We start from the raw sequence: 69,164 nt of genomic DNA, 5'->3' as shown, positions 1-69,164 counted from the left end.
TTTGTTCATTATTAAAACTGTTTGTGTTAAAATATATGTTTCACGGTGGTATTCTAATGCGACCTAGCTTTTAAAAGAAGAAAATGGTAATTTTAAATTTTATTAGTAGTACCCAGAAAATTAATTTAAAGGATTGCAATTATTACGGTCAGAATTTTTTTTTTTTTTTTACCAAAGCAAAACTAACTTCTTTTATTCAATAAAATAGTCTCAATACAAGGAGGTATAACGTTAACATAACTACGTCGGGACCAAGAATTGGTCGCCTTTGTTAGACAATGGGCAACCATATTCGCTTGATGTTTGACAAACTCTACCTCAAAGTTTGGAAAATCTAGTAACAATAGCTTAATAGACTGAATAATAAAATTAAACTCGGAGCTTTCGGTAACATTGGATTGGATGGCTTGCACCACCTGTTGAGAATCACTCGCAAACACTACATGATCAAGACGAAGATCTACCGTCCCTTGGATAGCTTCTTTCAAAGCCAACGCCTCTGCTTCCAAAGCGGATAAAGTACCCACGTCCCATGCAACACCCGCTTTAACAAAGTGACCCATATTATCCCGGATACACCAACCTCGACTATAAGTTCCTTTATTGCGATTAAAACTCGCATCAACATTACACTTTAACCATCCCACTGGAGGGGGAGTCCACTGTTGACTGTTTGGGGGAATAACCTCTCTATCCTGATTCTATTGTGCCAGCAACCATTCCTGCCACCTATGGGAAGCTATCCAACCAAGTCTTAATGCTTCCTCTTTCTCATTATTCCAAATAAAATTATTTCTATTCTGCCATAACATATCAATCATGGTCGCAAAGCGCCCAGCCACCTTCCTATCCTCCTGACTACACACTTTCAAAATAAGAGATTTAATATCATTAAAATGAGTAATATAATGTGTAACAGTGTCGTGTAAACCTGCTGTCCTCCAACACGGATTAGTTTCCGGACATCCGAAGAAAATATGCCAATCATCCTCCTCTGATTTTTCACAAAACTGACATGTAATAAGACACGAGACATGGTGTTGCTTAAGCCGAACTCGGGATGGCAAACACCCTTTACAAACCCGCCACATAAGATGCTTTACTCGGGGAGGAGCAAGAATAGACCATAAGCCGTTCCAATTCTCCTCATTATTTTCCGGATTATAGAATTTCTGTCTACTCTTCCACACTCTATATCCGGACCGAACACTATAGTGACCATCTTTCTCTTCCTTCCAAATCAGTCTATCTTCGGTAACATCCTCCATTAAGGGAACATAAATGATCTCTTCCGTTCCTACACAATCAAATAAGTCTCGAATGACCCGCATATTCCACTGTTTAACATTAGGTAAGATTAAATCTTTAACTACCATATTATAGATACCTTGAGTTTGCGGCCCCTTCACACACCCTTCGGCTTTCCCCCGAATCCAAGGTTCATCATTACTTTTATTCTGCTTCCATCACCGATACTCCACCTACAGCCAATAGTTAGCACCTCTCTAGCTTTCCAAATACTCCTCCAAACAAAGCTAGGATTATAACCAAGATTAGCATCAAAGAAGGATGTATTAGGAAAGTATCTTGCTTTAAAGAATTTGGAGACCAAAGCTTGTGGGTTATTCATGAGGAACCAACCTTGTTTTGCAACCATAGTGTCATACCCCAATTTTTGACCTAAGATACCACCTCATATCATTTGCATATGCATCATTTGCATCTCTAACAAATTGCATAGCTTGTGTTTGTTACTTGTGACTCAGCAGGGTTTAATCAAGAAATCACTCATCAGTACAAGTAACAATCAATTAGGGTTTTGTTCTCCCTTCATCTCAAATGAATCATCTTCATCAACAATCAACATTTGGTCCTCAGAGATTCATTTCAACAAGCTCAAAGGCTCTGAATCAACCAAATTAGGGTTTTGACTGAAGATAGCATACTCCTGACTTTTGCTCAGGATTTGACCTAGTGACTTGGGACATGACCTCAAGATCCCAAGTACATCATTTTGATTTAATCCATTGGCTTATAACATCTCCTACACAAGGATTGATCAACAGAGAAATTTCAAATCATCAGATTGGGGTTTTGAACTATCAGGGACTAAAATCAGGGATCACATTTGGGAAACCCTAAAAATCCCCAGGGAGTCAATAAAAGGTTTCAATCATCCTCAAATAATCCCTATGACAATATCCAATGGAAATTACATCTCAATTCAAGACCTACAGTCATCAATTTCATCAGGTCGACAATCAGGGTTTTTGACCTAATTCACTGGACAACTGACCTTTTAATCAGGACATGGTGCCACAACTCAAACCATGGCTCAATAACCTCTAATGCTTCAATGTGATCCATTCATACCATTCATTTGGTGAGGATAGCCTGTTTCATTTGAAATCTCCAGAAACGCGATTCGTCTGAAAAAGTCAACTGCACAAGATCACCATTGACTTTTGGGGAATTTTGGTGAACCATGACTTTTGAAGTTTTAAATCATCAATATATGATATGAGAAGTCATTTGATCAAGAAAAATCAAGAAAATCAATCAAGAATCAAAAAGTCAAAAGTTTGACTTTCATACTTAGAAATTTTTTCTAAGTGTTTTTTATGGTTTTTTTCCAAACTTTGGAGGGGAATAACTCAAAATTTCACCTACAAACTGAAAAAAACTTCCAACATGAAAGTTGTAGATTTTGATCCAATAAACAACTTTGACACATATAAATTTTTTCCATAAGATCAACCATTTAAGAGATATGGAGCTTCAAAGTTGGTACTTTTTGAAAATTTCACTTAAAACTTCATTTTCTTCAAAGTTCATGGATCTTTTTCACCCATTTCCTTAAAGGTCTTGAAGAAACTTTCAACTAGGGTTTTGAAGTGTGTAACATGAGCTTTCCAAAATGTCCAAGAGCATAAAAAAATATGGAGTGTAGCCATGGTTTTGAATTTTGCAATTAGAGGTCATTATGCATGAAATTACAAGCCATTTTCACTAAGTTCAATACTATATGGCCTATAATTCAAGCAATGACACACCAAAGCAATGATTGAATGATATTTTCTGATTTGAGATCAGAATGGAAAGAGATAAGAAGCTTGGCCAAAATAACCATGGTTTAGTTACTTTAACCATATGCATTAAATGGTAAGATTCCTTTCTATCTCCAAATGCCAAATCATCACTTCTTGAAGCAAGTTGCAAAGTTCTGAGTTCAGAACTCTTGGCCTATAAATAGAGGTCATTTCCACTCTTCAATTCACACCAAAACCTCACAAAGCATAGGTTTTCTCTTTCTTTCTTGAATTACAAGTTTCATAGTTTTCAAAGAGGTAGAAAACTCAACCTCTAAACCTTGCAAGTTCTGAGCAAAGTGATGCTTCCCACAAGCCACAAACATCATATGGGATGTGTTTGATCCATTCACACACCCCAAAACACCTCAAATCTCAAAATCACCACCTCACTTCCATATATGCACATAATAAGCCTTATCATGCCAAAATCAGTTCCAGGCTATTTCTGTCCAAACTAACACTTCAAACACCATCCATATACTTCATATGAACTATCCAAACACTCACCATCAACCTGTAACCTCATAATCATCAAGCTCGATCCATACTTGAAGCTTCTGCAGATCGGGTTCCATGGCCTTGCTCAAGTGAATTCAAACTGTTCCAAGCATTCAAACATGTTCCATAAGGTCCATTGATGCTGTCCAGATCAAGAAACAACAACTGGAACACCTCCTTTGCAAAATTCAATCTCCAGCTTGGTCGTTTTTGAGGTAAGTGCTCATGAACTTCAAACTCTATCATACATGCATCATAAATGAAAAACTGAGTTACCATCTTGTTTCTGCACCATCACTGAATAATAACCCTCAATCAATTGCATCATATCATGATCATACACGATTTCACATTGAATTTCAGTTTTAGGGTTCTTCGTGTTCATCACAAAATTGACCCCCTTAGAGTGAAAATAAATGAATTATGAGGGCACCATCATGTTCCTCGTGAAAAACCGAGTGAGATAGACCCTTTGATTGATCAAAACAACTCAGTTTTCAGAAAATTCAAAATCAAGTTAGGGATGTGTTCTTGGCGCCATTTTTTGTTCAGAAATTCAAATGGTTCGTTTTAAAATATAATTAAATGGAAGCGTGTTATTTACAAGCTGCACGCGCAGCTCAGTTGGCAAGTGTTTTGGTTGGTAACCTCCAGGGCGTGGGTTCAAGCCCTTGTGTAGACAAAACCCAATTTTTTATCACTATTTTTCTCTATTTTCTTTACAACTTTAACCCATTAATTAACCAATCAAATTAATTCATTTTCTCTTCATTTTTTACACACCTCTTATTTAATATACATATTTTGACAATATCAAAAAAAATCACAAAAAAAGATTTATTTAATATGCTTTTAATTAGGTTTAAAATGATACATTTTTAAGTGTTTTTAAATACTTTAAATATTGTTTTTTCATTTAATTTTCAAACCTAATCACTTGTAAATATTTTTGTGATCAAACCCTAATCACTTAGGTCTTAATTAAGCATTAAAATTTGATTTTAACTTAATTAAGTTGACTTTTGTCAAATTCAAATTGTTTTAAAACAAACGATCATTCTTTTCAAAACAATAAACCATTTCTTTTTGAAACTATTGATTAAATCTTTTTAATTGATCAATTGATTTTCAAAACGATGTGGGGCCTCTCGAATATTAGAGAGTATAAGACCCACTCCTTTTTCCTTTTATACAGTTTTTCTTTGTACAGAAAACTCTTTCAAAACAATACTTTTCAAACTTTTTTCAAAACAACAAACGACGCGTCTGCAAATAAAACAATCAACCATGTTTTATAAAAAAAACCACGGGCCTCCATGTAGGTATAAGTCCCAAGCCCCTTTTTGTACATACCCACTCCTGTACATGAAATTAGGTATTTCATTGTACACACGCTTTTTGTACATATCTCGTTCAATTCGTTTTTTAAACTTTGAATAACAAACCAAAAATGAAGGTTTCTTTAAATCTTCCCAAAAATATACCATGGGCCTCCATGTAGGTATAAGTCCCAAGCCCCTTTGTAAATACCTATTTACATAGCTTTGAATAAACTCAAGTGGACCTCTCCCCGAGTGTGAGTCCCGAGCCCCTGTGTATACAAATGGATCATGCTTACAGGTATATTTCCTTCATAAACTCCATTATATACACACACTTTGTCATACATATATAATTGTTCATAACTGTTCATATTTGTTCATGTACTTGTGCATATTTGTTTGTACTTGTTCATATGTGTGATTGTGTTATGTGCTTGTTCAACTTAGTACAACACTAGGTTCCCCATAGCCTCCTATTGGGCTTCGTGCAAAGAATCTCCCTAGTTTAGGTTAGGACATAGAGTATGGTTTCCCGGTGAAATCGCTCTAAGAGCTCAAACCAACTATACCATGCCTCCCCTTGGGCTTTGTACAAACGAGTGACCCTCCCATAGCCTCCTCTTGGGCTTACAATGCAAGGACCCTGGATTGTCCCTCCCATAGCCTCCTCTTGGGCTTACAATGCAAGGACCCTCGGATAGCCTCCTCTTGGGCTTCGTACAAGGACCCACGGGCTTCTTATAAGCATCCCCAATATCCAAAACAAATACACCCTAGGAGATTAGACATTTATCATCTCTATGATAGGAGTATCTCTTCTATATCATCACAAACAATCAATCAATCAATCAAACTTTTCTGCCACAAGTCTGGCTAATCAATCAAACTTCTTTTTGCCACAAGGCTGGCTAATCAATCAAACCGTTTTGCCACCGTACTGGCTGATTAATCAAAGTTTTTGTCACAAGGCTGACTTCATTGAAACTTTTGCCACGAGGCTGGCTGATTAATCAAAGTTTTTGTCACAAGGCTGACTTCATTGAAACTTTTGCCACAAGGCTGGTTAAACAAACAAAAAAATCAAACAGATGTATGTGATGATATAGATTAGATACATCTAGCATTTAGACGACATTTGTCTATTTTCCTTTGCTTCCACTAGCATAAGTGGGAACTACGATTGCTCTGACTTTCTCAACATCCCTTTGAGAATACGTAGGCACAAGGTCGATCCTTGGCGAGCAAAACAAAACAAAAAAAACCATTCAAACCTTAGCACCCATAGACCCGAGCTACAGATGCTCTGATTCCCTCTAAGGGATATGTATGCAGAGGATCGCGATGATCTTTGCGAGCATAATCAAACAAACACCTTAGGTCCCACCTATTTCACAAGAACCTCTCAATAACATGGAATGAAAAACAAAGCAAAGAAACCTATAGAGTACTATAGATACGTTGGGTGCTAATACCTTCCCTTCGTATAACCAACCCTCTTACCCAAAGATCTCTCCCCCACTTTTTAGGTTATTGCAGCTTTTTTCCTTTTCCTCCTTTGGAAATAATAAAAAGTTTGGTCGAAACAAAAGAAAAATCATTTTATGAGCACTCGAGCCCAAAGAAGGCATCAGGTGTCTCATCCCCAAAAAAAAAAGAGGAACAAAACGGTTTTTCGCCCGCGACAGAAAAATGGCGACTTCACTGGGGACCATCTTTTTATTGTTTCCAAAGGAAGGGTTAATTCTATTTGCTTTATTTTTTCATTTCATTTTTTGTTATATGTGTGGTTCGGGTTCTGTTACTTGCGTGGTTCTGTTACAAGTGATATATTATGGACAAATCCTAACCCGGATTAAGTACACATAAGAAATTAGGTGGAGGGTATAGTCATGTGCAGGCGCACGTGAGAATCCTTCCGCTCAGTGGAGGTTCCTTGTTGGTAATATATGTTTAGCATGTTTCGTAGCAAAGACATTATTACTTTCATTGAACTGTAGAAGCTGAGTTGGCCGTAGAACCCCAACCCATCCTGGCCTTATTAGGTTGTGGTGCAGAAACTATTCAGGTGAAGACTTGGATTAGTTGTCATGCGGAGAACCACACTCAGACGAGTTTTTCTTGAGAATATTACTGGCTCATGAGTTTAATTGTGGAAGGCCGGTAATATCCGAAAGAAAAATGTAGACTCTGACGTATCAGTAGAACATGTTGTGCAGGTGATTAACTAGAACTATCCCATTTTTGGTTCTCTGACCTCATGCTCGTGACGCTGGACTGTTGAACTTATGCGTTACCATGTTTGCGTTACCATGTTTGTATACCATGTTTGTAGTACCATGTTACCATGTTTGAACTACCATGTTTGCTTTACCATGTTTGAATATGTGGCATCCATGCATCCATGCATTCATACATTCATTAAAAAACCCATCTTTTTCCATAAAAACATGATTTTTCCAAAAAAAATTTAGAGAGTTTTCTTTGCAAACATTATAGGATTAAGTTATGGAAAAAAGGTATACCAAAAAGTACGGTTTCAAAACGCCTGATGTAGAAAGACTGATAGAGTTAGCATCTTCTGTACAAGATCCTTCTAATTTTAGGAAAAGTTATGGAAAGCTTTTGCCTATCCTGAACACTCATGTTGATGAAGGACTTCTCAAAACTCTGGTTCAGTTCTATGATCCCGTCTACCGTTGTTTTACCTTTCCAGACTACCAGTTGGTACCGACCTTGGAAGAATATGCTAATCTTTTGGGTATTCCCGTGTCTGACAAAATACCCTTCAATGGTTTGGAAGCCATTCCTAAGTCACACGTCATTGCAGCAAGTATCCACATGAAAAATTCTGAAGTAGATAGTAATTGGACTACCAAAGGAAACCTCCCGGGTTTAACTTCACACTTCCTGATAAAGAAAGCCTTTGATTTCATCGAAACTGGTAGCATGATAGCTTTTGAAGCTATACTAGCCTTGCTCATCTATGGGTTGGTTCTGTTTCCCAATGTCGACAACTTTGTTGATATCAATGCCATAAAGATCTTTCTGATTGGAAATCCTGTTCCGACTTTACTTGGTGACATGTATTTCTCTGTCCATCATAGGAATCGCCAAGGCGGTGGAATCATTGTATGTTGTGCACCTTTGTTGTTCAAATGGATTGTTTCACACTTACCTGAGTCTCCTATTTTCACGGAAAACCGAGAAGGCTTGCGTTGGCCTCGAAGACTTATGTCTCTTACTAATAATGATATTCGTTGGTATACCTTGGCTCGCTGTGGTACAGAAACCATTGAAAGTTGTGGAGAGTTCGCCAACGTACCCCTCATTGGTACACAAGGAGGAATTAACTACAATCCGGTCCTGGCCCGACGACAACTCGGGTATGCAAATTCAGTTAAACCTGCTGGTCCCTCAGTGGAAGGATACTTCTACCGAGAAGGGGATAATCCTAAAAGGTTGAAAGCGAGAATGGTAAGAGCTTGGTACGACGTCCGATGGAAAGAAAAAGGTGAGGAAAGAAATTGCATTGCCATGGACGCCTACACCTGCTGGGTAAAGAAAAGAGCAAAGGAGTTTCAAATGCCTTATACTTATGAAAAACCCATGTTTCCTGCAGTGTCTCAACGACCCAACATTCCCACTATGGAGGAATACCAAGACACTTTAGCCAAGATGAGGACAGAAAAAGATGCTTGGGAAGAAAAGTTTCGTAGCACTGAGGTGGAAAATAGAAAGTTGAAGAAAAGAGTGAAAGATCACGAAGAAACTCTCTATTATCAAGATGGATGGCTCATGAGTAAAGATGAGAAGATTCGCCAGAAAGACGCTGCAATCAAGAGGTACATCAAAGAAAGCAAGAAAAATCTTGAAGGCTCGACAAGCAACGCTCCGACTCCTGATGATTGGAAGAATATTGTTGACAAGCTGAAGATTGAAAAGGCCGAGTTGAAAGCTTACTATGGGAAAGAAATCATGAAGCTCAAGCTGCACAATGCATTTGGTTCTTCGTCTGATGAAGATGCTTAGGATTTGTTTAGCTTTTTTTTTTATTTATCATTTGCTTTTGTAAGGAGCTACGCTCCAATGTTGTAACATTTCCCATTATTGCAATAAAAAAATGAATAAAAGATTTGTTTGTGTTCAAATGTTTGCAAGGAAATAATCTTTAAAATATTTGGAAAAATCATAAATTTCTTTTTGCATACATCATTCTGCATATCGAGTCTATTATATAGAGTCTCATCTTTTGGATCTTTCTCCATTAGATCGTCAAGCTGTCGCGTCTCAAAGTTTCTCGACCGCGCTCGCAATCAGATCACAGATACAATACTCGTTCAAGCAGAAGAAGAGTAATGGAACACTCTGAACAAGAGAATATTGAGCTCCGTGGTACAGTGACCACTCTTCAGGAAAAGTTGGAAAGTCTCACTACTCTGGTTGACTCCTTAATGGCCGCACAGAATCAGCCGCCGCCACCTAACAGCCAAGCGACGGTAACATCTGAAGTCACTACTCCGGTTTCTACAGTTGCATTCGGTATTCCATCTTTCTCCATGCCAGAAGGTTGGGGCCCGCCTTTCAGCTTTGGTGCAGGTTTTCGCCATAATTTCTCTGGGGTTCAAACAACCACAACTGAAGCGCCCGCTGCACAAAGTTCACTGTTCACTCCAAATCAGGGGGTAACTTTTTCCCAAATCACTATGGCACTTTCTCAACCCACTATGACAGTTCCGACCCCTACGGTTCACACTGTTCCCTACGATGGAAATGAGATTTATCATGATCAAGGTGATAGCACAAATCAGCGTAACCTTGTGGAAGATCTCCAAGAGCAGTTTAACAAGATGCAGTTGGAAGTTAAAGCTATCCGTGGAAAAGATTTGTTTGGAAAGAATTCCCAGGAGCTATGTTTGGTTCCCAGTGTACAAATACCTGCTAAATTCAAGGTCCCTGACTTTGAAAAGTACAAAGGTAATTCTTGTCCACAAAGTCATCTTGTGATGTACGCCAGAAAGATGTCTACTTATGCAGATAATCATCAGTTGCTTATCCATTACTTTCAAGACAGTTTAACTGGTGCCGCACTGAAGTGGTACACAGGCTTGGATAGCACCAATATTCGGACTTTCAATGACCTAGGTGAGGCCTTTGTCCGACAATACAAGTATAACTCGGATATGGCTCCAGACAGGGACCAGCTTCGATCCATGGCTCAGAAAGACCATGAAGCTTTCAAAGAGTATGCCCAACGATGGAGAGAAACTGCTGCTCAGATTAATCCACCATTAAAAGAGAAAGAGATGACAAAGATCTTCTTGAATACTCTCAGTCCGTTTTATTATGAACGCATGATTGCTAGTGCTCCAAGTGATTTCACCGAAATGGTAAACATGGGGATGCGTCTAGAAGAAGGAGTCCGAACCGGACGTCTAACTAAAGAAGGTGGATCTTCAAGTGGAACCAAAAAGTTCGGAAGTGGTTTCCCAAAGAAGAAGGAACAAAGTGTTGACATGGTATCCCAAGGGAGGCCAAGAGGAAATGTCAATCGTCAGCGACAGGTTGCTTCTATCACACCAGTCGTTAACACAACACCAAATCCGGGATTCACTCCTCAGTTTCAGCAACAACAGCCTCGACCACAGGCTCAGCAGTTTAACAATAATCAGAATCGTGTGCAAAGAGCTCCACAGTTTGATCCGATTCCAATGACCTACACAGAATTATACCCTGCTTTGATTGAAAGAGGTCTTGTCCAAACTAAAGCACCACCACCAGTACCTGAGAAACTCCCATGGTGGTACAAAGCTGAGGTCTCATGCCCTTATCATCAAGGAGCACCTGGCCATGATCTTGAGCATTGCATAGCTTTGAAATATGAAGTTCAGAGGTTGGTTAGATCTAATCTCCTCTCTTTCATAAATTTGAATCCTAATGTGCAAGCAAATCCGCTGCCCAATCATGGAGGGCATGTTGTAAACATGGTGTATGGATGTCCTGGTCCGTACCGAGTCTATAATATTAATTTCTCAAGAGCTGATTTGGTACAAATGCACGCCACTCTCTGTCGAGGGCCGAGTTTTCGCCAGCATCAATATGGTTCCTGTAGCATATGTTGTGTAGATCCTCACGGATGTTCGATTGTGAGAAGAGATCTCCAAGTACTGTTGGATAATGGTACTATTCAGATCTACAGAAATAGGGATGAAAATGAAGTTAACATGATAGGATGTTATCCGCATGAGCTTTTAGTCTCAGATATCAACTCGGAAATGCCTAAAGTTAACATCATCGTTCCTCATTTCAACATGCCTGAGCGCATGGAAGTTACTTACAACAGGCCGAAGGTTCCTACTGCTCCTTTGATCATCTGTCTACCTGGACCTGTTCCCTATGACTCTGACAAGGCAGTTCCATACAACTACAATGCAACAATGATAAAGAATGGACAAGAAGTTCCTTTACCTACTCTTTCATCTGTCGTGAATATCGCCGATGTGAGTCGAGTAACAAGAAGTGGACGTGTGTATACTCCACTACCTCCAAAGCAGCCTGTTGCTCCTGCAACCGGGCAAAATCCTGTTGGTACACCAGTAGGAAATCCTGTGGAAACTCCTGTCAGTAATACAAACACTGATGTTGGTCAATCCAGTGGAACCAATGTCAATCATGACTTTGATGAAATTTTGAAGCTTATCAAAAGAAGTGAATACAAGATTGTGGATCAGCTTATGCAGACTCCTTCAAAAATCTCAATACTTTCATTGCTTTTGAACTCTGAAGCTCACAGGGAAGCCCTGATGAAGGTCTTGGATCAAGCTTTTGTAGATCATGATGTGACTGTTGACCATTTTGATGGGATAATAGCCAACATAACAGCTTGTAACAATTTAAGCTTCTGTGATGAAGAACTCCCCGAGGAGGGTAGAAATCACAATCTTGCTCTGCACATTTCTATGAACTGTCAGTCAGACTCTTTGTCCAATGTGTTGGTAGACACCGGATCTTCCTTGAATGTTATGCCAAAGACGACTCTTGCTCGCTTGTCTTACCAAGGAATGCCTATGAAGTTCAGTGGTGTAGTTGTCAAAGCATTTGATGGATCGCGAAAATCTGTTATCGGCGAAGTCAACCTTCCCATGACAATTGGTCCACATACATTTCAAATCACCTTCCAGGTCATGGACATTCAAGCTGCTTATAGCTGTCTGTTAGGACGACCATGGATCCATGAGGCAGGGGCAGTAACTTCTACGCTCCATCAGAAGTTAAAATTTGTAACAAATGGAAAATTGGTAACAATAAGTGGAGAACAAGCCTTGATGGTGAGTCATTTATCCAATTTCTCTTTCATAAGTGCTGATGATGTGGAAGGAACACAGTTCCAAGGTCTCTCTTTAGAAGACGAATCTTCCAAAAAGAAAGCATCAATCTCTTCTTACAAAGAGGCAGTAAAAGTAGTGAAAGATGGAACTACCACTGGCTGGGGGCAAGTTGTGATCCCTACCAAGAATGAAACTAGAGCAGGTCTCGGATGTTCACCAACATTCTCAAACTGCACCAAGAAGGATGAAACCCTTCGTCCGATCAAAGAAACATTCATTAGTGGAGGATTCCTCAATCCAATTCCTCAAGAGGTCAATGTCCTTATCGAAGAATGCATCGAAGAAGGTCTACCTGATCCTGAAGAAGAATGGAAATGTTATCTCAATGACTCGGGATACATATCTCAGGAAGAACCATATCCTCCTTCAGAGAAATCCAAAGGCAAAGAAACTGAGCCTGTTCCTGCAGAAATCTGGGACACCTTGGGACAACCAAGTGGAAAATTTGATTATATGGTGAAATATACTGCACCGGAAAGTTCAAAGATTTCCATGGAAGATATCCAACCAACTGGATGGGGAGATTCCTTTGAATATCATAGTCAACCAGAAGAGGCTTATCAGCCCTGTCAATTTTCTCAGCAGCCTGAAATTACTGAAGATTTCAGCTTCAACGCATCTACCAAGATTAACAATCCTGAAGATGGTTATTATCACATAAATGCCATTTTTGAAGATGAAGGGGAAGATGGTCCCGCAACTGACTCGGAAAGTGTCGCTGACAATGAGTCTCTTCATCCTGAAGACTGGGAAATACATCCTGAAAATTCTGAAGATTGTGACTCGTCTTATGCTCTTCAAGAAGTAGAAGAAGACCGTTTCATCCTGAAGACTGGGAAATACATCCTGAAAATTCTGAAGATTGTGACTCGTCTTATGCTCTTCAAGAAGTAGAAGAAGACCGTTTCAACTCTACAAAGAACAAGGTTGACAAACCAGGACCTTCAAATCCTGCTCGACCAGCGGTCAATGTCAATACTGAAGATAATTCTGAGGAGAATTTTCCTAAATACATAATACACAGAGGAGTTCGTTGCTACTGGAAGGCTGTCGACGTTCCGAATGTTGTTCGCCGCTCAAAGTAATCACCTCGCTGTTATTTTGACCTCCTGCCTTGCCCAAAGCAGAGAGATGTTTTATAGGGCTTTGCTTTTAAATATTCCGCCCAAATAACTTTGTGTATAGGGCTTTGTTTTAAAAGTTTCCCTCGTTGTCCTGCCCAAGACAAATGAGTTTGTGTTTAGGGCTTTGTTTCAAAAATGAATCATAAATAAAGTGTCATTTTGAATTCCCTACATTATATGTTTTATTTTTTGCTTTTTCTAGAAATGGTAATCCTAAAAAACCAAAATAAAAAAAAAAAAACTTTTTCAAAAAAATCAGCATACACTCCTGCATTCATAAATTTTCTGAAATAAATATAAATCACATGTGCAGATTTACTATTGATAAACCCATTGAATGCAATAACCCTATGTCCTCTCCCAACTTTGAGTTTCCTGTGTTCGAAGCCGAAGAAGAGGAAGAAGAAGAGATTCCGGACGAGATCTCTCGATTACTTAAGCACGAGGAAAGAGCCATTCTGCCTCACAAAGAGCCTTTAGAAAAGATTAACTTGGGTTCTGAAGAAGACAAAAAAGAAGTGACCATTGGATCGCTGCTTGATACTGATATCAAGAGTAAGTTGACAGACCTTCTCAAAGAATATGTTGACGTGTTTGCCTGGTCCTACCAAGACATGCCTGGGTTGGATACCAATATTGTTCAGCATTACTTGCCATTGAAGCCAGAATGTCCGCCAGTTAAGCAGAAATTACGAAGGACTCACCCTGATATGGCTAACAAGATCAAAGTGGAAGTTCAAAAGCAACTCGACGCAGGTTTTCTTGTCACCTCAGAATATCCTCAATGGTTGGCCAACATAGTGCCAGTTCCGAAGAAAGATGGTAAAGTTAGAATGTGTGTTGACTACCGTGACTTGAACAAGGCCAGTCCAAAAGATGACTTTCCATTACCGCATATCGACATGCTGGTTGATAACACTGCTAAGTTCAATGTCTTTTCCTTCATGGACGGGTTCTCCGGTTATAATCAGATCAAGATGGCTCCCGAAGACATGGAGAAGACATCTTTCATCACCCCATGGGGTACCTTTTGCTACAAAGTGATGCCGTTTGGATTAAAGAATGCAGGCGCAACTTACCAAAGGGCAATGACTACTCTCTTTCATGATATGATGCATAAAGAAATTGAAGTTTATGTGGACGACATGATAGCCAAGTCTAGCACAGAAGAAGAACATATTGAATACCTTTTGAAGTTGTTTCAAAGATTAAGGAAATACCAGCTTCGCTTGAATCCTAACAAATGTACTTTTGGGGTTAGATCTGGAAAACTCTTGGGTTTCATTGTCAGCCAAAGAGGTATTGAAGTAGATCCCGACAAAGTCAGAGCTATTCAAGAGATGCCTGCACCAAAAACTGAAAAGCAAGTAAGAGGATTTCTCGGACGATTGAACTATATCTCCAGATTTATCTCTCAAATGACTGCTACTTGTGGGCCACTTTTCAAGCTTCTCCGCAAAGATCAAGGGGTTGTATGGACTGAAGATTGCCATAAAGCGTTTGACAGTATCAAGGAATACCTGTTAGAACCACCAATATTGATTCCTCCAGTTGAAGGAAGACCATTAATCATGTACCTTACTGTGTTGGAAGAATCCATGGGTTGTATGCTTGGACAGCAAGATGAAACCGGTAAGAAGGAGCATGCCATCTATTACTTGAGTAAGAAATTCACAGACTGTGAGTCTCGTTACTCCATGCTCGAAAAAACATGTTGTGCTTTGGCTTGGGCTTCAAAACGTCTCCGCCAGTACATGATCAACAATACTACTTGGTTAATCTCCAAAATGGATCCGATCAAGTATGTCTTTGAAAAGCCTGCCTTAACAGGAAGGATTGCCCGATGGCAAATGCTGTTATCCGAATATGACATTGAATACCGTGCTCAAAAAGCGGTCAAAGGAAGCATTCTCGCCGATCATTTGGCGCATCAACCAATCAATGAATATCAATCTCTCAAGTTTGACTTTCCTGATGAAGATGTCTTGTACTTGAAGATGAAAGATTGTGACGAGCCGTTACCTGAAGAAGGTCCTGAGCCTGGATCAAGATGGGGCCTAATTTTTGATGGAGCAGTAAACGCTTTTGGCAATGGAATCGGGGCAATCATCATCACTCCCAAGGGTACTCATATCCCGTTCTCCGCCAGACTACTATTTGATTGCACCAACAACATCGCAGAATATGAAGCTTGTATCATGGGTCTCGAAGAAGCCATTGACTTAAGGATCAAGATCCTAGACATATATGGAGATTCAGCCCTTGTGATCAACCAAATCAAAGACAAGTGGGAAACTTACCACCCTGGCTTGATTCCTTACAGAGATTATGCAAGACGTCTGTTGACTTTCTTCAACAAGGTTGAATTGCATCATATACCTCGAGATCAGAATCGAATGGCAGACGCCTTGGCTACTCTATCTTCCATGTTCAAAGTCAATCATTGGAACGATATGCCTACAGTCAGAATTACACGCCTTGAAAGGCCCGCTTATGTGTTTGCAACTGAAGCAGTCATCGATGATAAACCGTGGTTCCACGACATCAAACGCTTCCTTCAAACTCAAGAGTACCCACTTGAGGCATCAAACAAAGATAAGAAAACTCTAAGGAGACTTTCTGGCAGTTTCTTCCTGAATGGAGATGTGCTATACAAAAGAAACTTCGACATGGTTTTGCTCAGATGCGTGGATAGACACGAAGCAGACATGTTAATGCATGAAGTGCATGAAGGGTCCTTTGGAACTCATTCAAATGGGCATGCAATGTCCAAGAAGATCTTAAGAGCAGGATACTATTGGTTGACAATGGAATCAGACTGTTACAAACACGTGAAGAGATGTCACAAGTGCCAGATCTATGCAGATAAGATCCATGTGCCACCGACTCTACTCAACGTTCTCTCATCTCCGTGGCCTTTCTCCATGTGGGGTATCGACATGATTGGAATGATCGAGCCGAAAGCTTCAAACGGTCATCGTTTCATCTTAGTGGCAATTGATTACTTCACCAAATGGGTCGAAGCAGCATCTTACGCCAATGTTACAAGACAAGTGGTTGTGAGGTTCATCAAGAACAACATCATTTGCCGATATGGTATTCCCAGCAAGATCATTACTGACAATGGTTCAAACTTGAACAACAAGATGATGAAAGAACTGTGTGAGGAATTCAAGATTGAGCATCATAACTCTTCTCCTTACAGACCAAAAATGAACGGCGCCGTTGAAGCTGCCAACAAGAACATTAAGAAGATCGTCCAGAAAATGGTCGTCACTTACAAAGACTGGCATGAAATGCTGCCATTTGCTTTACATGGGTACCGTACTTCAGTGCGTACTTCAACAGGGGCAACTCCCTTTTCTCTAGTATACGGCATGGAAGCTGTACTCCCCGTAGAAGTTGAAATACCATCAATGAGAGTCCTCATGGAAACTAAGTTATCAGAGGCTGAATGGTGTCAAAGCAGATACGATCAGTTGAACTTAATCGAAGAAAAACGTATGACTGCTCTATGCCATGGACAGTTATACCAAGCAAGGATGAAACAAGCCTTCAACAAAAAGGTTCGACCTCATGAATTTCGAGAAGGTGACCTCGTGCTTAAAAAGATCTTGTCTTTTCAACCAGATTCAAGGGGCAAATGGTCTCCTAATTACGAAGGCCCGTATGTTGTCAAAAGAACATTTTCTGGCGGCGCCATGATTCTTGCAACCATGGATGGTGATGAACTCCCACATCCTGTGAATGCTGATGCAGTCAAGAAATACTTTGTCTAAAAAAGAACAAAAGAACAGCTCGGTAAGTCGAAAACCCGCAAAGGGCGACTTAGGCAAAAATGAGCGTCTCGGTGGACTGAAAACCCGAAAGGGCGGTCCAGGCAAAAATTAGAGACAATAAACAAAAAATTTATCCTGGTAGATTGAAAACCTGAAAGGGCAATCTAGGCAAAAATTAAGGATTCATGACAAAGTAACTGCATCAGTCCATACTTCGTCACCTGAAGAGTCTTTCTCATCAAAGGATCTTCAATCAAATCATCGCCAATCTGAAGCGACAAGCACAGTTGTAACTCAAAGTTGTTAGGGGAAATAGTGGTTATTGCTTTCAATGTAGCCTTTTCCGCATAATTACCATTTCCAACTTTTGTAAATACTCTATGGAATCACGCCTTTAGCTGATTACCATCCTATTAAATAAATTTGAGCCTTGTGCCCATTTGTTTGCAATCTTTAATTTCTTTCAGCTTGCAAAATGACGCTTTAATTGTGTTATTCACTTTTGAAACAAAAAAGAAAAAAATAAGTTTTAAATGAATTTACTTCACTTTTCTTTTTCAAAATAAAAGCGAAATTTTCCTTTGAGTTGTGAACAACGGAAGGAACATCAGCAGTCGTCTCCATAGGATGAACAAAAGGATTCTCCCTGAAAAATTGTTGAGACAACGGCATTCTTGTCCCAGAAAAGAATTCTTGAAGCAATTATCCCTCGAGGTAAAGAAGCTCTTCTATCCCCATTGAAGAAGGTCTTTTATCCCCGGTAACGAAGATTTTCTATCTCCAGTGAAAAGGTTCTTCCATCTCAATAAGAAAAGATGCTCATCTTCCCCAGAGAAGTTTAAAACATGCAGCACCATTCATCACCCGTGCTATCTACAACGTGTCGAAAAACATTTGCCAAGTATCTGGTTGTATTGCGACGTCGGTCCCTCTCCAGTATATACTCCTCTGTCTGTCAGTATTGTTAGCATGCATGCGACATTCATGACATTCATCATTCATACATATTTGCATCATTTATGCATTCTTGCATTTTTCAATGTCTGCTTAAAATCACTTGTTTAGGATATATCTATCCCAAAAAGTAGAAGAAAAAGGAAAGAAAAAAAAAAGAAAAGGAAAAAAAGAAAAAAAGAAACAAAATGGGCGTGTCATCTCTCCAAGTAGGTTGTCACCCATAAGCAGAAATAACATCCTTTCTTTCTCCAGTTCCCCACTGAGATCATTCCTCGTGGAAGAAGGTTGCTTCAGTTTCTCCTCTCCAAAACGAAGGAGAAAATCCCCAGTTGAGTTCATTCCTCATTGGGTACAAAGTCTTGTTTCACTGTCTCTTTCCAATTCATTCTTGGTTAGAACCCTATCTTTACCAGAGATTCAAACTCCGATTCCTCAAATAGAGTCGTGAAAAACATACCATAAGCAATAGCCTCATCATCTGAGCAACTTATGTTTCTTTCAAAAATTTCCTCTCAAGTAAATCAATCATGAAGACCATTTGACGATCAGGGCCTTATTACTGTTCACAAGGCTGAATAACCAGTAATTCCCCTAACAAAGTCTCCAAGATCATTTTATCACTCGGCTGATAATTGATCATGTCTTCAAAATCACTATCACAAGGCTGGTAGTCGGTAACCTTTTGTTCTGGTTATATTATTAAACATGTCTATCCCAATGCTGATAGTCGATAATATTAACCGAACCTTTGAAACTCTTTTACCTTGTCAAGTCTATCACCATGCTGATAGTCGGTAATACAGTTTCATACCTTTCGCCTTCGCATTATTAAACAAGTCTATCCCCATGCTGATAGTCGATGATGTCGATAGGTAAGCTTTTCTTACAAAGCTATCATTCCCCGGTGAAGCATACACTTGCTTTCCCGAAAAGAAAAAACGGATTCTCTTCCTAAAACGGATTGAGACATCCTTCCCAACCTCTTTTCCCCAGCGGAGTCAGTTTTGATATTCCCTCGGTAAAGATATCCTCGCATCATTCGCAATTTTGGTATCTTAGGTCCAAAATTCGCGTCTTCTGATATTTAAGTCTCTTCCACCCTATCAAAACGAAGATTTTCAATCTTCATGTCTCAGGTTGAAGAAACTTAAATAGGGGCATCTGTCATACCCCAATTTTTGACCTAAGATACCACCTCATATCATTTGCATATGCATCATTTGCATCTCTAACAAATTTCATAGCTTGTGTTTGTTACTTGTGACTCAGCAGGGTTTAATCAAGAAATCACTCATCAGTACAAGTAACAATCAATTAGGGTTTTGTTCTCCCTTCATCTCAAATGAATCATCTTCATCAACAATCAACATTTGGTCCTCAGAGATTCATTTCAACAAGCTCAAAGGCTCTGAATCAACCAAATTAGGGTTTTGACTGAAGATAGCATACTCCTGACTTTTGCTCAGGATTTGACCTAGTGACTTGGGACATGACCTCAAGATCCCAAGTACATCATTTTGATTTAATCCATTGGCTTATAACATCTCCTACACAAGGATTGATCAACAGAGAAATTTCAAATCATCAGATTGGGGTTTTGAACTATCAGGGACTAAAATCAGGGATCACATTTGGGAAATCCTAAAAATCCCCAGGGAGTCAATAAAAGGTTTCAATCATCCTCAAATAATCCCTATGACAATATCCAATGGAAATTACATCTCAATTCAAGACCTACAGTCATCAATTTCATCAGGTCGACAATTAGGGTTTTTGACCTAATTCACTGGACAACTGACCTTTTAATCAGGACATGGTGCCACAACTCAAACCATGGCTCAATAACCTCTAATGCTTCAATGTGATCCATTCATACCATTCATTTGGTGAGGATAGCCTGTTTCATTTGAAATCTCCAGAAACGCGATTCGTCTGAAAAAGTCAACTGCACAAGATCACCATTGACTTTTGGGGAATTTTGGTCAACCATGACTTTTGAAGTTTTAAATCATCAATATATGATATGAGAAGTCATTTGATCAAGAAAAATCAAGAAAATCAATCAAGAATCAAAAAGTCAAAAGTTTGACTTTCATACTTAGAAATTTTTTCTAAGTGTTTTTTATGGTTTTTTTCCAAACTTTGGAGGGGAATAACTCAAAATTTCACCTACAAACTGAAAAAAACTTCCAACATGAAAGTTGTAGATTTTGATCCAATAAACAACTTTGACACATATAAATTTTTTCCATAAGATCAACCATTTAAGAGATATGGAGCTTCAAAGTTGGTACTTTTTGAAAATTTCACTTAAAACTTCATTTTCTTCAAAGTTCATGGATCTTTTTCACCCATTTCCTTAAAGGTCTTGAAGAAACTTTCAACTAGGGTTTTGAAGTGTGTAACATGAGCTTTCCAAAATGTCCAAGAGCATAAAAAAATATGGAGTGTAGCCATGGTTTTGAATTTTGCAATTAGAGGTCATTATGCATGAAATTACAAGCCATTTTCACTAAGTTCAATACTATATGGCCTATAATTCAAGCAATGACACACCAAAGCAATGATTGAATGATATTTTCTGATTTGAGATCAGAATGGAAAGAGATAAGAAGCTTGGCCAAAATAACCATGGTTTAGTTACTTTAACCATATGCATTAAATGGTAAGATTCCTTTCTATCTCCAAATGCCAAATCATCACTTCTTGAAGCAAGTTGCAAAGTTCTGAGTTCAGAACTCTTGGCCTATAAATAGAGGTCATTTCCACTCTTCAATTCACACCAAAACCTCACAAAGCATAGGTTTTCTCTTTCTTTCTTGAATTACAAGTTTCATAGTTTTCAAAGAGGTAGAAAACTCAACCTCTAAACCTTGCAAGTTCTGAGCAAAGTGATGCTTCCCACAAGCCACAAACATCATATGGGATGTGTTTGATCCATTCACACACCCCAAAACACCTCAAATCTCAAAATCACCACCTCACTTCCATATATGCACATAATAAGCCTTATCATGCCAAAATCAGTTCCAGGCTATTTCTGTCCAAACTAACACTTCAAACACCATCCATATACTTCATATGAACTATCCAAACACTCACCATCAACCTGTAACCTCATAATCATCAAGCTCGATCCATACTTGAAGCTTCTGCAGATCGGGTTCCATGGCCTTGCTCAAGTGAATTCAAACTGTTCCAAGCATTCAAACATGTTCCATAAGGTCCATTGATGCTGTCCAGATCAAGAAACAACAACTGGAACACCTCCTTTGCAAAATTCAATCTCCAGCTTGGTCGTTTTTGAGGTAAGTGCTCATGAACTTCAAACTCTATCATACATGCATCATAAATGAAAAACTGAGTTACCATCTTGTTTCTGCACCATCACTGAATAATAACCCTCAATCAATTGCATCATATCATGATCATACACGATTTCACATTGAATTTCAGTTTTAGGGTTCTTCGTGTTCATCACAAAATTGACCCCCTTAGAGTGAAAATAAATGAATTATGAGGGCACCATCATGTTCCTCGTGAAAAACCGAGTGAGATAGACCCTTTGATTGATCAAAACAACTCAGTTTTCAGAAAATTCAAAATCAAGTTAGGGATGTGTTCTTGGCGCCATTTTTTGTTCAGAAATTCAAATGGTTCGTTTTAAAATATAATTAAATGGAAGCGTGTTATTTACAAGCTGCGCGCGCAGCTCAGTTGGCAAGTGTTTTGGTTGGTAACCTCCAGGGCGTGGGTTCAAGCCCTTGTGTAGACAAAACCCAATTTTTTATCACTATTTTTCTCTATTTTCTTTACAACTTTAACCCATTAATTAACCAATCAAATTAATTCATTTTCTCTTCATTTTTTACACACCTCTTATTTAATATACATATTTTGAAAATATCAAAAAAAATCACAAAAAAAGATTTATTTAATATGCTTTTAATTAGGTTTAAAATGATACATTTTTAAGTGTTTTTAAATACTTTAAATATTGTTTTTTCATTTAATTTTCAAACCTAATCACTTGTAAATATTTTTGTGATCAAACCCTAATCACTTAGGTCTTAATTAAGCATTAAAATTTGATTTTAACTTAATTAAGTTGACTTTTGTCAAATTCAAATTGTTTTAAAACAAACGATCATTCTTTTCAAAACAATAAACCATTTCTTTTTGAAACTATTGATTAAATCTTTTTAATTGATCAATTGATTTTCAAAACGATGTGGGGCCTCTCGAATATTAGAGAGTATAAGACCCACTCCTTTTTCCTTTTATACAGTTTTTCTTTGTACAGAAAACTCTTTCAAAACAATACTTTTCAAACTTTTTTCAAAACAACAAACGACGCGTCTGCAAATAAAACAATCAACCATGTTTTATAAAAAAAACCACGGGCCTCCATGTAGGTATAAGTCCCAAGCCCCTTTTTGTACATACCCACTCCTGTACATGAAATTAGGTATTTCATTGTACACACGCTTTTTGTACATATCTCGTTCAATTCATTTTTTAAACTTTGAATAACAAACCAAAAATGAAGGTTTCTTTAAATCTTCCCAAAAATATACCATGGGCCTCCATGTAGGTATAAGTCCCAAGCCCCTTTGTAAATACCTGTTTACATAGCTTTGAATAAACTCAAGTGGACCTCTCCCCGAGTGTGAGTCCCGAGCCCCTGTGTATACAAATGGATCATGCTTACAGGTATATTTCCTTCATAAACTCCATTATATACACACACTTTGTCATACATATATAATTGTTCATAATTGTTCATATTTGTTCATGTACTTGTGCATATTTGTTTGTACTTGTTCATATGTGTGATTGTGTTATGTGCTTGTTCAACTTAGTACAACACTAGGTTCCCCATAGCCTCCTATTGGGCTTCGTGCAAAGAATCTCCCTAGTTTAGGTTAGGACATAGAGTATGGTTTCCCGGTGAAATCGCTCTAAGAGCTCAAACCAACTATACCATGCCTCCCCTTGGGCTTTGTACAAACGAGTGACCCTCCCATAGCCTCCTCTTGGGCTTACAATGCAAGGACCCTGGATTGTCCCTCCCATAGCCTCCTCTTGGGCTTACAATGCAAGGACCCTCGGATAGCCTCCTCTTGGGCTTCGTACAAGGACCCACGGGCTTCTTATAAGCATCCCCAATATCCAAAACAAATACACCCTAGGAGATTAGACATTTATCATCTCTATGATAGGAGTATCTCTTCTATATCATCACAAACAATCAATCAATCAATCAAACTTTTCTGCCACAAGTCTGGCTAATCAATCAAACTTCTTTTTGCCACAAGGCTGGCTAATCAATCAAACCGTTTTGCCACCGTACTGGCTGATTAATCAAAGTTTTTGTCACAAGGCTGACTTCATTGAAACTTTTGCCACGAGGCTGGCTGATTAATCAAAGTTTTTGTCACAAGGCTGACTTCATTGAAACTTTTGCCACAAGGCTGGTTAAACAAACAAAAAAATCAAACAGATGTATGTGATGATATAGATTAGATACATCTAGCATTTAGACGACATTTGTCTATTTTCCTTTGCTTCCACTAGCATAAGTGGGAACTACGATTGCTCTGACTTTCTCAACATCCCTTTGAGAATACGTAGGCACAAGGTCGATCCTTGGCGAGCAAAACAAAACAAAAAAAACCATTCAAACCTTAGCACCCATAGACCCGAGCTACAGATGCTCTGATTCCCTCTAAGGGATATGTATGCAGAGGATCGCGATGATCTTTGCGAGCATAATCAAACAAACACCTTAGGTCCCACCTATTTCACAAGAACCTCTCAATAACATGGAATGAAAAACAAAGCAAAGAAACCTATAGAGTACTATAGATACGTTGGGTGCTAATACCTTCCCTTCGTATAACCAACCCTCTTACCCAAAGATCTCTCCCCCACTTTTTAGGTTATTGCAGCTTTTTTCCTTTTCCTCCTTTGGAAATAATAAAAAGTTTGGTCGAAACAAAAGAAAAATCATTTTATGAGCACTCGAGCCCAAAGAAGGCATCAGGTGTCTCATCCCCAAAAAAAAAGAGGAACAAAACGGTTTTTCGCCCGCGACACATAGCCATGTTGAAAGCTCTAAAATCTCTGAATCCAAGACCCCCTTCTTTCTTAGGGCAAGCTAGCTTCTCCCAAGCCATCCACCGGATACCCTTATTATTATTACCTCCACACCACCAGAAAGCATTCAGCATCTTCTCAATATCAGTAATCACGGCGTCTGAGATAATGTAGATGCTCATCACATAGGCCGGAATTGCTTGGAGAACCGATTTAATCATGACTTCTTTCCCGGCTTTAGACAAGGACCGACCTTTCCAAGAATTGATTATTTTCCAAATACGATCTTTGATGTATGCGAAAGTAGCTTTTTTACTCCTCCCGATTATAGAGGGCAATCCTAAGTACTTCCCCGTTCCTAAGACATGCCGAACTCCCATTATCTTTGCTAGATCTTCTTGAGCTGGTTGACTCAGGTTACAACTAAAGTACGCCTCAGATTTATTTAAATTAATCACTTGACCAGATGCTTTGGCATACACATCTAGAATCTCCATGAGACGCTGATAAGTGCCAAAATGTACTTATTTTGTGTATGTAAATAGTGGCACTTATCGATACTTTTGTTAATACCATTTGAATAATTCCGCCGTTTTGTGTATAAATACATATACTTTGTAAATAGTTGTATTTTCATATACTTTTATACCATTTGATAGTTTTTCCTTTGTTTTTATAGGTATTCATGCTTATTGAAGCCTTGAGTAATAAAGTGTCAAAGGCACGGCTTCGATTTCGCAGTTTTGGTGCAAGCCCGCTTAGCCACCATCAAGCGGACTTCCAAAGACTCAAAATGAGGATGATAAAAATCATCAATTTGGTTTCCATTCATTCATTATTAGATAGAGCATTGAATAAACTTTCCAACGCTTCGAACCGGACGCAATTCGGAGTTACGGTTCTCAAGTTATGGCGAAAACAAGATTTCATTTTTTCTGTCAGCCGCTAAGCGGAAATTGGCCGCTAAGCGGAAATAGCAGAACTTCAGCTCGTTAAAAGGGGTCAAAAACACAATTTTTAGGTTATGGTTTTGGGGTATTTGTTCCCAACTCCATCAACCTTCATTTTTTGGATAGATTAGCTTAGAAAACAACTTCGGAGGTTGCATTTGGATGATTGGGGGTGGATTGAGCGTCGAACGGAGCTGACAAACCGGGAGATTTTCGGTTCATTTCTCTTCTTCTTTGTGTATTTCTCTTTGGTTGTGTTTTGTTTGTATATTTACTTGAATCTTATGTATATTTACCGATTATAATGTTATGTTTAACTTGCTTTACAAATCTGTGTCGATATTATCCTGGATTTTTGCTCTATGCTAGGGATTTGGGTTGCTTTAGAGATAAACTTCTTGAATCCTTATCTAGGATGATAATCTGTTGGTTCTGAACTCTAGAGATAGATTTAGAGCTAGCATTCACTGTTTGTATCTGTACTTAATGCTTTCGTGTTTGAGCGGCGCGCGAGAGATCGCCGACGCGAGAATACGGATGTTCTCGCAGCTTCGCGTTAGAGATAACCTTGGTTGTGAGATGATCTCGTTTGTGCTCCAGAGATGGACACTTATGTGAGAGATACGTGATGACATAGATGAGTATCGTAGGTTGAGTATAATGGGTTGGTAAGTGTATGTTTGTGAAGAGTGAATATATTTACATTCCTGATAAGTTATTTCTCTTCTAAGAATGTGTTTATTCTTTTCCTGTCTATATCTTTGTTTACTTTTCTTCTCATTCAAACCCAAGCTCAAAATCGTAGAAACTGTTGAATGGCATCTCTCCATCTCTGAGGACGATAAATCCCGGATCAATATTTCCAAATCTTGTTTGTTGCTTGCCCTATACTGCATCCAACAAAATGGCGCCGTTGCCGGGGATGGTTGTGGATTGCATCGCAATAGTTTCCGTGGTTTTGAACTTCGTATATAACGTATATATTGTATAGTTTCACGTGTATATATTTACTTGTACATGCTTACTTGTTTATGTTCACCATATAATTACTTGTATATGTTTACATACAAGTATACTTTGTTGGTGAATATTGGTGAAACACGTTGAGATCGGACCAGTTCGTTATTCAAAATTTTCACTTTTCAACTTGTGAATTCAACATTCACCAATTTTCTCTTTTTGTATGATAATAATTGTATTTGTTCCATACTTGTACATATGTGTTTGTTTGTGTATATAGTTGTATACTTTCGTTTTTATGTTCGTTTAATCATTGTATATATTTGTACCCGTAACGTTTGTTTAGTGGTTGGTTAGGACACTTTCTTTAGGCTTGTGCGGTGAGATGTCACCATGGCATGACAGAAGGAAGCTACTTTCCAAACACTGAAACAATAAAGGCGTCGAGCTAATGACGTAAAACAAGCGCTTGTTGGGAGGCACCCCAACGGTTGTAAATGTTGTTTATATTTCTGTTTATGAGGTATTTAGGTGAAGTGGTGAGTGATGGGAACAGCTATTTCTGTTCTGATTTTTCTGGTTTTTTCTGTCATCGCTAAGCGAGCCTAGCTCCGCTAAGCGATGACAGCAAAATTCTGTTTTCTTGCTTTGTACCAGTGGGGTTCCCATTCCACTTGGTTCACTCCTTTTTCCCACTCTCACCAAGGCTAATTAATAGTATATATTAGTTTTGTTTTTCTAATTCTTTTGTTGGTTGTTTGTACTCAAATTTTGTTCGGTAATTCGATTTTTGAGGTGATTTTCCAAAGCTTGAGTGTTTCAACTTGCGGATGTATGGTAGGATATTATTTTTGAAGTTGTATCATTCAAGGTACTCATTTATCGCTTTCTATAGCATAACATGTTTAGGAAACTTTTCATTTGTACAATTACCATACAATTCATTCTTTTGCATTACTTGCTTATTGATTGAATCACTTTAGTTCCCAACCCATAAATGTGAGGAAGCTTTCAATTGTTTACATATGCTGGAGGCCACAATCTTTGTTTAAACTGGATTTTATTATGCTTAATCTTTTGTTTATGTTGATTTTATGAAAGCATGAAAAGGATCAAGGCATTTTGTTTCATTTTGAGCACAACCACCATAACCAAATAGTCAATTCATCTTGTGAGTGTGTGATCATTTGTTAACCCTTTTGAGCCTTTTTGTCAATGTTCATGTTGTTTTTGCTAAATACTTATCTTTGAGTGTTTAGTTCTCATTTTTGCATGGATGATTGATTCTTTGTTTTCTTGAACCCTCAACCATGATTTTTGTTATGAATTTTTACCTTGCCTTAGAAAGTAGAGAGTATTCATATGATGGTGTGGTTGAATTCAAGTTGGGGAGAGAAAATGATTATATACTTATTTGGTTGTTGCTATGAGGTTGAAAAGAAAGAAAAAAAAAAGTGAAAAAGAAAAAGAAAGAAAAAAAATGAAAAAGTTTTGAAAAACAAAAAGAAAAGAGAAGCGAATAATTGTGCTAATAAGTATTGTGATTGGTTTGAGAAACTTGTGGTTATGGAAGAAGTTTAATCGAGGTTTTGTTGTTTGAATCTTTGATGGATTGATCACTCCTTTAGGTTTAGGCAAGTTTTTGTTTCGATTAGCCTTAGGACATATCCCTTGTTTGTTAACCAAGCCACATTACAACCTTGAAAAGTCCTTGTGATTCTTGCTTTTGTATCTTCAATGTGATTTTTGGATGAATGCATAATTTAATCTTTTGTTTGCAAGATTGTTGGATGAGTGTTAAAAGTCCTTCACCTTTGTGTGTTCTTCATCCATTGATGAATTTTTGCTAGGTGTGATTCATGATGTGAGCATGTATTGTGTTAGAATGTTTTGTATGCTTTTTGTGCTTAGGATTCGTTTCGTTTACATGTTGTCGTTGTAGGATAGTGGTAAGTATTTACTTTGTTTATACGTTTTTGTATTAAACCATACATTTGTTTTTGGTTTTCAAAACTTGTTGATTCACAATTCTTTGGTTTATTACTTTCAATTCTTTGACTTATTTGACATTGTTTGAGGACAAACAAAGTTTCAAGTTGGGGAGAGTTTGATAAGTGCCAAAATGTACTTATTTTGTGTATGTAAATAGTGGCACTTATCGATACTTTTGTTAATACCGTTTGAATAATTCCGCCGTTTTGTGTATAAATACATATACTTTGTAAATAGTTGTATTTTCATATACTTTTATACCATTTGATAGTTTTTCCTTTGTTTTTATAGGTATTCATGCTTATTGAAGCCTTGAGTAATAAAGTGTCAAAGGCACGGCTTTGATTTCGCAGTTTTGGTGCAAGCCCGCTTAGCCACCATCAAGCGGACTTCCAAAGACTCAAAATGAGGATGATAAAAATCATCAATTTGGTTTCCATTCATTCATTATTAGATAGAGCATTGAATAAACTTTCCAACGCTTCGAACCGGACGCAATTCGGAGTTACGGTTCTCAAGTTATGGCGAAAACAAGATTTCATTTTTTCTGTCAGCCGCTAAGCGGAAATTGGCCGCTAAGCGGAAATAGCAGAACTTCAGCTCGTTAAAAGGGGTCAAAAACACAATTTTTAGGTTATGGTTTTGGGGTATTTGTTCCCAACTCCATCAACCTTCATTTTTTGGATAGATTAGCTTAGAAAACAACTTCGGAGGTTGCATTTGGATGATTGGGGGTGGATTGAGCGTCGAACGGAGCTGACAAACTGGGAGATTTTCGGTTCATTTCTCTTCTTCTTTGTGTATTTCTCTTTGGTTGTGTTTTGTTTGTATATTTACTTGAATCTTATGTATATTTACCGATTATAATGTTATGTTTAACTTGCTTTACAAATCTGTGTTGATATTATCTTGGATTTTTGCTCTATGCTAGGGATTTGGGTTGCTTTAGAGATAAACTTCTTGAATCCTTATCTAGGATGTTAATCTGTTGGTTCTGAACTCTAGAGATAGATTTAGAGCTAGCATTCACTGTTTGTATCTGTACTTAATGCTTTCGTGTTTGAGCGGCGCGCGAGAGATCGCCGACGCGAGAATACGGATGTTCTCGCAGCTTCGCGTTAGAGATAACCTTGGTTGTGAGATGATCTCGTTTGTGCTCCAGAGATGGACACTTATGTGAGAGATACGTGATGACATAGATGAGTATCGTAGGTTGAGTATAATGGGTTGGTAAGTGTATGTTTGTGAAGAGTGAATATATTTACATTCCTGATAAGTTATTTCTCTTCTAAGAATGTGTTTATTCTTTTCCTGTCTATATCTTCGTTTACTTTTCTTCTCATTCAAACCCAAGCTCAAAATCGTAGAAACTGTTGAATGGCATCTCTCCATCTCTGAGGACGATAAATCCCGGATCAATATTTCCAAATCTTGTTTGTTGCTTGCCCTATACTGCATTCAACAGACGCGTTACTTCCTCCACGTTGGCCCTGCAAAAAAGAAAATAGTCGTCAGCAAAAAGCAGATGCGACACACTGGGTGCCCCTCTGCATATTTGTACTCCGTGGATATTTCCGTTTGTAACAGACCCCTTGATGAGGGCCGACAGTCCTTCAGATATAAGAATAAAAAGGTAAGGCGACAGTGGGTCGCCTTGCCTAAGTCCTCTTCCTGGCATAATAGGTCTTACATTGTCCGAATTAACCAGTACAGAATAGTGAGCCGACGTAACACACATCATTATCCAATGAATCCATCTTTCATCAAAACCCATCTTCCGTAACATAGATTTAAGAAAACCCCAGTCCACCCTATCATATGCTTTGCTGATATCGATCTTAAGTGCCATATGGGCTCTCTTTCCTTTAGTCTTTCTCTTGAGAGTATGAATAATTTCCGTTGCAATCATAGCATTATGTAAAATAGAGCGACCTTCTACAAATGCTGATTGTTCCTCCGACACATACTTGTCTAAAAGAGGCTGTAATCTATTTGCCAGTGCTTTAGATATCACTCTGTAGATAACATTGCATAGCGATATAGGTCGAAACTCTTGCATTTTGTTAGGCTGCATACACTTTGGGATCAAACAGATGTGCGTATCATTTAGATTTTCAGGAAAATAGCCTCTTTCCAGCCACACCGATGCTGCCGCAAAGATATTATCACCACACAGCTCCCAAAAATGCTGATAAAATCCAGGACTGAAACCGTCGGGTCCGGGGGATTTATCCGGGTGCATACTAAGTAAAGCTTCATACAGTTCAGCCTTAGTAAGAGGAGAAATCAGTTTGGTGTTATGTTCCGCCGATACTCGCTGCTGGATTTGTCGTAGAACCGGTTCATAATCACTATCATTTCTACCCGTAAAAAGCTCCTCAAAATATTGCCTTGCAGTATCACTGATTCCTTGTTGATCTTTTACTATACTACCATCTTCTCTAGATAAACTAAGGATTCTCTTAAAACTCTTCCTTATAGTTGCCGACAAGTGAAAAAATTTCGTGTTCATGTCGCCGTCGCGCAACCAGTGCATCTTAGCACTTTGCCTCCAATAAATGTCTTCAGTAATCAAGGCCTTATTAAACTCCTGGAGGGCTTCGAAGTACCGATCCGACGACACAGAATCTTGGCCGCCCCTGTATAATTCCATTTCAGTCTTGTATCTTTCCATCTCACCCTTTCTATTCCTCCTTACTGTTTTACTCCATTTATCTAGATGCTTAGCACATGAATCAATTTATCTAGATGCTTATTACGGTCAGAATTTGTGATGGCGCAAAATTGGCAATCAATTTTGATATTGCAACGTAATAAAAATTCGTCACCGATAATACCCTCAAGTCAACTAGACACAACCTGTATTTACGGGAATCCATCCGAATCCGCTCTAAAATTGACGGGGAAAATTCACTTGACTGGGTTTGGGTTTGGGTTTAGATTTAATTTTTTTTTATTATAAAACATAAGGACGAGTTAGGTAATTGGGACACTAGTAGCAACCCCGAACCCATCCCCGAACTTACCTCGTTTTATTTCATTGTGTATTTTTGATAATTTAAAATATTAAATACGTGGTTAAAGTTTTGATATTTTGATTTGTATTTATTATTTAAAATATGTGAAATGTATGTGAATTTTTTTGAAATTGTTCTGTTTTATTATTTATAAAATACTTTAATTTTAGAAAAAATAAATATTTCTATTAAAAAAATTAATTTCGCTAAATGGATGGTGGCTAGGGATGTCAATGGGGCGAGGCGGGGGATACATTCCCATCACAATCCTCGCCCTCAAATTTATTCTCCATCCCCGGTTCGGATCCCCGCTACGGGGGGATTTTCTCCCCTATCCCCGTCCCCACGGATCCCTGCAGGTCCCCACGGATTCCCAAGGTTCATGCAGAGATCCATAAACATGATTTTTTTTTTATTATTTTAAATCAAATTAATAGTAAAAGCTTCAAAATCTAACAAAAAAAATAGAAATTATTCCTTTATGATAAATATATTGTTTTAACAATATTTAATCTATAATATTGAGTGTCATTACCACTAAAATTTCAAACTAAAAAACATAATTGAAATAATCATTTAGATCCCACTCTTTTACAAACAATACATATATATTTTAAATTTGTGTATAAGATTAATTATATGAAATGAAAAATAAACTTACATAATAATTTAAAATTATACATAAATTCAAGACATTAAGCTATTTTAGGCGGGGCGGGGACTCCACGGGGCGGGGATATTTACGCCACCCCGACCCGAAGTGTATTCGGGGAGACTTTGTTCCCCATCCCCGTCTCCGTGGGGGGAAAATTCCCCGTCTTTGAGGCCCCAAACGGGGAATCCCCACGGAGATCCCCGTTTACGGAGGAAAGTTGACATCCCTAATGGTGACAGAGCTGGGATACCCGAACCCGTTTGGGTCGGGTTTAAGTGTTAATTTTGCATTTCAGTTTGGGTTTGGGGCGGCGAAATACATCGAATACAACAGTTTGAGAAAAAATAAAAAAAAATTCAACGAAAATCACAAAATAAAACCACAAAATCACAAACAAAAATCTCCCGACCCTGCAACTTCAAACCGACCCTGTTGCATCCTCTATAAAACTCGATCCCGTCTTAACCTCGTTAATCTTCCAAAACAAAAATAAGGGCAGCGTTAGAACTTGTCTGAAATATCACATAAATTAAAACCGTATCAAAGACTTTGAAATCAACGAAAAAAATTAGGGATTAGGGTTTTTCAATTTCATATATATAAACTGAAAGGGAAAAAACCATACCAAAACAATCTTCTTCGTCATTGTTAGAGAAAGAGAAAGACTTCCTCAAAAGAGATGGAAGACGGAAAAACAAAAGAGAAAAGAATGATGACGAATACAGAATCTCAACGATAGTGGAAGAAGATGAAGATGGACATGGTTGAGGAAGAGGAAGAAGAACAGGAACTGTGCGCAAAGAGAGAAAGAGAAAAAAAAGAGGATGAGAGAGAGAAAAGAGAGATGCAGTGAGGGTACATAGGGAGTCAGAGAAAAAGGAAAATTTTGAATTTTGAATTAAAGGTGTCATTGGTTAGAAACTATTTGACATCAACAACCCATTCAAAGAGAGGGATCAAAGGCATTAAATAGTAAACATATAACTGAAATAGAAACATATGACATCATTGGTTAGAAAAAGTAATTTTAGGACATAAAATATCCTTAATTTAGGGAGGTGGGAGATGAAGAGGTTGGGGCAAATGTGGATTTTCCAGAACCATTGAAGTTCTTATATGATAGATAGAATTGAAAATTTTACTGTAATTTTTTATAGTGTGAAGCTATTTTCTTCCACTCAATCCGAGTGAACCCACTCGAAAATCCGTAACCCGATTTAGTCATACCCGACAAAACCGAAGTCAACTTTTGGGCGGAATTGGGTCTGCCTTTAACACCCGCGAATTGAGACGGTTGTAGGTTTTGGGTCCGAACCCGACCGAACCTGCCCGAACCCGCCCGTTGTCCAGCCCTACTACATATGTCTTTGCATTCCATATGAGCGATGAAATTTAGTCTGACCCAAATGTTAAAATGTCTTTCCTAATATATTATTGTACAATAATATTATACATATTATAGTCACTAACTATATAACTACATAAACCAATAATGAAAGATACTAACAACATTAATTATATAATACATGTCCTTGTCAATTTTTTTATTCATCATCACGACCATCGAACAGTGCACTGCTATGTTACTTTAAACCCCTATGCTAGCCAAACTCCCATACATGTCAACTCCTCATTTAATGACATTTCACATTTGGATATGGATTTGTACGGTTTTTTCTTTCTCCACAGATTATTATATTAAGAGCTTATAACAAAGTTTCTTATAGCATTTTTTTCCGCCTCCCATGAAGTGTATCCCACGTAAACCAAAATTTCTTATTTCTTAAAGTATTATGCAAACAACCTCTGTTTCACACGTAAACAGTCTCTGATTTATTGCTTTTTCGACTAATCACTATCCGTGTTATATTTCTACTTAAGACTCACTTAGGTATGAGACCCCTCTCATTCTCCCTCAATCACAACCGTGATAATCAATTACAAAAATTTAGAGGACACACTTCCGAGACGCGGTCACTCAATGCTTAAAAGCTTATGAATGAACACAGAACTTACAACTCAATGTAAATGTCCAACTCTTTTATCAAGATGATGTTAGAGAGACTCACAATACACAAGACTATACAAACCCTAACACAAACTACAATGTAAGTTCCACAAAATAACTAGGTTTGTTGTTTGTTGTTTAAAACAATCTTCTGGACTGGACTTGGGCTTCAAATCGTATCAGGGCTCTCCAGAAAATACTCCAAAATCTTCTCCATGAATATAGGGCTCCAATCATTAGTTTCCTAAATACTCTCCATATTTAGAAACTAAATATACATCTTGAAAACATGGACAATCTTTTATCCCTAAATCAAGCACCACATAGGATTGCACAACATTCCAAAATATTCTCCAATTTGTAATTTAAAAATTGGCTTCGACATATCTGGCTGTACTTAACAGTCACAATGTCGGATGATCCTACATAGGAAATCTTTCTCGACATGTCTCTTTAGTTGAAGTGAATAGAACATCTTGTTCAACATGTTCCCATAAGTTAGTTTTACCAAACATAATGTCAACCATAAAATAGAGAATTAACAGAGAGTGTGTGGAGTTCTCTTGCTGTAAATAGGAGGGAATTATCCCTACACTCTAGTATAAAGTGTCTGCAGGGACACTTGTGTTAGATAAGATGTCAACATTTGTTTGTGAAAAGTTGGCAGAATTTTTTTTTTTTTTATAATATGCCTTGATGTTTTTCCGTGCAACATATGTGTGAACCGTTATGGTCATTACCCTAAATGGGAAAGTATTGGATGCGTGACAAGGTGAGGAATATAGGTTAACTAACCGAAGGTCGCGAACACCATGATCTCAAACTTCTTAGGCTTACAAACACTCTCCCACTTGACTCAGGAAATTTTTTACTCCCCTTTTACCCCATCCCAAATAATACAATATATTTAAAATTTTGATTTAAAGATTAATTTTAAAATTCACTTTATCAAATATGTTTTGAAATTTAGCATTAATCTTTAATATTCGAAGCGTGTAATCCTTTACCTATCACCTGTGGCGGAGCCATAAATTTTAGAGAGTCTGGGAAAAAAATTTACACTCTGTTTTTACTAATTTTACACCCTGTTTCTACTAATTTTGCCCTCGATTTTGTCTAAAAGTTAAGCCCTTGATTTTGTCCAAAAATTTCACACCCTGTTTTTACTAATTTTGCTCTTAATTTTGTCTTAAAAAAATATTAATTTTATCTCTGGTGTTGTCTAAAAATTGACTATTAGGTGGGGAGTATACAAGGAAAGGAGGGATTGAGCCCGAGGGCGTACCCGGACTCGCTGGACTGTAGATTCGTCCATGCCTATCATCACAGTTGTTAGTATGAACCGTTGTGAAAAATATTTTATAAATAAATAAAAATAAATATTTTTAAATGGTCGAGATAATAAAATATTATAAAATATATATTTTATAGTAGTGAAATATATATATATATATATATATATATATATATATATATATATATATATATATATATATATATATATATATATATATATATATATATATATATATATATATATATATATATATATATATATTTATTGATTTGAATGGAATTAATCAAGGAACATTGTACCTTTGATTAATTATTAATTTCTTATGTTTTTTTGTTAGGGAGACATACGTTTCCCTTTTCCTCTACAGCTTCACGTAGTTAGCAAAGAGGGAGCCTTTTATTTCTATCAATCCTTTTGTTTTCTTGACATATTTCTGTCAACACATTCATTTTCTTGTCATTATTTTCCTAATTTCTTAAACTACATATTTCACTGAAACGTTATTAAAATACATTATGGGAAGCGATGCATATTTGATGATGGCGGTGAACACTCGGAGTAGAGAAATACAAGAGCTTGAATTGAGATGAGTGCACTGACCATATACTATATCCATAGTTTTTAAGACCATTTCATAACACTTGATGATGCAGTGACTAGATTTAAGAATCTCTTATTAAATTTTGAAGCAGTATAGTATGGTACCTAGAAGTAATTGTAGCATGTGAGGAAGGAACTTCATATGTTACTTTGAAAGGATGCACCTTTTTGAACAATAATTTTAATATCCTTAACTCCCTTTCTAAATAAGTCAAATGCTGTTGTGGATTTTGTTTTTTAGATAAATATAATATATAAAAATAAAAGAAAAAGTCACTATAGGCTAAGAGAATACAAAAAGAGGTCTCAAAGCAGACACACAGAGAGGTATCTTGCCAGTTGCCACCTTGCTTGCCACATGTAAAACTCAAACAAACATTAAGAATATTATTAGAAAGATCGTAAAGTTCCACATTGGTTGAAGATAGAGCATTGAAAGAGTTTATATAGAGTAACACTCTTCACCTTACCAATCGGTTTTGTAAGGATGAGTTAGGTCAAACTCTAATATTGTGTCAGAGCCTATCCATTTGACCATGAGCCGTCTATCATTAATATCCACGCACCAAGCCCAAAAAGAATGTTAGGCGTGAGAGGATGTATTAGAAAGATAGAAAGTTTTACATTAGTTGGAGATAGAGCATTGAAAAAATTTATATAGAGTGACACTCCTCACCTTACCAACCGATTTTTACAGAAAAATAGGATAAAGAGTTCAACAACAACTGACCAAAAGCACCAAAGACTAAGAAATAAGGTAGAGCTCCCCAACCATGGACTAAGGAGCAGCTAAAGCAAACATTGATCTCCACCTAAACAACAAGCACACACTAAAGGGGACAAAAACATTCATAATAGTTAGGGGTGTTCAAAACCAAACCAACCAAATAGAAAACCGCAAACCGAATCAAACCAAACCAAAATCGCAAAAAACCTCATTTAATTCGGATGTCTTTGGGTTATCTTTTAACAAAACAACACGGTTCGGCTCGGTTTGCGGTTTGTATTTTGAAAACTGAACAAAACCAAATCAAATCGCATTTTGTTACAACCTAAATTTTAATTAACTCACATCCAACACAAACCTAAACTTATTATACCGTAGCCTTATGATTACGGACAATTTTCTCATCCTTACACTTATGGTTTCAGTTTCAGTCTTATCAAATTTCTCCTAACATTTTTGCGCCTTCTTCGCCATATACATGTTGCCTCTTCTTCTCTAATCTCTACTCTCTTATATTCTTTCTCTTTCACCTTTTCATTTTATGCAAATGTTCCCTCTTTCAATTTTGTTTTTATCGCACATCTTCTTCTCTAATCTCTCATCTCTTATGTTTTTTTTCATCTTCACTAATCTCTCATCTCTTCTACTTTTTATTTGTTTCATTATAATATTTTTGATATTTCTTATGCTATTATTTTATGTTTATTATTTCACTTTTGTTTAATCTAACTTTTACATATTAAACGGAAAGTTGTTGTTCAAATATGATAAGTTTTATTGTTATTTGGTAGTGTATGAATGACTAAATATAAAATTATATTGTCATCTATATGTATATGTATAACTCAATAAAATATTTATAAAAAATCAAATCAATCGAACCGAATCAAACCGCATTGGTTTGGTTTGGTATTTTTCTAAATGTCAACCGAACCAAACCAAACCACACCTTCTCTTACGGTTCGGATGATTTACAGCGTAAAAATCGTTCAAACCGCACCGCAAACACTCCTAATAATGGCTATATCATTCGGAGTTTTCCAAATCAACCATTTAACAACAATGCCAAATCAGAAACAAACTCGAGTTTTGAATATTAGTATGTTACATTACATTTTGTTATATTTTATTTGTAAGACGCACAAGTTTTTAACTAATTCTTTTAAAGATGGTGTATTTTTTTATTTCTTTTTCCTTTATTTATTCATGTAACCAAGAAAAAACAATGCCTATAACACTCATTTTCTTTTTCCAATTGTACACCCTACTAACTTATAATGGTTTAATGGAGATATGCTTTCAGCTTTATATATTTTCATCAACACGCGATAAAAACTATTACCAAAAAAGTTCAATTTGTAAATGCAATTCCTTTGATCTCACAGTAAGAGCTGTTTATATAAATAGTTTATGTTTCATTTTTTCGTGATATCAGGAATATAATTTGAAACTTCAAACCAAAATTTACTGAAGGAAATACCCCGGTACATAATCACTTACTTGTAAGTTATTATAAGTCTAATGAGTAATCCAAATCACTTACATATATGCGTAACTTTAAAACTATGGCTTCCAGCTCCAAGAACCCAATTCAGAATCCAAATCTCTTTCTTGGATACCTTCAGCTTTCAACAAGTCCCTTTCTATCTCAAGATTTCCCTCCGCAGCAACCAATTTCGCCTTTAGCCTCTCTGTTTCCAACTCGTGATCCGCAATTTTCCCTTTCAGCTTTTCAACTTCTAGAGCTTTCTTCACATAACTTCTATTTCCTAAAGCATATTGAACTTGTGACTCTAGCCAAGTAATATCAAATTTAAATTTCTTAAGTTCGTCCCATAAAACTTGAAGTTCCTCACAAGCTTGTTCATTCATATCTCTCACCTTTCTAGTCTTAAGGAAATAAATTACTTTGCCCAGCGCAGCAGATACCAAATCTGTATCAGATATATGAGATGTTTCATTGCAAACTGTTGAAAGAGTTTCATGATTTGTGATTTCTGGCTCTTGACTTTGGACTTCCATGTCATCAGTTTGACTTCCAAATTTTAGATATTCACCTAAGTTTAATGGTTTCACATGTGTTGACTTAACCAAAACTTCAGCACCAATAATACAAGCATCCTTCACAATATACCCTTTCTCACTATCATGGAGCTCAGTTAACGTCATGAAAGATGTAAATCCCAAGTCATTACAACCACCTGCATTGAATTTATGGCTAGTTTCTGGAAATTTTATGTATCAAAAGTCAATTTAGTATTTGTGTGGAAAAAAATAACATTGAAAGCATGATTATTGTTGTGTTAAAATATTTGAAACATAATTTAAAGAGTTAAATACGTTTTTAGTCCCTATAAATATGCGACCCTACATTTTTAGTTCCTATAAAATTTTCCTTCAATGAATGGTCCTTATAAAATTATTATGCATCTAGTTTTAGTCCCTACTGTCAAACAAATGTGTATTTTAGAATGATTATTTTGCAGACATGTTCATAATGTTTTAAAAAGTTCCTGGAAAAAAAAGAAACTCAAAATTTTTAATTTCTAAGTTGAGATTTTCATTACTTTTATCAATATTTTTTTAAATTTAAAAAATTCATATTAAATTCTTCTCGTTTTAAAAAATTTTAAAACTTGATAAATAAATATTTTACAGTATTCTAAACATAAATAAATAAAAAATATTCAAAAATTTAAAAATTAAAGGATAATTAAACCGTTTTTAAAATTTTAGAAAATAGCAGGGACAGAAATTGCATGTATAAAAATTTTAGAAGGACCATTTATTGAAAAAAAATTTTATAGAGATTAAAAATGCTGGGTCGCTTATTTATAGGGACTAAAAACGTATTTAACCCTAATTTAAATCATTAAAAAATGTACCTTTTATGATGGTTTTGTTGGTATTGAGTTGATTGAATACAACTAACTTAAATTTTGCATCTATACTCCATCCATGGGACATATCATCCGTATTCACCACAGCCAAATAAACTGATAAGTTGTTGTATAGATTGTTTCCCCTTGGAAACAGAAGAATCATCCTAGAGAAAACCCATAGGCAAATGAAACACAATAATGCAATTAGTGTCAAAGAATATGTAAATTCTAACAAGTAGGGATTAATTCATTCAAGTATAATAATACCATGGATAGCCCGCCTAAAACAAAAGGCTCAGAGTAAACCTCTGTTGTGTTCAAGCGAGAGAAGTTTTCAACCTTCCATGTAAATTTCTCATATTTCTCAACACTAGACTCTTCTTGCTCCATCTGTCCAAACTCTGCCAGAACACAAAAACAAAGCCATATATTATTTTAAGGTAAGAGAAGAAACAGATAAGAGTTCATAAAGTATTATGGTAAAGTACTGATCAAATAAGAACAGAATGCATAAATAAAGATCACTGACTATACAAGAATACCAACAGACAAATTTGAGCTCCTTAGTCGTAGCCCAGCACAGTTAATATATAATAGACAAAGAGATGGTTTTTTTGTGATGAGTAGCGTAAATAGCCGCAAGACTATCTCATGAAGATGGCACAACTAACCAAAAAAAAAAAAAAAATACTGTATTTTTATTGGTCATTTTAACTTTTTGTTTTTGCTGATGAGAAACCCAAAAGTCCCTCTAACTGCTTGTCTGTCATACTAAAAGACTTTCCTGTTAGTGTGATGTGCAAGGGTAAGATAGAGCACTTTTTTTCATATTAAAATATGGCTATATTTATTAAAAAGAGGGTTTCATTTATTCCGTCTCTTTTATAATAAATGATTTATAGATAGATATAAAAACTTCCTAAAAAAAACTATAATCATTTTAAATTTTAATACTACTCTTAATGTTATTTAGGAGAAAAAAGGTTACTTTTTAAGTTTATTAAATAATTAATGTATATAGACGGTATAATAAATCAAATACATTATTTATTCAATGAATTTAAAAAATCATATTTTCCTTATAAGTAGAAGCTTTAAAACAAAACCATTAATGTAAAAGTAATATTTTAAAGTTAATTGATTTTTTATTAAAATGATTTTGAAAATTGAATCAAAAGATAAATGTGATTTTGTTCATGAACATGAACACCCTACCAAGTAGTAGTTATAAGAATTTTTTGGACTGGGATCTTAGGATATAAATAACAGCATAACTATCTCTCATGAGCGTAGAGAATGGGTGGTTATTTCCTCATTCTTCTAGAAAACGTGCCCCTCATCTTTAACTGTATTTCATGTAGTTATTAAGTGTGGACATGTCACTCCCCACGTTTTCGCAGGTGAGTGAGCAATCCCGTTAAAGGGCAGTCGTTTCAAATAACAAACACTTATTATGATGAATGGGCGAACATTAGAAACAAAGGGAGACTAGGGCCCCTGCTTTGGGCAATGAACAATACCCATTAGTTAATAGTAAGTATTGCATCGCCTCTTTTGTATTTCTTGCAAATATACCAGTACACAGTCCCTCTAGCACGAGGCTTTGTAAAAGGCGAAGTGATTTAGTCTTCTACTCCTTTGCAAAGTTCCAATTAGAGTTTCTTAGACAAGACTTTAAGTTGCATCCCTCAGGCGAGACTTTTAAGCTGAGTCCCTCAGGAAAAAATTTAAGTTGTCGAGAATTTAAGTAGAGTGACTCAGGCGAGACTTTAAGTTGAGTCCCTCAAGCAAGACTTCAAGTTGAGTCCCTTAAACGAAACTTTAAGCCGAGTCTCTCTGGCGAGACTTTGAGTTAAGTCCCTCATGTGATACTCAAATTGAGTCCCTCATGAAAGACTTTAAGTTGATCCCCTCACACAAGACTTTAAGTTGGGTCTCTTAGGAGAGACTTTAAAATGATTCCCTTAAGAGAAACTTCAACTTAAGTCCCTCTAGAGAGACTTTAAGTTGAGTCCCTCAGACGAGACTTCAATTTAAGTTTCTCATACGAGACTTCAATTTAAATTTCTCAGGCGAGACTTTAAGTTGAGTCTCTTAGAGGAGACTTTAAGTAGAGTCCCTGAGGCAAGACTTTAAGTTGAAGTAATGCTCTTTGTTCTGCAGGGATCTTCTCATGGAAGTGCAATATTTATATTGATAGTTGAGGGCGACAAGGATCTTCCTATGGAAGACCCAACATTTGGATTGCCTCTTGATGGTGACAGGGGCCTTTCAATGGAATTCAAGCATTAAGGTGGCCTATCAAGGGCAATAAGGATCTTCCAATAGACTACAAGCTTTTAGATTTCATCTTGAAGTCGACAAGAATATTTCAATAGAAGTCAAACATTTTATGTTGTCTTTTGAGGCAACAGAGATCTTCTAATGGAAGTCCAACATTTGGTTTGATTGTGGAATGGATTAACCTGATGTTAATTCAATAATATTCAACTTTCAAAGGAATTCGTACATTGGATAGTCAATCTTCTTTCACCTTAAAACAAATAACATAAAAATAGCTACCTGTAATAATATCTTAAGTTAACTGAGTTAGCTTATGAAGTTGAGAATGTGTAGTTAATTAATTATTTTCTTTAAATATATTAATACAATATTATGTAACTAACATTTTTCGTATATATATATATATATATATATATATATATATATATATATATATATATATATATATATATATATATATATATATATATATTAATACAAAATTTAGGATGAAACGAAAAAATTGAAACGTTATTTGAGGAGAGGTAAATCGATTTGAGTTTGGAGGAAAAACCAATTTGGGTTTGGAGAATTTAGGTTGATTCTGTGAGTTTTGGTTTGGAATGATATTGATCTTGTTTTCCATGTGATTTTAGGGTTTGTTTTTAATATTTATTCTAACTAGGTTATGACCCCGCGCGATGCGCGGGATTATTATTATATTTTAGAATTCATATTTATTTTTTTAATACTTCAAAAATATTAAATCGCAATTACAAAAATCAGAAAACATCATTGTTATTTAAAATATAAGTACAATTGAATTTCAATTATTTGGCTCTCTATTAATTGATTTTATTCAATCATATAATAAACTTGTAAGTAAATAAAAATAAAATATTTTTATAGAACACAAAGGTTACAATGGTCTTGATTAAAATTTCAGGTGTTGTAAACGTTGTCTTAAAGAACAAATATTATCGGTTATAAAGTCTTAAACGAATGATAGGAGACATAGTCTTGAATGAATGATAAGAATTAAAAAACTATCACCTTAAAAATTTAACAAAAATAATATAAAAAATAAATTAATTGAATATAATCCCTCTAACCCTTGATTGAACTAAGAAATCCATTTTACTTATATGCAATCAGACAAATCAAATGTCTGCAAAATTTATAAAAAAAAAGAAAGAAAGAAAGTATTTTAGTTCTCAAAATTGATAACATAAGTGCAATTATAAGTTGAAGATTAAAATACAAAAAGAAAGTAACTATTATGAAGTTAAATATCATAAAGATAATATCAGTAGTCGAGGCAAAGTGATAAAACATGAAACAATTTCTTCAGCACATCTACGTAGACACCCGACAAAATATTAATATTAATAATATAAAACATAAATAAATTAAATATAATTTGCAACAAATCAATTGAACAAACAAATTCATTTGCAATTCATGCAATCAAACACATGAAGACTTGTAAAACTGTAAAAAAAATATAATTTAATTTCCAAAATTGAAATTTAAAAAAGTAATTAGAAGTTTGGAGACGAAAATATAAAATATAAAGTGAATTAAATCTGACATTATCTATAATGAAAAAAATAACACTGAATACTTATCTGTGGAAGCCAAAAAATCTATGTGGTCCATTGGTAAAAATTAACCAATAAATAGAACGCTCTATTGTTGGAAAGTTAGAATGTTTACTTAATGTGTGAAATGAAGAAAGAGTGTAATTTTCTATACAAATGAGACTCTATGTAGAATAATGTAAATGGTAGAAAATAAATGTTGGTACAAACGTAACGGAATGATTTATTGAGTTCTAATTATCATAATTAATATTTATCATATTTTTTTGATAGAAATAATTGGTTAGGATGCAAAACTGTAAATATTGAAGAAATCATAACTGAATAATTTATTAAGTAATTATTATTATAATTTATTGACATTTATTTAACGAAAATAATATGTGCGTGCATCCTAAAGTGAAAAGTATTAGATAGTAGTATAGAAGAAGAAAAAAGAATGGAGTGAATCATTTGAGTGACACCTAAATTTTTTATGTGATGTGTAAATTTGATTATTGTTATTTTAATTATTATTATTACAATTGTTGTTGTTATGATTATTATTTTAATTACTAATATTGTGTCAATTTAGTAATTAATAGATTTAAGATTGTAGCAATAAATATATATTTATTATTTATATTATTATTATTATTGGTTTTAATATTATTATTATATTTATTTTTTATGCAGGGTTAAATTAGTAAAATTAAAATTAAAGTGTAAGGTCAAATTAGTAAAATTTGAATTAGATTTTGTGCTTAGAGTTGCTATCAGGTTGACATGTGGCTAGGGTTGCCATTATGACAACCTTGAATTTATATATTAAGATTAGGATTAAGATTAAGATAAGATTAAGATTAAAATTTGAAAGAAAAGAAGGGGTTTCCATGTGTTTTTAGAGTTTTTTAAAATATTTATTATAGTAAAAAATTGGAAGAAGAAAGATTTTCCACGTGGTATATATTAGGGTTATTTTGTAAATATTTATTATAATTAAAAATTAGAAGATGAAAAGGGTAAACACGTGTAAGAATAATTAGGAGGAAAAAGCGAAACAAAACGCACTCTAATAAATTGAGGTTACTCTTGTCAAAAAATAAATAAATTGAGGTTACTAAAAAATATAAGTAATACTGGCGTTTGAAACCGCCATATTATCAATAACATTGTGTCGGTTTGACAAACTACTATAATTTACTGTAACTAATGGGGGTTTAGTTAAACGCCATAACAAAATCGTCCTGATTTACGTGTTTTTTTAAGTGTAATAATGAAGAAATATATATATTTAAAATATTGTGATTTTTGTGTATTAATATTTCCCATCTTAATTATATATATATATATATATATATATATATATATATATATATATATATATATATATATATATATATATAAATAAGAGATATATTTACTCCAAGAGTAAGTGTAGAAGACTTACTCCAAATCTTAACTATTGATTTTCATTAATCTAACGGTTTTAATTGATCATTTAATTTAATTATTTTTGGAAATATTTAGAGACAGTTTCTTAATTAAATTATTGCATATTTACAAAAATTAACCAAAATTAAGTTTTAGATCTATTGTGTCAAACTTTCATGTCACAATTCATAATCCAATTCTATTTTTGTGAACCTTTTTGCTTTTAACAAATATTTTTCTAAGTCAAGATTTAACTCAACAATAATCAACTTTGCATTTCACCTCGCCATTTCTAGCCATAGATTTATTATATTCTCCTTCAACTTTTCAAGAGGTAGAGCTTTCTTCCGCAAACTTTTCATTCCCAAGGCAGATTGAACTTGCGACTCTAGCCAAGTAAGATCAAATCACGACTACAAAAACACATCTTACTTCGGGAGCGAAGTGGACTGTACCTCGGTTACACATGCAAGGTAACGAAGGAAGACATGAATACTTGTCACTTTACCCCTCAAATTCTAAATAACCAAGGGGATAGTTGAAATGGTCCTAGGTTTGATCCCTAGTGAATCCTTTTGGGATTTTTAAATGGCAAAGACACATATCCCTTCAGTTTTGAAATATAAGTGACGAGTAAAACAAGCTTGAGTTTATTATATCTAATGTGGGTTGCTTGTATCGTTTATCCTTAACATAACATATAACTTTTCAAATTTGTTTACAAAATATTTATATGAACAATTATATTGAAGAACAAATTATACTAATTAATGTTCTTCGAACATCTTGTAACTCATTATTCACCTCATGTTCTTTAATGGTAAAATCTACTAAATGCTTATAGTTTTTAATCAAGTATCTTTCATACTTGTTCATTCAACAAGTGTGATAGAAATTTTAACGAAAACTAGAAGTGTTGGAGAGATTTTAACAATTAAAGAACGTGAGATGAATGACGAGATGCAGAATGCTCAAAAAGCATTGATTAGTATAAGTTGTTTTTTCAATACAACATAATTTTTCATATTATTACTTTCGAAAAAAAATTAATAGATTAGATATTCAAATAGGGGTTAGCGAAACAAACAACCGACATTAGATAAAATAAACATAACTGTATTTTCTGTCACTATAATGTCCTATTGAGATGTTCAGATGAACGAGATGAAAGTTGCACAAAGAATCACAAAAAATATAATCTTAATCTCAAACTCAAACCTAATAACAACAACTAAACGATAAACATATAGATTTCATAACTTGCTATGTATAACAACTAGATAACAATAACAATAACATCAACAACTCAAAAACAACAAAAACAAATAACAACAACGTTAACATTTTCCAAATCTAAACAACAACTAACATTAAAGAACAACTAAAAAAAATCTCTCAACAAAAATACAACAACATCAACAATAAAACTATAACATCAATCTCAATAAATCTATAACGTATTTATCTCAACAAAAACAACAACATATAACATCAATCTCAATTTAAACAACAATAACAAGCTTAAACATCTAAGGTTTCGGGTTTCAACAACAACCGCAAACAAACAACAACAATAACAATGTTAATGTAACATGAATAGTGATGTTAGACATACTAGATCTATGAAGAAAAAGTGAAGAAGAAGAATAAGCGAACAAGAACCCTAAACACGCATCATCTTCATATTTCCTTGTTTTTTAAGGAGTTGGAGGATGATATGTGTTTAGGGCTCGCGTTGTCTAGAGCTCTTTGTTATGGTTTCATGGGTGTTTTTTTAGTATATGTTTTTTAGATAAGTGAAACTGAACGCTACAAGGTAAGATATATATATATATATATATATATATATATATATATATATATATATATATATATATATATATATATATATATATATATATATATATATATATATATATATATATATAGCATATCTTATGAGAATGAGTAAGTTATATAAGAATATGAGAATGAATTTGAACGATTAGGTTTTAAAATAAATGATGAAGATTATGTGTCATTGTTTTTTTCTCTCTCCTCCATCATTTATTTTAATAATGAAGGAAAGGAAAAAAAGATTGACACATAATCTAAACCATTTATTTTAAAATCTAATGGTTCAGATTCATTCTCATGTTCTCATATGAAAATGTCATTCTCATATGATATGTCCTCTCTCTCTCTCTCTCTCTCTATATATATATATATATATATATATATATATATATATTAGAGTAAACAATTTCACATCGGTTGATAATAAAACCGAGGTGAAAAGTGGCTTATTTTTTATTGAAAACATAAATTGAAGTTGTTGCGATTCGAAGCTTGTATCCTGAATTAGTTTATCCATCAGTTTCCTAGCAAAACCGATGGGTAAACTAATTAGAAGTATAAATTGAATAACCGGAATTAGTTTACCCCTCGATTTTCTAGCATAGCTGAGATAATTGTTAATGTATTATACCCCTCTTTTTTAAAAGAAAAAATACGACACGTTAAGGTTTTATACCTCAGTATTTTGTTACTTGATGTGAAAACATTGTCATAAAATGTAATATTTGTTAGGTCATCATGGGAAGCAACACACAAGTGAAAAAAGATACCACATATTCACCCAAAACCTTAAGGTGATAGGTGTATGGGTCCTCTCATTTATCTAAGTATTTTGGGACTAACAACTCACACTTATGCACAACACTATATGTAATAGTGAATTCAAACTTAGCAAGTTTATCTCATAAAGCTTGAAGTTCCTTACATGCTAATTCATTCATATCTTTCACTTTTCTAATCTAATGGAAATAAAGATATCTCCTCAATATTGCAAACACAAAATCTTTATCAGCTTCTTTAGTAGGTTCATCACAACCTAGTGAAGGACATTCGATCTTTGGCACTAGGTCACCCATTTCAATAGGATCAGGTTGACTTGAAAATGCTAAGTTTAGTGCTTGATTTACTTATTTTTTCAAGTGTTGACTTAAAAATAAAAAATTATATACCAACAATACGAACATCCTTCACACAAAATTTCGTTTGAGGATCATAAAGCTCAACTAATAGTATGAAATAAAGGTAACCTCAGGAAATGGTAGTAATGACTGATAGTTCGATATGCTGATTTGATTATGGTGATAATCATGGTTAAGAGTGGTGGTTGACGGTGATCAACGTGGTCGTTGACAATGTCGTAGTAGTATTAGTAATTAGTGGTGAACATGGTAGACATCATAGCTGAATGAAGTAGTGATCAGATGTGATCAAAAGTTGTAGTTGGCAGGGGTGGCAAAATGTGTCTGACTCGCCAAAAATTCTCGTTTTGTTTGAACTTTTTGGCAAAGCAGACCAAAATTTCTGACTCGCGCCATCTAATATACCCATCCCGCTCCAACCGGCCTTTTGTGATACACATTAACATAAGTTTTTGTAATTTTTAGACTTAATAGGATGTAGGGCTCGAGGCCCATCTCTATTCACTGAGTTTTTTTGCGGGACGTAACAAATTTTAAGTTCGCGCCCTACACAATTTCCTCTCCATCTGCCTCTTTTTTTACAGACTTTCATCGGACATTTTAAATGGAACAGACATGCCTGTTTATCACTCCTAATACTGGTGGTTGTAGGTGGTCCTAATGGTCCACAATATTTGGCGATAATGTCTTAAATTTAAAACAAACACTAAAATTTTAAAACCTACTTTTTCTTTGTTTTATTTTGATTTTAGTAAAAACTATTTTAAAATTAGATAAAAAAATCGAAACAACTATAACTTAAAAAGAAGATTTGATTTTAAAATAAAAAATAAAAAACTCCCTGCTACCTGAAACGTCCTATTATATATAGTTATTTATAAATAAGTTTTTTTTTTAAATAGAGTGATATCCTTTCTTCCGTGCCGACTAATCCACTCGAGAGGAATTTTTTAAGCCCCCCACGTAGTCTCCAAAAATTTGTCCCGGGCTCCTTCAAACTCAGTACTAGTTCAAGGGAAGCACGCCCTTGAGGCCCAAGCTCCACCGCTAGACCAACCCTCTCAGGTTTTTATTTATAAGTTATTTATGTTTTTCATCTTGTTAAAGGTATATTTTCATAAATAATTATAGTAATTAAAGATTTAAAAACTACTAGAAAAATAAAAGGTTATTTTTTTAGTGTTACATAACAAAAAAAAAATTAAGAAAGTATTTCATAAAAATTTCAAATAAAATAATTATTCTTAAATGTTATTTTAGATCTTTTATTCTTTTATCTAAACTTTTTTTAATATCAAAATTCTAAAAAATTACTTAATTTTAAAACTATTTCAAATAATTTTTTATAAAAAAAATTGGAGCAAGATATATTGATAGAACAAAAGTTCTCAAATCAAGATTACAAAGAAAAGGCCGAAACCGCGGGGAAAATTGTCCACCAATTGAAACCTAACTTAAGTAAAACAAATGATTTTTGTCAAACTCAAAAAAGTTACAATTGGCCTGAAAAATATTCCCAATGAACACACACCTCCAAACCAACGCTTTAACACCTCAAACCACACCGGGTATTCCAAACAAAACTCTTGAAAATAATATCATTCCTACACATCCACAAACTCCAAAGAGTTGCCAACCAAACACACCCCATCTTTCCTCTTTTAACTTTCTTATAATTACAAAACGAGTGTCATCTCCAAAAATTATCATTAAAATCACCCGCTTTGTAATCTAACATTCCTATCCATCTAGCAATATCCATACAAAACTCATCCGCCATACGACATAAAAGAAGAGAATGGATAGAAGATTCACCAAAATCATCACAAAAAACAACATAAATTCGGAGGAGAAAAAGAGATACCTCGAAAAGCAAGCAAATCTTTTGTAGGAATTCTATTAAGAAAATCTTCCAAAGAAAATCCAAGACAAAGTCGAAGCGATTAAGGGACCGAGCGTAACGTACCTAGAACAAAATTACAATTTTTAATTATATTTTAATTTTCAATAATATATATTAATATTATATGATTTCAAAATTAATCTTTTTATTCATATAAGAATGAATGTAAAAAAATTTGTAATATTTTTAAAAAGAGAATAATTATTATGTACTGTCACGGTCATTGCATCACAACTATTTACAAGTGCATTTCTTTACACTCTTAGTACGTTTCAATTAAATTATTTTAAAATTCAGTTTTTAAAATATAAAAAAAATTGATTTTTTTAAAAGTAAAACAAACAGGAATATTTATATCTAAATGCTAATGGTACTGTAGTACTCACAATGTAACTTGAGAGACTCTAGAGTCTAGCCCTTCTCGTCACCAAAAAAAAAATTTAACAATTAAAATTACAAAGGTATCCTTCGAGACACTTTTCTGGTAAATTGTGCCTTCCTCGGGAGATAAACCGCTCTTACCTGTAACTGTAAGGTGTAGATGTAGCAGTAGTACTTAATTATTGCTTCTGCTTTCTTGCATTACTTAACACGAAAACTATCTCTACTTTTTCTATATGTAAGCAGCAGGAACGCCAGTACATTTCATTCGTCATTCTCGTATGTCCGTGGAGGAATGTCAGCACTCTATATTTTGATCTTATTCTTATGTGTGACGGGTATGAGGAGTATTCTTTTACTAATAGACTATTTTGTTGATTTCTTTTTTTTTTTTTTTTTTGCATTTTTCACCGTCTATTTTTCAAATGCCTCTTACTCTCCAATCCAAGTTTTTTATTTGTTGCAGTTAATCATCAATTTCTGTTAATTAAAAATCATTTCTGATTTATCCTTTGTGTATGTTCTTGTAGATTTTATAGAGTTGGCGGAGCTTAAAGAATCGAGTATTGAGAAGTTTGAGAAATTTTCATGGAAGATTGAGAACTTCTCTCACTTGAACAGAAGAGTTTACTACGAGCATTTTGTCCTAGGCGGTTATCCATGGTTTGTTTGTATTTGAATGAATGTGTTCCCACATATTAAAATTTATTGAATACAAAAAGTATTAATCTGATTTGGTTTTGGTTTAGGAGGATTAATTTGCACCCAAAAGGGAACGATAAACCCACCCACTTATCAATTTTTTTGGAGGCGGTAAAAACTGCACATATGTCTGAGGGATGGAGCAGAAATGTCAAATTTAAATTAACCGCATTCAATCAATTCAATCCCAACATATCAATCATAAGAGGTGTTTTATTTCTCTTCTCAGTATCTATTACAGTTTTTTGTATCTATAGGGTTAAACTCGCCAGAAATGTTTTGACCTATTTTCTGTACATGAACTTGCCAGAATCTAAGAACAAGTTCAATGCAAGTAAGGATCACTGGGGTTTCCGTTCTTTCATGCCATTAATTGAGCTTCATGATCTTAAAAAGGGGTTTATTGTGAAGGATGCTTGTATTGTTGGTGTAGAAGTTTATGTTTTGAAGTCAACACATGAAAAACAAGTAAATCAAGCAGTAAACTTAGCATTTGAAACTCAAACTGGTCCTACTAAAATGGATGACCCCGTGATAAAGATTAAAGATCCCTTGGTGTTTGCTGCAATTGGGCGAGTTATTTATTTCCTTAAGAGTAGAAAAGTGAAGGACATGAATGAACAAGCTTGTAAGGAACTTCAAGCTTTATGGGATGAACTTGCAAAGTTTAAAATTGATCTTGCTTGGCTAGAGCCTGAAGTTCAATCTGCATTGGGAATGAAAAGTTTAGTGGAGAAAGCACTGCCTGTTGAAAAGTTGAAGGAGAATATGGTAATTCTAGAGCTGGAAATGGCAAGGCTTTAAGGCAAAGTTGATTACTGCTGAGTTAAATCTTGACATTGAAAAAGATTTGTTAAAAGAAAAAGGCATCAGAGAAATAGATTTAGATTCTGTATTGGGACATGAATGTTGGAGAGAATAGATTTATTGCTAAAATTTGGTTGATATCAATGTCTTCAACTGTTTATCTTTTATTTTGAAAAATATTAACTGAAAGAGATTAATTGGAATACACTCAATGTAAAGTAACTTTACAACACCATCCAATTAGAATGAAGCATTTTGACACATGAATTTGAAATTAAAAATAAAATAAATAAATTATAATTAAATTATTTTCATAATCACTTTTTCCATAATTATTTATTCGTGTCAAAATGCTTCATTCTAATTGGATGAAGTTTTAAAGTTACTTTACACGGATAATGTATTCCAATTAAGCTCTAATTGAAAATAATTGAAAATGTGTTTTGATTAACATACCGTTGTTAATTTTCAACCCTTTTCTCCAATGTTTTTTTTAATGGCCATGTTTGTGCAAGTTTTTGTTAATGGTCGTGAGTCTGCTAGTATCATTTACCTAAAGTATCATTTAATAAATCCAGGTATTAACATATATGGCTTCATATTTAATAAATGTTATTTTGTCTTATTATTTTGTCTTATATATATGTTGACCTCCTTGAGTTATGTTTTAGTTCTTCAGCTTGCGGGTGAAGAAATGAAGAATCTATGTTTGATTGAAATAGAAAAGTTGCTTTCGATCAACGGTAAATCTCTTGAAGACTTTGAGACCATGCCACAACCTTCAGGTTCAGAGATGGCGCAATTTAGAAATAGTTTAATGGTTGCCGAATTAAACTACGACAGGAAAAATTTGTCAGCACTTCACAAGACTCTGATGTCGTCTTTGACTGCCGAAGAGATGTCGGTTTACCAAAAAATCATGAATTCTGTTACAACTGGGACTGGAGGTTTTTATTTCTTGCATGGATATGGAGGCACAGGAGGAAAAACGTTCATTTGGAAAACTTTGTCAGCGGCTGTTAGGTCCCAAGGATTGATTGTTTTACATGTCGCTTCGAGTGGGATTGTTGCTCTATTGTTGCCTGGAGGCAAGACAGCACACTCTATGTTCTGTATTCCTTTAGTTGCAACTGACACGGCCACGTGCAACATTAAAAAACGAACTGACAGATGCAATCTCATATTGCATGCTTCCCTTATAATATGGGATGAAGCGCCTATGTTGAATAGATTTTGTGCCGAGGCTGTTGATCGTACATTGAGGGACATAATGAGGGATGTGGATGATTCAAATCAGTATAAACCATTTGGCGGTAAAGTTGTTGTATTTGGTGGCGATTTTAGGCAAATATTACCTGTGGTCAGAAAGGGCTGTAGGAACGACGTCGTGTCTGCTTCAATTAACTCATCTGAACTTTGGAAATATTGCAGGGTGGTGACATTGTCAAAGAACATGCGACTCTCCGCAACAAACTCCTCTCAAAACTCAGATGATATAAAAGATTTCTCAAATTGGCTGCTTGACATTGGAGATGGTAAACAATGCTCGGATGAATTTGGAGAGAGCACGATTCAAATTCCAGCCGACTTATTAGTTTAACATTCTGATAATCCTCTCTTATCTCTGGTTGAAGTAACCTACCCTGATATTTTAAGTAACATGTACAATCTGAAATACTACGAAGAAAGGGCATTACTTACACCTACGCATGATTCTGTTGATGTGGTTAATGATTTTGTTATGTCCTTGATTCCAGGAAATGAGAAGGAGTATCTCAGCTCTGACTCAAGTGTTATTTCTGATGAGAATTCGTCGGTTCAAGCAGATTGGTTCACACCAGAATTTCTAAATGACATGAAATGTTCTGGTATGCCAAATCATCGATTAAGGTTAAAGATCGGTGTACCTGTCATGCTGCTGAGGAACATAGACCAGTCCAATGGGCTATGCAATGACACAAGATTGTTGATAAATGAACTATGTCAAAACATCATTGGTGCCACTGTTATAACAGGTAAAAACATTGGTGACAAAATCTACATACCAAGGATGAATTTAATTCCTTCCGACCCGAGCTTTCCGTTCAGGTTTCAAAGGAGACAGTTTCCCGTTGCACTGTGTTTTGCGATGACCATAAATAAAAGCCAAGGTCAGTCACTATCGCAGGTCGGTTTGTATTTACAACGCCTGGTATTCACTCATGGTCAATTATATGTTGCTGTTTCAAGGGTTAAGTCTAGAAAAGGATTGAAGATTCTTATTTTAGACGGTGAGGAAAGTCCGTGTACCGAAACTATAAATGTTGTTTATAACGAAGTTTTTGATAGTTTGTAACGGTCCCCGATCTGAAAACTTTATCTTATATTTTTGTTATGTTGTTTCCATGTAATTCTGTAAAAGATTTTATACTTTGTAGTAAATGGGAAATATATAATTTGTTGTTATAAAATTCTTGATTTCTTAGTAATATTAAATGATGCATGGATAAATTATAGTTAAATAGTTTGGCTTCTATATTTTTAATACAATCATTGAAACCACGAAAATAACATTATTGTGAAATTTTGCCTCTTATAATATGTAATTGGTATGATGTTTGATTCTGAAAGGCAAATTCTCATAAGCCTCGTGCTGTTGAATTGGTATGATGTTGATTTTTAATTGTTCATTATAAATAATCATAAAACATTTTTTTTTAGTTAAGTAATTAATCCCGTGCATCGCACGGGCTTACACACTAGTAGTAAATTAAGAGTGACACTTATTAAGTTAAATTTGAGGGTACAATTGGATGATAAAAATTAAAATTATATGAGAATTAAAAGTGACACTTATTTTGAGACAAATAATTTTTATAAATGTGACATTTATTTTAGAACTCGTTTTCATTTATAGATCAGTTTTATATTATGAGTTGATAGTAAAATTTGAAAAAGAAATATATATTAAACCAAACGATCAAATACAACACCAACAATCCAAAAAAGAAAATTACAAACCTATTGAAACTTAACTTAAGTAAAACAATGGGTTATTGCTAAACTCAAAAAAGTTATAATTGGAATGTGTAATTTTCCCAATAAAAGACCACCTCCAAATTAAGGTCTTACAGCTCCACACGACATCCCTCGAAATCCAAAAACCTTGGTTGAAAATAATATCGTTCCTACGTAACCACAAGCTCCATAAAATCTTTAAGTATGAACTAATTTTAAAACTAATTTTATTTCAAACTAATTTTATTAGATGAGTTCATAGTAAAATTTGAAAATGCAAACGTGTATTAAGTACTACTCCCTCCGTTTTTTATTATAAGTCGTTTTAGACTTTTCACACAGATTAAGAAAAATAATAATTGTTGTATGAAAATGAGAAATTATGAAGGTTTTTACAAAATTATCCTTCATTAATGACATGTGGAAGATAAATTTATATAATTGAAATGAGAGAGAATAATAAATATTTAAGGATATAATAGGAAAAATAACATTAATTATTCATTAGAATTGTAAAGCGACTTATATTAAAATACAAAATATTTTTCCAAAACGACTTATAATAAAAAACGGAGGGAGTAGTATGAACTAATTTTAAAACTAATTCATTTTAAAACTTCATTAGAGGGACTTTTAGGCTTCTCGTAGGTCAAAACAAAAAAAGTAAATGAAATGCATTAAATATCAACTTAGAATAATGTGTGTTTATTGTTTTGTAAGTTGTGCCATCTCCGGGAGATAATCAAGCTGCTATTTACGCTACTCACATCATAAAATACCATCTCTCCATCTTTATATAAGCATATGTACTGGGCTTCGACTACTTACATTTGATCATATTCTTATATATGTAACATTGTAACTGTTTTTACCTGTTAGTAACAGCTAAAGAGCTCAAATTTCTGTGTTGTTATTCTCCTCTATAGGCAGTAAACTTTTTTTTATGTATTCTGTTCTTAATTGTTCAGTACTTTACAATAGATATTTTTGTTGATTTTAGTTATGCATTTTTACAGTTGTTTCCCGTATGCTTTTCATCAAAGGGTTAATTGCTCGAATGATGGTGTTTGCATTTTTACAGTTATTCTAAGTTGATATTTAGTTTCCCGTATGCATTGACGAGTATGCGGATGTTTCAGGTCAAAGGGTTAATTGCTCGAAGTCACACATTTTCGGTGGGGCCATGACTTCCTCTCGGCTGAACATACTTTCAAAGATGTGTGGCTTCAAGATTGGTGCCTACCCGTTTGTTTACCTTGGTATTCCTATTTTTAAGGGCAGGCCTAAAGCGGTTTTTCTTCGTCCTATTGCGGATAGGGTGAAATCTAAATTAGCTTCCTGGAAGGGTTCTTTATTGTCCTTTGCCGGCAGGGTGGAACTTGTTAAATCCGTTATTCAGAGCATGCTTATTCACAGTTTTGCGGTTTATGCGTGGCCAATGTCTTTAATTCGAGACATTGAGCGGTCGGTCAAGCGGTTCATTTGGAGTGGTGATGTTACTAAATCCAAGGTTATTTCGGTTTCTTGGAAGGTCATGTGCACTCCGTTAGTGGAAGGTGGGCTCGGGCTTCGTTCGTTGGTAACTCTGAATGATGCTTATAATCTGAAATTAGCCTGGGATCTGTTAAATTCCAAGAGTGATTGGGCAGCAGTGCTTCGCCGTAGAGTTCAGCGGAATCGTAATTTCATCAATCATCACATTTACTCCTCCATTTGGTCTAGTCTCAAGGCAGAACTGTCAACAGTGGTGGATAACTCTACTTGGTGTTTAGGCAATGGTGATTCAATTAATCTTTGGTGGGACAAGTGGTGCGGCCAGGCCTTTCATCTCGATTCTGAAACGGTTCAGTTAGATGATCAAAAAGTCAGCAGCATTATTGTGAATGGACAATGGGATTTTTCTAATTCCTGCAATCCTATTCCTTCTTCTTTGCAGCGTCGAATTCTGGAGCAACAAATTCCTTTTGATCTTCGGCCGGATGCGAGAGTTTGGAATCATTCTCAGCTTGGAGATTTGTCGGTTAAAGACTGTTTTAATTTCAAAAGGGCGAGAGGCATTCGTAAAAGCTGGTGGAGTTGGATTTGGTCAAAATCAATTCCCCCATCGAAGTCGTGTTTTATGTGGAAGCTTCTTTATAATAAGTTGTCCACAGATGATCAGCTGAAGCGGCGGAGTTTCTCCTTTCCTTCTCGCTGTGATCTTTGTCGGGCAGCGGAGGAATCGATCCAGCATCTTTTTTTTGAGTGCAATGTTGCTGCACTTTTTTGGAATTGGTTAAATTATAAGATGGAGGGTCATAGGCGGGTTAGTGGTTGGGAGGATGTGGAATTTCTCCTCAATTCTGCCGGTACGGGTCAGAGACGGACTGTTATCACGGCTGCGGTTATTTACATTCTCCATTCTCTTTGGTATGGTCGCAACCAGGTCAGATTTCAAGATAGCAATTTTAGTTTCAACTCTTCGATGTCGTTCATTTTAGACGCTGTCGCTTTAGCTGCTAGTAACACGGATGGCTCGTTTTTGAATATATCTGACTTTGAAATCCTTAAGAGGTTTAGAGTTGTTATCCGTCCTCCCAGAGCTCCTAACATTGTCGAGGTCATTTGGAAACCTCCCCCGTTGAATTGGATCAAAATTAATTGTGATGGTGCTTTTTCTCCTGGTCTTTCCGCTTGCGGAGGCATTGCTAGAAACTGTAACGGAGAATTTTTGGGTGCTTTTGCTGCGGGTTTAAATGTGTCAAACTCTCTCATCGCCGAACTTTCCGGTGCAATGTTTGCTATTGAGTTCGCCCATGAGAGAAATTGGCATAGGTTGTGGTTGGAGTCCGATTCCGTGGCGGTGGTCAAGGCTTTTAATCCTCCATACTTGGTTCCGTGGATAATTAGAAATAGATGGGTGAATTGTATAAATTTAATTACTAATTGGCAATTTGTGGTCTCTCATATTTTTCGGGAGGGTAATAGTTGTGCTGATAAGCTTGCTAACTTAGGTCTTAACCTTACTGATTATTCTTTTTTTGATTCCATCCCGATTAGCCTAAGGGCAGATTTTGTAAAGAATAGGCTTGGGATGCCTTTCTTTAGGTTTGTTAATTTGTGATAGGGTATTGGTGGATGTCCCCCTATCTTTTTGTTCCAATCTTCTTTTATTTATATCAATCTTCATTTAAAAAAAAATCTCTTACGTTAAAATAATTCCTTTGTGTTTGTGTTTTGGCAGAGTTTGCAGTTATGGAACATAAACAGTCTTGTGTTGAGAAATATGAGAAATTTACATGGAAGGTTGAAAACTTCTCTTGCTTGAAAAATAAGGTTTCCTCGGAGCCTTTTGTCCTGGGCGGCTATCCATGGTTTGTTATTTGAATGAATGAATTCCCACATGTTATACTTATTAGATAGTATGTTCAGAATGCACTTGTTGACTCTATTTACATTTTTTTTTTCATCTTTTTGCTATAGGAGGATTAATCTCTTTCCAAAAAGCAACAAAGTAGAGAACGTCTTATCTATGTATTTGGAGGCTATGAAAACTGCTAATATGTCTGAGGGATGGAACAGAGATGTCAAATTTAAACTAGTTCTATTCAATCAATTCGATACCAACAAGACGTTCTCAAAAGGTATTTTTTTTAATAAGTGGCCTTTTTTGGAATGAGCTAAAATATTCTTTGAATATTCTAATACAACAATAGTCATTCATATGGGTATGTATGACTTTTAATTAAGAGTTTAAAATTGATTAAAATTTTGTTTTGGTATTATGTACTATACTAATAATAATGGCATGCTTAATTCTTCTTTTTTCCAAACAAAAACTAAATTGACGTTTGTTATACAAATTTTCCAGAAAGTAGCCGTAAATTCAATGCAGCTGACGATTCCTGGGGATATCCATCTTTCATAAAGTTAACTGAGCTCCATGATAACGCGAATGGGTATATTGTGAAGGATGCTTGTAGTATTGGTGTTGAAGTTTTTGTTTCTGAATCAACGAATGAAAAACCAGTAAATTTGGAAAGTTAAACTGGTCATGCGGAAGTCCAAATTCCAGAACCAAGAATCACAAATCAGGAAACTCTTTCAACAGTTTCTAATTTAGCTTTCATTGAAACTTCTAAACCAGCTGATGCAGAATTTGGGTATGCTGCAATGGGGAAAGTTCTTTATTTTCTTAACACTAGAAAAGTGAAAGACATGAATGAACAAGCTTGTAAGGAACTTCAAGTTTTATGGGATGAACTTAAAAAATTTAAATTTGATCTTACTTGGCTAGAGCCACAAGTTCAATCTGCTTTAAGAATTAGGAGTTATGTGGAGAAAGCTCTTGAGGTAGAAAAATTGAGAGGTAATGTTGCAGATCAACAAATTGAAACAGAGAGGCTATCATCAAAATTGGCTGCTGCTGAGGTAAATCTTGACATAGAAAGAGACTTGTTGAAAGCTGAAGGTATCAAAGAAAGAGATTTAAATTCTGAATTGGGTTCTGGAAGTTGGAAGCCATAGTTTTTATAGCTAAACTTGGATTGATTTTAATGAATGCTTAGATGTATTGCGTCAGTATTTTAGAAGTACAAATGCTAGTAAATTTCAGATTTCAACTAAGTACAAATGTGTTAGTTCTCTATTCTACCCTCTTCTTTTTAACTTATTCTAATATAATAAAGCGGTTTTTATCAATGACATTTATTTTTTTTCAATATTACAATTAGATATAAAGTTAAAAAGTTGTATACCAAGTAAATAAAAATAAACTCTTATGTAATGCAAACGAGTGTTATTAGATGGTTGTTTTTCTTTGTTACAAGACTAAATAAAAGAGGTAAAAAGAAAAAGAAAAGAAAGTACACCATTGAAAAGAAAGTGTCTTCATAAGCCGAGCCTGAGGAGTTGAGGTCAGATTCAATTCTCAAGTGTGATAAACAAGTTTGAACCTTTCAAATCTTGTGTGTGTATTACTTGAGTGAAGAGTGGTGTGAAGGTTAATTAATCAATTGAGTAATGATTTGTTGTTGTTAAAGTTTGTTTTGCTCCAACAACTACTATATAGACCACTGGTTGCTTTCATTGGAAAGCATAGAGCAATGTCTTCTCATTTGAATGGGCTTTTTCCTACAAATCTTTTCATTTTGAATTGCAAGAATTATATAAATTGGTGTAAGTAGATGAATGTTGTGTTCTGCTATCAAAATGTGTCACTGCTATAAAATATATTTTTGGTAACACCATATTACTACGGTCATTTTGTCAACCGTAATAATATCGCATTTTTAACGCATCTATTTTTTTTTTATTAAAACACTTTTAATCATAACTCATAATAACAATGTGCTCATAGATTAAGGGTTACACACTTTGAATCCCAACATCAAAAGTTTTCTATTTTTCAATAAAAAAATGTGTGTCCCTTAACATGTATGGTTAAATAAAAATTGAAAAACTTTTAACAATAATTATTTTTAGGGTCATGCTAACATGTGCCCTAAGTGTTGGTATTTACAAATGTTTCATATTTCACTATGGTTGGAATTTATAGCCGTGGTGAAATTTTTTCCTGCAAAATTAAAATATAATAGTTTCTTTATTTCCTTCATAATACATGCCCTAGTGAATCATATGACAACGATAACGAGATCTTCTTCTTCACCATCTTCATTCAATTTTTGGAACTTCCAATTTTCACAATCTTCATTTATTACTTGGAACAAAAGTAATTTATTTGTCTCTTTCTCCTCTTCGAAGTACGGTACGTTACCTTTCTGTGTTCGTTGTTCATTGTTCATTTCTTGGTTTGTCTATCACGTTGTGGTGAGGTTTTTTTTATACGTTGTGAAATTTTATTTTGTTGCAATTGAATTACTTTGTGTTTTGGTTTTATTCAAATTTTTTGTGATGTTTTTGTTGTTATAAGGCTATGGGATATTTTTGTTGTTATAAGGCTATGTTTTGTTTTGTTTTGTTGTTATTACTCTATTATAAATGAAGAAAAAAATATGGTTATGAATATGATTTAGGTTTTTGTGTTCCAAATGAAATTGTTGGATTGTTGATTATTGTTACGAAATGTAGAGGCTAGTTATGAATATGCTTTAAGTATTGGTGTTATATTACTGTGATGAATATATTAGTATGTGTATAGCCATATTAATATGTTATGTGTGTAGCATTAGATTGACGTTCACATTAGTTTTTAGGTTAAATAAATTTTTGGTCCCTCTAAATATCTCAAACTTCATTTTTATTCCCTTAAAATATTTCCTTCAGATAATGGTCCTCATAAAGTTTTTCGTCCACGCTTTTGTCCCTCATGTCTAACGCCGTTAACAGAAGCTGACGTGGCACGGCACATGGCAATGTCTGGGTGGCACGACACTGACGTGTCATGCCACGTGGTCAAGGTCAACATCACACTTGAACCCATAAAATTTCGCAGCTATTCGGTAGCTAATCTGTAGCAAATTTATTTCAAGAATTTTGGTTTAAAGAATGCAGTATATTTATGTTGATAAACCCTAATATCTTTGTTGACAAAATGATAAATTAATTTCATTTGTATCTCTCTCAAATGCTTATAAGAGTTTTTTTATCCTGTAAACTCAAAATTCAATACACTGTTAATTGATTTTTCCAATCTTAATTCCTTAACTTTTCTTATATATGCCTAAAGCATGGGTGGTTACTTCTAAAAAGGATCAAGAGCAGTACTGGTTCATAAGGGACAAACCATACCATTATATTTGTGTTCCTGAGTTTGTAACTCACTTCAACAACTTTACCATTGGACAAGGTGAGCACTATTTATTCTTTTGCACCTTATAAACTTCGTTAGTAAAAGATAAATGCATGAAGAAAACAAGGTATTAGACCCATTTACCTTGTGGGAAGCCTATACAAGATTCTCTCTAAGCTGTTAGCTGCCAAAATAAGATGTGTGATAGAAAACTAGTTTCGGTCAACCAATCACCTTTGGTGCCGGGAAGAAACATATTAGATGGTGTACTTCTAATCAATGAGGTCCTGGATATGGCTACAAGAGAGAAGAGAAGTTGTGTTGTATTGAAGGCGGATTTTGAAAGAGCATACAATTGCGTTAGTTGGGATTTTTTGCGCACCATGTTGACCAAAATGGGGTTCGGGAGTAAATGGATTAGTTGGATAGAGTGTTGTATTTTCACAAGTCACACCTTCATTCTCTTAAGGTGGAAAAGGGTCTCCGTCAAGGGGATCCCTTGCTTCCCTTTCTTTTCGTTTTGGTTATGGAAGCGCTAACGGGACTTATGACAAGGGGTGTGGAATTGGGAGAGTTCAAAGGGTTTAATATCAATGAAATTGAAGAGATTAACCTTGTGTAGTTTGCGGATGATACCATCATTGTGGCGGATGGAAGTAGCGATAACTTTTGGACGATGAAGTCGATTCTAAGAGGGTTCGAATTGATGACAGGGCTGAAGATCGATTTCCTTAAGAGTAAACTCTATGGCATCCATGTTAGCAACTGGATTTTGGAAGCGGCGTCTAATTTCTTGAACTGTGATATTGATTTTTACCTTTCAAATACTTAGGGGTTAAAGTTGGTGCTAGCCCTAGAAAGATGTCAATGTGGAAGGAGTTCTTATGTCAGTTGAACTCTAAATTGGCCAAATGGCGAGGTAGACATTTGAATATGGCGGGCCGTGTGACGTTGATTAATTCGGTGTTAAATGCAATACGGATTTATACTCTTTCCTTCTACAAAGCCCCTTCAAAAGTGATTAAAGAGATCCGTAAAATCCAAAGTAATTTTCTATGGCATCATAATGAGGGTCATAAATCTACCCATTGGATTAGTTGGAAATCTGTCTGCTACCCTAAGAGCAAGGGCGGCATAGGTGTAGAGATTTTAAACCTGGCTTTATTAAGTAAATGGAAATGGAGGGTTGTTAATGAGCATGACGCGGTGTGGAGCTGTTTGTTAAGAAGTAGATATGAGGATCCGATTATTAAAGTGCAAATTAGGAATGTTTTGGTGCTCAGCGGTAAGGATTCTATATGGTGGCACGATTTGATTTTAGTTGACAATGTTCTTAATGTTAACGGTAAATGTTTTACTGATGCAGTAGATGTCAAGGTGAAAAATGGCAAAAGGACTGCATTCTGGCAGTCGAGGTGGTTGGGTGATCAAAACTTAAAGGAAGGTTTTCGATGCAGTCACTAATAAATGTTGCAGTGTAGATCTTGTGGGATCGTGGACTGGTCATGTTTGGAGCTGGAACGTAGGGACTGTCATTGATATGGCTGATCCATGGAACCAAACTGTTACAATTGAACTCTTGGATCTGCTGGCTGACTCTATCATGTGCAGGAACACAGAGGGATTGTTTCGGGTGGTCGCTGACGGGAGATGGTGGTTTCTCGGTCCAGACCTGTTATGTTATGTTATTCGATACGGAAAATTCGGGATATGCGTGCCATATTGGAACCGTGAAGGTGCTGAATTTTCTATGGAAGACAGAGGCTCCCAATTTGCTTTTCTTTGGTTGGAATGTCCTTCTCAATAGGATAGCTACTAGAGACCAGCTGCTTAAACGCAACATTATCACGGATCCACCTGGTTCTTCTTGTGTCTTTTATCTGGGTTACGAATAATTTGTTGCTCATTTGTTTGGTTCTTGCTATTTTGCGGATAATATATGGCAGAAAGTGATATCTTGGCTAGGCCCTTTACAAGAAATGTCCATGGAGGAGTTCAAACTTTTTTTCTATAATGCTGAGAAGGTGAAGAATGTGCTAAAAGAATGTGCTAAAAAGGAAAATTAGACGATTGTATGACAGCCATTTTATTCAAATCGTGGACGTGGCTCTCATCAGTTTGTTCTCTTATAGATGGTTGTAATTTTCAAACTTGGCATTCTCTCCCTTTCCACTATTTTGGGAGATAGAGGATGTCTGCATATTGTTCATGGGTTGAGTAGCCTTTCTACTTTTTTTAATAGAATCCTTGCCTATTAAAAAAAAAAGAATTACTTACGCAACTTTAAAAATCATCTTTACAGATGACATTGAACCATGGATGATATGGGACTATTATGCTTCTCCTATGATGTATGGTCAGAATGCTATTGCCATCAATGAGTTCCTCGACGAGAGATGGAGTTCTGTAAGATCTTGAGAAAAAAAACTATTCGATTTCATTTTCCTTCTAACCAAATACAGACCATCCTTTGTACGACACTTAAAGTCGATATTGATTAAAGTGAAATATTTTTAACGATCCATTACAGCTCAATTTGAACCCAAGAGTACCTGAACCTACAGTTGGGAAGGCTCTTCTTAAGGCTAGAAAAATGTTTATAGAAGAATATTGGTACTAGATTTGTATTGGTTCTCTCTTAGGCTGTTCCTTGATTTTCAACGTTCTTCTCATAATCGCACTGACATTTTTGAATCGTAAGTCTCCATACTGCTTTTCTATGTTCTTCTTATTATCACGCTAACATTTTTGAGAAAGTTGTTGTCTATTGTTATAGTTGTTGAAGTGATTACAAACTCGGGAACACTGATATAATGGCATGGTTTATCCCTTATGAACCAGTACTACTCTTGATCCTTTTTAGAAGTAACAACCTATGGTGTAGGCATCTATAAGAAAAGTTAAGGAATTAAGATTGGAAAAATCAAATAACAGTGGATTGAATTTTGAGTTTATAGGATAAAAAAACTCTTATAAGCATTTAAGAGAGATGCAAATTAAATTAATTTATCATTTTGTCAACAAAGATATTAGGGTTTATCATCATAAATATACAACATTCTTTTAAAACCAAAATTCTAGCAATAAATTTGCTACAGATTAGCTACGATTTTAGCTATTGATTAGCTACAAAATTTTATGAGTTCAAGTGTGATGTTGACTTTGGCCATGTGGCATGACACGTCAGCATTTTGCCACCCTGACATTGGCATGTGGCGTGTCACGTCAGCTTCGGTTAACAACGTTGATTTTAATGTTTAAATAACAACTCATTGACGTGTAGACCTTTGTCACGACAAGGAGTAAATAACAACTCATTGACGTGTAGACCTTTGTCACGACAAGGAGTGGGTCAATAGCTATTGCAACATCTACTTTGAATTCTTGGTTTGATCTCATGTATAGTGGTATTATTCTTTGGTATACTCACTTAGCACTGAAGAACATAAAATATCTACCAGTATCCCTTTAAAGAGTTGAGGGTTCAGTCAATAGGCATAATTTTTTTTTGCTGCTATCATAGCCACACTTGGTGAGTCAAGTCGATTTTTTTTGGTGAGAAATTGAACTTAAAGTATCTATCTAAGAATGGAATATGTTAATTCAACTATCTATCTAAGAATGGAATATGTTAATGATCTACCTAATATATCCTTTAACTCAAATTTCATTTACATAATAAAATGTTCTTTTTCGTAATTGACTAAATAAAATAGTACTGACCAATTAAATGTTTCTTTTCATCCAAGTGGCACCTAATATTTTCAAAAGGTTTTTTCTCTCTCACTCTCTTTCTTCCCTTTTTCTCTCACCTTCCCTATTTCCTTAACTCACTTGTCCACATCATTGAAGTATTTTTTCCTCTCTACACTAATTTCAAATTTTAAATTTCTCACTTTCCCTTTTTTATCTTCTCTCCCTATTTGTTTTCTTATTTTTACTTATGTTCTCTCAACTTCTCATTTTTTTCTCTATTTTTTTAATCAATGATTTTTTACGTTTCGCACAATATCTATTTTAAAATGTTCTATGTTACTGATTCTTATCACCACAACATTTTTTTCCACATATCAATATCGACAAAATATTTATTTTATTCTAATTAACTATTTTCTTTATTTGAGACATAAAATTCTCATTTTTAAATGTAAATTTTTTTTCTTATGAGTCAATATCAACAAAATATTTATTTTCATTTTAATTAATAAGTATCTTTATTTGAGGCACGAAATTCTTATTTTCATATGTAAAAGTTTCTCTTTTTCTCAAGGGTGTGTATATATATATTATCCTGTCTTGATAGGATAAATCTTATCATGTCTGTATCATATCTTATTTTCATCCTACTTGATATCTTATCATGTCTATATCATATCCTGCGCACCAAACGGACCCTCATGTCTTACAAAATGCTAGTAGTGGTAATTGGTTTTTCTTCATAGAAAGCTACACCTTCCGGTCATATTTGAAAACTACACATGAAAATATGAAATGAGTAACTTAGACTATGTTTAGATTGAAGGATCATAACATAGTGGAGCGGAATAAAACATAACGGAGTGAAATGAAGCGGAATAGAATATATATCTCACTCCATTTGTTTGGTTATTTTATTAAAAATGTCTTGTTCGATCACATACACTCCAAATTGGATATAACAAAAAATGGAGGAATTGTATGGAACGAGATGAAATGTATTCCATCATGTTAATCTAAACAATGGAACCTCATTAGTTGCAACTTTATTCTATTCCATTTCATTTTATCTCATACCACCAATCCAAACATACCTTTAATTGTAACATGAACAATGATCATATAAACTCAATTGTATTATATAGGTATCGACTATTATGCTGATAATGCCTCGTGAGATGGAAAATTAGTTGTTTACACGACTATGGAGTATTATCTAATTTGATACGGTATAAAATGTATTTAGATACACATGTAAATTTGAAATAACTTACTAATTGTAAAATGAACAATGATCCTATAAACTCAATTAATGTTGGACTTCTCTGCTTTTTTTTTTATTTATCACGTTAGAATTTTGGCGTCTCCTCCGCCACGTCGTTGTGGGCATCTTCATTTCCTGTCCCGGCGAATTCTCTTAGGTAACAGAGGTTTCTTTGTTGATATGGTTTAAAGTCCTAATATGAGGATTAGGGACCTTATTTGGTGATTCACCCCTTTCTCCTGGGATGGATCCACTCCTCTTTCCAAATATCAAACTTCCTCCAATTAATGAAATATCAAACGTCACAAATGCTCCATCAACTTCAGAGGTAACACAAAAACAACATGTTAAATCCTTCACTCAAGCCCTCAAAGGAGTTTGTGACATCCCGATCTCATAACTCCCTCAAGTTGTTATTAAATGGGATAGACCCTCTATCACGATTTCAGAAGAAGAATACAAATCTTGTTTAAATGTATGCAAGAACAATCATCATGGAAGAGTTCTATGGCCTAAAGGATCCACGTCACTCACAATGTTTGCGTTTCGAAAAAAGCTCTCTCAAAGTTGGATAGATGTGAAAAACTGGGGAGTGTTGTCATTGGGCAAAGGATACTATGAGTTCACATTCTCGTGTGTTCAAGACATGAGAAGAGTTAGGGCTTTGGGATCCCTTACCTTAAATCTTGGTACGTTGAAGCGTTTTGCTTGGACGACGGATTTCAATCCATCATTGTAATCGTTACATTAATTAGCTCAAGTTTGGGTAACATTTTTTGGTCTTTCCCAGGAGTATTTAAGACCTCGAATTCTTTTCGCTATTGCGAGTTGTGTTTGTACGCCTATCTACATTGATGTAGCTTCTTCAAAGGCTAGAGTTGACAAAACTATCAGTCAGTATGTCCGTCTCCTGGTTGATATGGACTTGACTCAACCCATTAATCACAATGTATTGGTCGAACGTAAAAATTTGCATTCTTCTCAGATACCAATTATGAGAATCTTCATGAGTTTTGCTCTCATTGTAGAAAAAAAAGGACACAATGTGCAAGACTATAAGTTGCTGGGGAAAACCATTAATCAACCTGTTCCAAAACCTAAATTTCTTTTTCCTAAACATGCAACAAAACCCTCTGGTGATGTTGAGGTTCAATGCCAAAATGATGGTGATAGAAGGTATTAAATTCTGGTAACAAATAGAATTTCTGAAGTAGCCCAGACATTGCATCCGGTGGAATCAAGTTTGATTCCTAACAATCCTCTCAATTTTCAAGGCCAACTTTAAATTTAATTTAAGATGAAACTCTCCATTTTGCAAAGTCTTGATAATTTGATAGTGAAATAATTATGATTGTTATGTTCTTATGAGTTAGATGATAAATTAGGTATTGAAATAAATCTAATAATATTATTTTTTTGAGTTTGTATTTTTTTATCCAATTAGTTTACAATGTATATAGTTGATTTAATTCAATTGAATTGTCTTTTCATATTAATTTTTTTATTTTTCTAATTTATTATAAGACATTTATATGTAAATTGGATGAGAAATAATTATTTATTATAATAGAAGTTTAATTTTTTTAATATGTAACTACAATTATAATTGAATTATATTTTAGAAAGAATGTTTAAAAGTTATATGTCAAATTTAAAAGTGTTATGTTGTGAAAAACTATATCGTAATCAAAGTATAAACAGTTTCTTCAGACGGCAAGAAACTCACAAGGGTTAGAAAAGATAGTAAAATAAGAAGAACAACAAGGATTAGTTATAACTGTTATTCTTTCCTTTCTCTTTAAAACAAGATTACATTTACAAGAATAACAAATAACCCTCCCGCCCTAAATTAGGATTTGTAGTATGTAATGATGAGAGACTAGTATGCTATTTATAATAAAACCTAACATACTAACTAATGTGCTTTTTCACAAGGTCCATTACACAAGATAACTTAATAAACAAGCTAACTTAACAAATTAGGGTTTAAACACTAAAACCTAATTTAACATGCTAACAACCCTAGCATCTTCGACATCTGCATGTGAACAACCTTCGACTTCATGCTTATTTCTGTCGAACCAACAAGCTACCATTCGACCATACTAGAGTTTGATCCAATATCTCACAAATCTCCACCTTGGACCTAACTCTACAACATCAAGGGAACACACTAGCTTTCTTCATGCAGCTTTATCAACTGCATACAGTGGAAAAACTTGCAACTTGGCAGTGACTTGGTGATCATATCAGCAGCATTGTGATCTGTCGAAATCTTCAACACTTGGACTTCTCCATGCTCGATTACTCCTATAACGAAATGCAACCTCACATCGATGTGCTTAGTTCACTCATGATATGCTGAGTTCTTCGACATGTGTATTTCGCTTTGACTATCACATTTAACAAGGATACCTCGACCTTAAAGTTTCAGCTCCTTCGCAAAACCTTCAAGCCACAATGCTTCTTTCACAGCTTTATTTAGGGCAATATACTCCGCTTCAGTGGTTGATAGAAAAACAACCTTCTGAAGTGTTGTTTTCCAACTAATTATTGTGCCAAACATAGTGAATACATATCCATAAATAGATTATCCAGAATCCATAGAACCTGCATAATGAGAGTCGGCATATCCTTCGATTACTTCTTTACTATCTTCACCTAAGGCTCCACCATAAATTAGGACCCTATTCAGAGACCCGTTTATGTACCTTAAAATCCACTTCAATGCTTGCCAGTGAGCCTTTCTAGGATTCGCCATGTACCTGCTTACAAGATTTACTGCATATGCTATGTCGGGTCTAGTACATACCATAGCATGCATCAAAGAACCAACTATATTAGCATATGGGATGTTCTTCATATATTCTCTTTTGACATCAGTACTGGGACACTGATCTATACTCAGCTTGAATTAAGGGTTTGTCGGAGTCACAACTGGCTTCGAATTTGACATACCAAACATTTCGAGAATCTTTCATAGATATGCCTCTTGAGATAAGCATAACTTCGACTTCTTTCTATCTCTTTGAATGTCAATTCCAAGAATCCTAGAAGCAGCTCCCAGATCCTTCATATCGAACTCCTTA

At 35.1% G+C, this 69,164-nt stretch overlaps 1 protein-coding gene and 3 pseudogenes across 1 annotated transcript; 3 read left to right on the top strand and 1 right to left on the bottom strand.

Moving 5' to 3' along the window:
- Window positions 1-37,846: 37,846 nt before the first annotated feature.
- LOC131613013 (MATH domain and coiled-coil domain-containing protein At3g58250-like) lies at window positions 37,847-39,878 on the bottom strand (annotated as a pseudogene).
- Window positions 39,879-40,720: 842 nt separating this feature from the next.
- Window positions 40,721-51,503, top strand: LOC131615175 (MATH domain and coiled-coil domain-containing protein At3g58360-like; annotated as a pseudogene).
- A 579-nt stretch (window positions 51,504-52,082) lies between these two features.
- LOC131615174 (ATP-dependent DNA helicase PIF1-like) lies at window positions 52,083-53,723 on the top strand. The gene is made up of 2 exons (XM_058886663.1): window positions 52,083-52,923; window positions 53,023-53,723. The coding sequence occupies exons 1-2, from the start codon at window positions 52,083-52,085 to the stop codon at window positions 53,721-53,723; spliced, it is 1,542 nt and encodes a 513-aa protein (XP_058742646.1).
- Window positions 53,724-57,619: 3,896 nt separating this feature from the next.
- LOC131615173 (MATH domain and coiled-coil domain-containing protein At3g58270-like) lies at window positions 57,620-58,891 on the top strand (annotated as a pseudogene).
- The last annotated feature ends 10,273 nt before the right edge of the window (window positions 58,892-69,164 follow it).

The sequence above is a fragment of the Vicia villosa genome, linkage group LG6 (assembly GCF_029867415.1).
Source record: "Vicia villosa cultivar HV-30 ecotype Madison, WI linkage group LG6, Vvil1.0, whole genome shotgun sequence".
NCBI lineage: Eukaryota > Viridiplantae > Streptophyta > Magnoliopsida > Fabales > Fabaceae > Vicia > Vicia villosa.
This window is presented reverse-complemented; position numbering and strand designations above follow the sequence as displayed.

Excerpts from the sequence above, each read along its gene's own strand:
- LOC131615174 (XM_058886663.1), top strand. The coding sequence starts at position 52,083 with ATGAAGAATCTATGTTTGATTGAAATAGAAAAGTTGCTTTCGATCAAC. Across the intron at positions 52,924-53,022 it reads GCTGCTTGACATTGGAGATG|TAACCTACCCTGATATTTTA; the intron begins GTAAACAATGCT and ends CTCTGGTTGAAG.